Source organism: Pinus tabuliformis, chromosome 8 (genome assembly GCF_031772625.1).
Source record: "Pinus tabuliformis cultivar Carrire ecotype Pingquan chromosome 8, CPIR1, whole genome shotgun sequence".
Classification (NCBI taxonomy): domain Eukaryota; kingdom Viridiplantae; phylum Streptophyta; class Pinopsida; order Pinales; family Pinaceae; genus Pinus; species Pinus tabuliformis.
The window spans coordinates 2047857622-2047929710 of record NC_142294.1 but is presented as its reverse complement, the minus strand read 5'-3'; the positions used below and the strand labels follow the sequence as shown (position 1 = coordinate 2047929710).

The 72089-nt window shown below is 37.4% G+C and overlaps 1 protein-coding gene and 1 pseudogene across 1 annotated transcript; both read left to right on the top strand.

The window, feature by feature from the left end:
* The first annotated feature begins 37884 nt into the window (after positions 1-37884).
* LOC149244682 (uncharacterized) lies at positions 37885-38610 on the top strand (annotated as a pseudogene).
* Positions 38611-64929: 26319 nt separating this feature from the next.
* Positions 64930-67018, top strand: LOC149244681 (uncharacterized). Its single transcript, XM_089374963.1, has one exon. The coding sequence runs from the start codon at positions 65154-65156 to the stop codon at positions 66438-66440; it is 1287 nt and encodes a 428-aa protein (XP_089231089.1). The 5' UTR covers positions 64930-65153; the 3' UTR covers positions 66441-67018.
* The last annotated feature ends 5071 nt before the right edge of the window (positions 67019-72089 follow it).

Here is a 72089-nt window from a genome sequence, read left to right as displayed (position 1 = left end):
TTGTTTTTGCCTTAACATGATGTCGAATAAGATGATATTTAGTATTGTTGTGCTTCGTTCGATCATGGAAATTTGTGTTCTTGGCCAACTTTATTGCTGAGGTATTGTCAATCATGGGTGGAGTCAATTGTACTTGTTTTACCTACAAATATTCAAGAATTTTCCTAAGCCACACAATTTATTTTGTTGCCTCAGCTGCTACCGCATATTCTGCTTGTATTATGGAATCTGTTGCAACTTATTGTTTGCGTCATCACCAGGAGACAGCTCCTGATCCAAGACTCATAACATAACCTGAAGTAGATACCCCAGTTTCTTTGTCTCCATCGAAGTTTGAATCAGAGTATCCAATCAAGCTGAAGTCATCCACCTGTGTATACTTCATTCCAAAGTCTTGAGTTCCCTTCAAGTACCTTAGAACTCTTTTTGCAACAAACCAATGTCCCTCACAAGGCTTTTGCATAAACCTAGAGAGGATTCCAACAGCAAACGAAATGTCTAGTCTGGTAGTAGTTAGGTAGTTGAGACTTCCTACAAGCTGTCTATACTTTGTTGCATCCTCAAATTATTTTCCTTCAATGGATGTGAGCTTTAAGTTTTGTTCCATTGGAGTAGTAAGAAGATTTCATTTTGTCATGTCAAACCTGTTCAACAGATCTCCAATGTACTTCTTTTGAGAAAGATATATGGACTTCAGATGTTGAGTTACTTCAATACCAAGATAGTAATGAACATAGTCCAAATCAGTCATTTCAAAACCTTTCCTCAATTCTTCTTTATGGATGCAATTTAGCTTTCATTGTTCCTGTCATCAAAAGATCATCTACATATACCACAAGATATACAACTATTTTGCCAACTTTCTTGACAAATAAAGTTGCATCATCAATATCATAATGTTTGAAATTGAGTTTTAGAAAATGCTCAGTTAGTTTTTCATACCAGGCTCATGGTGCTTGTTTGAGGCCATACAAGGATTTCACAAGTTTGCATACTTTATGTTCATGTCCTTTCACAACAAATCCTTTAGGCTGGGACATAAAAACATTCTCTTTTGGATCCCCATACAAGAAAGTAGTTTTTACATCCATTTGATGGACTTTCCAACCATTCTAAGCTGTTAGGGCAAAGAGTGTCCGGATGGTAGCCCATTTTGCTGTGGGGGCAAAAGTCTCCTCATAATCGACCCTTTCTTCTATGCAAAACATTTTGCCACAAGCCTGGATTTGTGCTTGTCAAGTGAGCCATCTGCTTTATACTTGTTCTTGTAGACCCACTTGCAGCCAATTGGTTTGGTTCCTAATGGAGGATCAACCAGCTTCCAAGTGCCATTCTTTATCAGGGCATCATACTCCTTTTGCATTTCTTCTTTCCATTCATCATGAGAAGAAACTTCTTTGAAGGAAGTTAGTTCAAAATCTGTAGACAAATTCAATTCACAATCATAAGAAACATCCATATCAACAGGTGAATCAGAGTCATCTACATCACCTCCATTTTTCCGGTTTGAATTTCTAGTTCCTGTCTTTCCAACCTCATGAGGATGAACACTTTCAAGTGTCTTTGCCAGCCACTTTGGGGGACCTTTCTCAGATGGTCCAGGATTCTCCGTTGATTGAGTTGGGACTGAATCAAGATTGAGTCTCCCAATTCTATGAATCACATCACTTAAAGTGTCATCCGTTGTTGGAGTTTCATGCAGGGGAGAGAGTGCTTCAGAAGAAGATTCCACAGGTTGATCTAGTATATGAATCCCCCCTTCAAGATGTGGAATATGATTATCAAATTCTTGAAATGATTTAGCATTTGCGAATCTATCCAAGCGATCAAGTTGCCGCTTAACAACATTGTCAGTTTTGGATGATTCAAGAAAGATTACATCTCTAGATACAACACACGTTTTATTGACTTCATCATTGAGATGGTATGCTTTGGAGGTGTTTGAATATCCTAGGTAGATACACTTACGACTTCTTGGACTAAGTTTGTTTCTATGTATCTTTGGTATCAAGGCATAACAGGTGGAGCCAAATACCCTGAGATGCTTTACCGAAGGAACGTGCCCATACCACATTTCATAGGGAGTCTTGTTTCTGATAACATTAGATGGACATCTATTCTCTATATATACAGCACATAGAACTGCATCAACCCAAAACATCAATTTTACATTTTTGAAAAACATCATGGAGTGAACCATATTTAAGATTGTCCTATTCATTCTTTTAGCTACACCGTTCTGTTGGGGATTATAAGGCACAATCATTTGATGTTTTATCCCATGTTGGCGAAGATAGTTTTCAAATTAATTTGAAGTATATTCTTTTCCATTATCAGTGCAGATAGAGCCAATATGAGATTGTGCATCATTTTCAATCCATGTATGAAAGTTCTTGAATGTTTGAAAAGCATCAGATTTGTTATTCAATAAATAAACCCAACACATTCTGGTGTAGTCATCAATGAATTCCATCATATAGTCATTTCCATTTGCAGAAGGAACAGGCATTAGACCACATAAATCTAAATGAATGAGTTCAAGTTTTCTATGTTCTCTTGAATGTGAATCATGAAAAGACTGTTTGCTATGCTTTCCTAGAATACAAGCATCACATTGCTTAAGTTTCCTAGGAATTGTAGGCAAACCAGTAAGACCATTTTTATTCAACAAGCGGAGGCTATCATAGTTCAAATGTCCAAATCTAGCATGCCATAATAAACTTGATGGAAGTGTACCTTTTTCATAATGAGAATTGTATGAGAAATGTTGTGCACAAGCAAAGGTACCCTACAGCTTGAGAATCCTTTCTTCTTCTATCCCCCTCATGACAAGTGAGTGGTCAGATGCTTTTCTAACCTCAAGCTTTCCATCAAACAAATGAATGGAGTGACCTTGTTGGCAGATGTGGACCAAGGATAGCAAGTTTCTCTTCAGCTAAGGGAGATATAGAACATGATGCAGAAGAAAGTGTGGAAGACCAGGCAATTTGAGCCTGATTGTGCCAAGCCCTGATGGCTTGACTTTTGCTTGGTTTGCAAAGTATACTGCTCCATCAACATTGTTAGTAAATTCTTCAAAAAAATATTTTCTATGAGTCATGTGGCAAGTTGCCCCTGAATCAAGCAACCAATCATTTTTCCAAGAAGCAAGTGAAGCATTAAATAAATCTTCATTTACTCCAATATTACATTGTGCCGCAACATAATGAGAAAATTCAGGTGCTTTACCTTTGTCTGTGTCATTAGTTTTACCTTTATGTTGGTTTATTTGCTGCTCAATTTTGTCCCAAGGTAACCTACATGGAGAGGCATCATGCAATCCATTCCTTTTGTAGCTTATGTAGTGAAAATATGACTTTTCTCCTTGAGAGTGTCTACCCCCCTTGGCTTTGAAATATCTTCCTCTTCCTCTTTGACCACCTCTTCCTCTGGAAGAATCTTCGGCAAGATTATTTTCTTTATGAGCAAGACACGCAGCCTCTTCAGAAGATTCAGGGGTTGTCTTCTTTCCAAAAGCTTTCTCTCTTTCAGCAAAATTTTTCACAAGAGAGTCAAAGGTAATATCTTTGAGATATCCATTTGCTTGCAATGATTCAAGATAATTGGAGTAAGTAGGATAAAGTGCCTTGAGAAAAGCTATAAAAGTAATATCCAATTCAACCTTAGTGGCTTTGATATCATGCATTATATATTTTACTTTAGATGCAAGAGCAAGAGGATCATTATTTTGTAATTCAAGAGTGAAGAGTTTAATCATGAGTTGAAAAGCATCAAGTGCAGATTGTGAGTCATAGAGTTCTTTTAGCTTTTGTAAGGCTTCAAATGCAATTGAAAATGGAAAAATATGATGACTCACCTCTTCACTTACAAATGTTGCAATTAATGCATAAGATTTGCTGTTCTTATTTTCCTAAATGGCGAACTCGTTCTCCGAGGTAGGTTGTTTTGGCTCTTTGTCTCCATCTCCAACACACACTCCTTTCCATGACTCATTGAAAATGAGGGTGTGTTTTATCATCCGGGACCACTCAGGGTAGTTCTCCTTGCCAGTGAGAACTATTCCCACAATAGATATGATTGAATGCATTGTAAAATCCTTGTGCTGTAAAAAAATACTTCTAGCAATATACTATAAAAAAAAAATTGTACTTTTGGTGGTAATTTTGCAAAAAAATTCACAGTTCAAAGGGGCATTGGTATGATAGTACTATATTGAAACATAGTACTATAATGAAAAACATAGAGTATTCAAACTAGGCCTGAAGCTATCAACCAATGCACCAAGATTCATTCAACCACAAGTCAATAATTAGAACTCAGATTTCAGAAAAATGCAACACTTCATTAACAGGTGGTTTGTGCACATGGTCTCACGATGGCCTTAACGCAGAGCCATTACACGACATTACACCAATGCATGAATAGTGTAACTATCAACCTTCAAAACATTTTTCAACGCACAACAGTAGGTGAACATACCAATCAAACACACCATTTATCTTCATATTGATATGCCATGATATCCTCGCTTCATATAACATTCAACGCACTCTCACGGTGTTCCCACACACAGCGCCAAGGTTTAACACACAGTTTCGGCCTCTCCACACATCACACTGTAATTCAATCTTCAATTAAAGGTCGAGAAGCATCAAACATGTGAGCCGCGACAACAGAGCCATGGGTGGAGGTATGGCAACATATGGCATGGAGGTATGGCGCATATTATTTCACCATACTGGGAATTGAGAAGGATTCTTGAGTCAAAGAGATTGGCAAGGCTCACATGAAATTATCCTTGAAGATCCATAATGCTCATATTTACGTTTCACAATACACTCCCTCCACAGTGCTCTGATACCACGCATATGGTGTTGCAAAGCTAAATGTGTATGGTTGCGTTCAACATTGCAGAGCCGATACCACGAGCTTTTGCCTCACAATATCCATTCCTTATTGCTGCATTGTTCCCTCAATTCTTTCTGTAATGAAGGAAACAAGAAAGCGCAACCAAATCAAGTACAGTGCAGAAACCAGGGCTCCTGTCAAACTGACTCAAAACACACAACTGGTATTGAAGTGGATGTAAAAACTGGAAGAGTTGGAGCTGCACAGGGTGAAAGGTGTACAATCATATCCCACATTTGTCACCAGATGCGTGAGTTTCCACTGCGATTCCAACGATACCACTGAGCAATATTCAATGAGATACCACCGAGCGGGCCAACTGTTCAGAGGGAATATAAAACGCATATGACAGTGGGTTCAGGAATGTGGGTGTAGGCCTTAGGAGCATGGTAGAGGTGTGAGTTCTGCAAAATATGCAGGAAACTGACACTAGGAGTTACACAAAGGCTAATTTTGGGAGCTGGCTCTGATACCATGTCAGACCAGGCAGTAACTCCTCAAATCAATACATTATATTCATTCAGATTGGTCTTTATTATATACATGAGGGAGAGATTGTTCATTTCATCTCCTGGTGACTCTTCATATTTTCCATTATTTATTTACATCAGTTACACTTATTCACCCAATCCTGATGATTAGGTGTCAACAAATAGTGAAGCATTTCCGTGTCTCCATGATGTTAAAAAGAAGAATGCAGTTATAAAATAAATTATTACTATTTTTTTACTTTAGTTACTTTATCTTTCTGGGTATAAAACTGATGTAAAATAAAGAGGGATATTGAAGTATTTTATTCATGGTTGACATTGATTTTGTGTGTTACTATTATTTTCTATTTTTTTATATAAGTACTATTTTATTATTTTTAAATGCAACATTATGGGACAATATCTTCTCTATATTAATTGTAAAGTGCTTCTTGTTTCAACTAATCTAATTATTTAGTAGAGAAACATTTTAAACATAAATTTTTGGACAAAATTTGGGGATGACTAAAATAACCTCATAAATTGTTGAGTGTACATAACACTAGTGTCTAAATATTCTAGGAGTTTCAAGTATATATTTTGCATTCACATTATACATATTGATATCTTTTGGTTTTTTATTTTTATAATTAGGAATGTCATTAGATCTATCTTTTATTTTTACAATATATACATTAACTTTTTTTAAATTTATTAAAAAAATTAAACAATTAACATTACTAAAATATTAATAGCTATTATAGGACAATATCTTCTCTATATTAACTCTAAAGTGCTTCTTGTTTCAATTAATCTAATTATTTAGTAGAGTAACATTTTAAATATTTTCCATAATTAAAAAGTCTTTGGACAAAATTTGGGGATCACTAAAATAACCTCAAGTATCTAAATACCCTAATCGTTTTAGGTATATATTTAGCATTTAGATTATACATATTGATATCTTTTGGTTTTTTATTTCTATAACTAAGAATGTCGTTAGATCTATATATATATATATATTATTTTTTTTTAAATTTATTAAAAAAATTAAACAATGAATATTACGAAAATATTAATAGCTATTATTTTAAAGTAGTGTTTTTATGATGAATAATTAGTTAAAAAAATAAAACAATAAAAAACTTGAATTCTTATAATTATGAAGAAAATATATATTTAAGAGCCTGGTTATGGGAATTAAAAAAAAAATAAAAAATAATATTATAATTTATGTATTACACCATTTTTTATTTATTATCATTAAAAATAATTAAAAAATATCATAATTTATTAAAAATAAATATTTTTTTTTTTTAACATTAAAAAAACTATTATTATAATTTATAATATGATATAAACTAATTTAAATTCAATTTAATTTCCAATTTATAAAATGTGCAACGAGATCATATTTCTAAAAAAAATACAAACTTTTGATTATACTCATTTAAAAAAAACAAAACCAAAATATTTAATAAATCCAAAATTATAATAAATTTAAAGTAATATAACTTCAAAAATTAAAATTAAACGGCTAAACTACCGAGCCCACCTTAACAGCTTCTGTGATATCGTCCACCTCAATAAAATCTTCTCCCTTATCGCCTACCTCAGAATTTTGCAGTTGCCCAAACCGTTAAACACACGCATGGTTTTGCTGAGGTCTCTGTCATATTAAATAGAAATTAGAGCAAAAACCTTTTAAATAAGTTAAAATTTAAAACCTCAAAACTTCGTAATTGTGCATAATTTCCATTTATGCATCTTTCCATCTTCGGTGTCGCGTCAAGATTTCGAATAAAAGTCAGCCTGTTTGTAGTGGCCCAAATCATTTAAGGAGGTGTTCAAAAGTCAAAGATTTTAACAACTTGCTTCAGAGAAGTCACCAGAAACAACGAAATTGTGATTGTGAATGCTTACATTGAATCGAATGACTGACAACCTTCACTTTCGGAGATCAAAGATTTTTTCAAAAGATCTTTACGGATAAGAATTTGCAGCTAAGGATCACCGTGAGGAGGTACCACTTTCTGATTCCGATAATAACAGTGGAGCTTTGAGGACTTGCCGCTTCGGATCTGGCGGTTGTAGGGTTGTTCGTTACGTGTCAGAAGAAAACCTAAATTACGTGCCAAAAGAAAACCTAAAATATGATCTGGCTCAACAAATTCGCAGAGGCAACCAAGTCAATATAATACTGAATGCATCCAACTGACTAGGCCTAGAAGTCACTATATCGATTTTCTGGTTGTCCAGTAGTAGAAAACCTAAATTACTTGTGAGAAGAAAACCTAAAATATGATAGGGCTCAACAAATTCGCAGAGGCAACCAAGTCAATATAATACCGAATGCATCCAACTGACTAGGCCTACAAGTAACTATATCCCGTTTCTGATAGTTCTATAGTTCACTCAATAGAAGCTTCTTCTCCACAGTTCACATTCTTCAATAATTATCTGATCCCAAATTATATTATGTAACTCATGGAAATCCTCTGAAGGTACTACTTTGATTCTTATCCACAGTCATTATTGGTGACAGATGTGTTAGACAACTTATAAAACTGGTTACCTCAGCCAAGCCATTACAAGCAAGTGAAAGTCGGCATGAGACGACAATATGGCGGACGGCGGAAGCTTTCAGATGGCGGCTAGCGATGGGAGCAGTTGAGTTCAGGAGATTTTTGAGTGGGGTTTTTGTGTTTTCGTTGTGGGATATTTGGATGTGTATGCTAGGGTTGAAAATAATGCGATGCAGAAGGATATCAGTGAAAGGCGAAGCAGAAGAAATCTGTGTCTCGCCGAGGCCCAGATCCCGGCAGAAACATGGAAAGAGGCCGAATCCTTATTCTACTCTTGGACGTGATAAGTTTGAAACTGTCTATGCCGAGCTCTCCGCGAAAAGAGAATGTATTGCGAAGAAGACTGGTGGGGCACAGGCCCTGGTGAGGTTTGAGTATTCGAATAACGAATGGATTCCCATTGTGGTGAGATCCGGAGAGGAAGTTGGGAACAAAAACGGTGGCTTAGATGTTGCTGGGGCTTCGGGCCTGGGACCTCTAGAGAAGAATAATGACGAGAAGGATGGGGAATTGAGGAGAAATGATGAAGGCAATGATATTCATGAGCGGCCTGAGAATATTTCTATTTCTAGGTTGGATGAGAGGAGCCATAGCCTGGTCATCTCGTCAGTCTAAATCTAAAAGGTTGAGAATGGTTGTGTCCATGGGAAATCAGCCCACCAGATCCCCAAGACCATAGGTTTCAGATAGCTTCTGCAAGAGGACCAGCCAGGCTATGATTATCATCACGCTGCTGTATTTGGTCTTCTACGGCAGGTTTTGTGCAGTCCCCTTAGTATCTGCCTGGTGGTATCTCTTCCCAGTGTCGTTAGAACAAAGGATGAGAGAGACGAATAGGAGTAATAATAACAGCAGAACGGTGGATCTTCAATCCAATGAGTACAAGATGAAGGTGATCATGGATGGATTTTTGCAGAGGAAGCGTAGTAGTTACGGGATACTATGGTGTTTAATGTTCAGATAAGGCATCAAGAAATAAATGGTTGATTTTGAGATTTGCAGACGCCACCCAATTTGTGTAGGCACTGTAGATAAATCTACGTTGGCAGCACAGATGTGTAGTTGCAAAGTCATCGATGGCGTGGATCTGATCACTGAGTACTGTGAGTTCAATGTGAATACATTGCTGTTTAGTAAGCATAATTCATGAGGTTAATTGTGAGATGGTTTCAATTCATAACATTATTTGTGCAATGCTGGTTGTTTAGTGACCTAGCACATTGGTACAGAATGACTGCAAGTTAATAGTTTATTAGTTCAGAAGATAATTGATTGTTAATTTATAAATATAAAAATTAATTTTAAATAACAAAATAACCAATTTCACTGAAAATTGTTTCACAAAATACTTGCCAAACACTCCTAAGCATATATAATACTTCCACAACTCCCACTTAGTTATCATATTTCTATGCTAATCTGAAGTACTCGAATGCACATTTTGGAAAATTATTGTAGCGTTCTTTGTAAAGCGGGCACAAAAACATTAAATTAAGGCATTTGGGTTCTCAATCTCATTATAATCTTTAAAATTGATTTTTATTATTTAGTGTCATCTTACGTGTTAACTGGTTTTAATTCTCCTTTAATTAAATAAACTGATATTTAATTTTATCTTCTTCAAATCTTAGGGTTTTTTTTTTAAATTTAGATTTTAATTTATTTTAATATTTTTTTATATTTAAATTTATCTTTAAAATATTTTTCATTATTTCATGTAAATTTTGAAAGTTTTTGAAATTTATGAATGACAATGATATATTTAATAAATTTTAAAATTAAAATTTTATGGATTGTAGTTAAATTTTGAGTAATCTTTTTAGTAAATTAACATTATATTATTTTTAAAATATTATTAAATATGGTTATTAAAATGAATGTTTAATAATGTTTGGATTATTAAATTGTGAGTTGATAAAAAATTAGTGAGAAAGGAAATTAAGATATCCCATGATCAACTTTATTATATCAAATGATATCTTTGTTTTTACTCATGTTAAGAAGAGAATAAACAATACTAAAATAAAAACTAATTTACATGAGAAATGGGCCTGGGTCAATTTACAAAATACCATGAGATAAAAGTGTTTGTGACCTTTGGGCCACTCAGAGTGGTGAAGATCAAAAACATTTTCTATTAGATTGTTCAACTTATGCCTAAGCTTAATCTATTTTTCAAAATATTTGTATCACAACTAGTGTTCTTAACATTTAGTAAAACTATAGCTATCTTGAAACATTTTATCAATAATTTTTTAGCATAAAAATAGAATGTTAAAGAATTTCAAATAATCTCTTCCTTCCTAAGATCCAATAAACTATATATATATATATATATATATATATATATATATATATATATATATATATTTCTCATGATTCAGGGGTGGCTGCTATGGAAATATTTGAGCTTGATGAGGGGTATCAAGCCTTGAGGCAAATAGCTAGGCCTAACCCCAAGGGCTTCCGGGAGAATTGACCCTGTAACCTCCGAACCCGAGGCACTTATTTGACTAGTTAAGCTAACTCTTAGGGCTATATATATATATATATATATATATATATATAATAAATAAATATATTTAGTAAGTAAATGAATCAAAATCTAGTTATAATTTATTATTTGATTTTAATAGTTAATAATATATTTACTAGGTAAATTATCCAAATTTAATTAAATTTTATAAGTTCTTAAAAAATTTGTTAAATTAACCAGAAATTTAATATATATATATATATATATATATATATATTATTTTTTATTTAAATTTATTTTAATAACGTTTTTTTTTATTTTAACAAAGTTAAATTAATTTTAGTAAATATATTTATATTTTTAAACACTATTAAATATAGAGTTTTAAAATATTGCAATCATATTAATATTTAGTCTTAAAATTTATTTGTTAACACGATTAAGTTATGTGAGACTCGATATATAGTGCTTTGTGTGAAATGTATTTTTAACTTGCCTCATTAATAAGATGGCTGGGATAGATATTTCAATTAATTAAGTTAAATTTTTAGGTTTATATAACATATACAAGTTTATATACATTTTTATAAATAAAAGTATTTATATTAAGTTGGATTACAAGTGAGGCATTCTAATAAGTGATGGCCTTGGTAGTAGGAGATTGGTCTCCAGAGGGTTTAAATTCTTTATGGGTGAAAAATGTAATCATATTGTATCAGCCTAAAAAAAGTTAGATGAAAAGTGAAAATAAAATTTTGTTATTTAAGGAATTAGAGAGCATAAGAATATAATACCCTTAATATAGAAAAAATTGACTTAAGGTCAATATGGGATGAGAGATTTTACAATAGAGGGACAAGAGAAATAGTTTGTTACACAAAAAAAACAATTTTCTCATCTAGTCTTCATAAGAAAGAGAATTTTGATTTTGGTTTAGTAGACAAAAATAACACTAAATATTTGGTTAAATTTGTTTAGTACTACGCTAACCATGCTTTACAATTCCCAATATCTAAGAATTTTCAATTGCATAATAAAGTGGTCAAAATCCAACTAGATGACATGTGCTCATGGGATTCATAGTAGAGTCATAAATAATCGATATCTTATATCCTAGTATATAATGAATTGGTAAATTTGGACCTCTTAAATGACCATGACCTCATCTCACCTTTAACCACAAATCTAAACTTTGCAATGCACAATATCCCTATTGAAGACAATTCTAACAATAAAAAATCACTGAAATTTTTAGAAAAGTAAAGTTGATATTTTTTAAGGGATTTAAATGATGAACTAAATGTCCTATGAAATAAGAAGAATATCAATTATATTTATCATAATTTTTTGACAACCATGCTTATGTTCATCAACAAGTTCTTAATCAAGGCATTGTGTAAAGAAAAAAATAGGATGACTAACCCTTTGTATGATAAATAGTGTAATATTGCTAGAAAATACATTAAAGATGCTTACATTAAATCATTAGAATCTCATAAGTTAAGTAGATACAAAACACTAATCAAAAGGAAACTAATTTTATATAAAGAGAAATCAATAGAAGTTTTTGTACCTATCTAAGCTAGATCCTAATAAGATTTGGAGGAATTTTGACACATTAAACTAAGGAAAATGATTTTTTGCTTATTGGATTGGAATTCGTACCTTAAAAATATTTACAAATGCCATAATGTTGTGGACAACATTCAAACCATTTCTATAGAGGAAAGCATTTGTTCAACAGATGCGTATAATTTTTATTTAAGTGGATCACAAATGGAAAACTAGAAATATTTAAGAATACGAAGTAGATAAACTAACAATTGGAGGGCGTATCCTAATCCATCACTTTTGCAACTTTTTCAATTTAGTAGAAAAACATGCCTTACCTAAATCCTAGACTCAAAGCCTCATTGTACCTATCTTTAAAAGTCGGGATAAAAATAATCCCTATAACAATAGTTCTCTTATTGTTATGTCCCTTTTAGCCAAGTTATGTGGAATTATTTTGGAAAATAAGATAAACATATGGCTAGAATTTCATGAAGGAAGAACGAAAGAGCAAGAAAGAATTAGGAGCTATCATTCAACTATGGACCACTTTGATAAGTTTAAAGTCATTGTGGATGAGTTTCATAATAATAGATTCATATATGATGCTCTTCCACTGAATTTAAAAATAATTATGATATAATTCCCAATACTAACCTTTGCACTAGGTTATAAGAGTTAAAATTTCCTCTTACGGTGGGAGGTATTGTGATAGGGTTATACAAAACTATATCTAACAATGCCTCCCACCTTCTTGGATGAATTAGGCTGGATGAAAGATGTTATTTTGTTTCGCCCAAACTCTATAATCTTGTCATATAAATAAGGCCACAAAATTCATCTTTCTTGAAATTCATTAAAAATTAGAATGAATACTACCATTTCATTCATCTTGTTGAGAGATTTATTGTGATATAAATTTGATCTAAATCTCACTCTTCATATCAAAAGTTATGGAAATTGTAAGTTGAACACATAAACTTTTGCAATGTCAACAAGGTATTGCTATGTCACACCTACATGGTGCACATGTACCAACCATACCACACCTAGATGGTCCATGTAACCTTCCCAATGACCCCACCCATTCAACCCTTAGCTTGTTTTGCAGTTTTGGTTTTCGACCCCATGGCACAAAAATAATTTCCAAACCCCGCTAGACTCCCAACGCTAAACTAGTTGAACAACCGAAAACTATTTAGTTCTTGTCCTACATTCAGGCCCCAAAGTGACCTAGTGCACCTCATGTGCCCCAACCCATTCAGACTCCCAGACTCCCTGAATCCTAGCTAGTTCGGCCACTATCTCAGACCAGGTTCGACCCAAATACATTGTAATGCTTCTCTAGGATTTTGAAGGCACAAACTCCCAAACTATTTAGGTTTGAACTTAAATAAAAGAAACCCTACATTATAAAATATGAAATTCCTTCAAGTTTTTCTTGAGTAACTCAAAGAGTTATCCCAACACTTCGATCAGAACTCAGATCTACCCAAACCTTACATGATTACACAATCTCACTTCCATTGAGTAATTCAATGAATTTTCAAGTACAAATCATGAGTAAAACCTAGTCGTTGATAGTATAACCATGATTTCTATCCATGCATCATGGTAAAACCAAATCCATGTCTATTATGCTCTGTAAATGCAACTACAATAGATCTATACCTATCCATATATGTCCTAATTTATTTTCTCATGCCCTTGGAACATCCATGCTTAAATGCATGCTTTCAAGAATTTCTCTAAGACCAAGAGTCAGTAATCAATTAACATACAGTCTTTAAACAAAAAAATATGCATTACTCAAGCACAAAGCTCCTTTAGCAATATAAAACACTAACTCAATGACTTTTAAAAACCATAACAGTTATACCCGGATTCACATCAGTCAGACAATTCATACAAATAACCATATAACTAGATACATTAGTATATATGGTGAGCTTCTACTTCCACATATCCTTTGAAATAATCATGCTATACATACTGTTGCAAACAAATTCAGGGATAAACACTCCATATTGATAGTGTTGATACACATCTAATGTTACACAAAAATAACATTCAATGAGAAAGTGAATCATGTTAGAAAATTATATATTACGGAGCAATGGAACACATAAAATATTGTAGAAATATAAACACAGAAAACGCATAAAACAAGAGAGACACAGATATACGTGGCTCACCCAGTTTGGGCTACGTCCACGGAGAAACAGTCAGTCCTTCTTTTATTATATTATCCAGCAAACTAAAGAGATACAACCTACAGCAGATCCGCTGTAACTCTGTCTTCTCTCTCAATCTCCTCTCTCATCCTCACTCAGAATACATATATACATAGACACAATACAATTCCCTCATATATAGTGAGGAGTTGCTTTCTAGGGCAAAAAAACCTAAATTAAACATAACTTCTACTGTCAGATCATCCGCCTAATGAATGGCCCAGATTGACTAGAAATTACTAAACTTTTACAAGGCAATTTTACAACTATTTTTAGCTTTGGGGGCGCTGCTCCTGAACCCTCGTCGAGGGACCATTGGCCCCCAGGCCCCCCAGTCGAGGGGAATTTACCCCCTTGGACCCCGTGGGGGGAACAAGTCCCCCCCGCACCCCCCCGCGTGGAGGGGTGTACAGTCTTCCTGGGGTATACATCTGGGTGAAACCTTTGAATACAAAAGATAATCAGGCTCCAAACCCAACAAAACATGTATACAAACAAACATTTATCTTATTATCTTAGATGATTGGGAATTAAGAGTGGGACTTCAACTCTCAACACAGTGGTAGCCTGAATACACTGTTGTTCTTTCTTGTAATCAACCACTCCTGAGCCATATTCAGAGTTCGGGGAGGGTAAATTTCTCAGTATTTCTCAACCAATCACTCACTTACAATGGATGAAGCCATTTATGAGGTGATTCCCAATAACTCCTAACTGTAATGCCAAAATGGCTCTCAGCCAACATTAAAAAAACACAATGAATTTAATAGTGCATAGAGAGCCTCAGTTCAAATCAAGAGGATTATATTCATGAATAGAGGGAGATTTATCAACTATGTTAAGTATTGTAGGAGTAAGAGCACATCCATCCCAATAATTTATTGTAGGATACTAGCACCACTTTTATCAATCCCAAGACTACATTTGGTGTTTGTAAGTCCCCTAAGTACTAAGATACCTCAAGATATCTAGTAGTTTCTTAACTTAGCAAGCTCCCTAATGGTTTATTAGTTGCAAGGAAAGTCGCTACTTAGGTGGTTTATTAGGGAGAAATCCCTAACAAGTTTATTATCTCTATAATCACCTAAGTATTCCAATGCCACCAAAGTCTCTCTAGAAACAACATATAGGCACAACATAGTCCTTAAAAAGCACACACATGCCCAAATACAAGACTTTGCGAAGCATAGGGAATCCACAGGAACAAATACAATTTTGTGCACACACAAGGAATCCCCAAGTACAAAATACCAACCCCTCATTCTTCTGCTCTATGCATAACCTCCCCTCCTTCCATCTCTCCCACCAACTTATGCATCATCTGCTCCTCTCCTTGACTTTCCTACTATGTGTTGACTCTGAAAACATGATCCACAAGGTAGTCTGTAGACTCATCCTTTGGTTCAAGGGTCCATTATACTGAGTAAATGGTTGCACAACGATGCCATAGAACTAATTAGGGACTTTCGTGATGAAATAAATGAAAGGTGTGGGTTTTGAAGCAACTCCTCCTCCTTAAAATCTCTCAATCCATGTCCCCTTCTCATCCTGTCATTGTGTTACATTTTCAAATAATTTACATGACTTATGCATTTCATAATAATATTTACAAGAGGGTTGACAAAAGGTTGTCACAGACTCCACCCCCTTAGAGGAACGTTGTTCTCTATGTTCTATGCCTAAACACATACTATTTACAAGATATTTATATACATATCTCTTTCCATTCATTTACTTATACATTCACGTTTATAGTTGTATTCACATTTTCTTAACCAACAAAAAAAATGGATATGATACATTCATATTCTCAGCATGTCTCTTGTGGCTTCCTTTAGCCCAAAGTGTCTTCACTATGTTGGCATTGTAGTGTAACCATTCATGTCAACGAGCATTCAACATTGTAATCATGATTTATATGCCTTATACTGGTCTAATGTATGGTATTCTAGGAATATTACGGTGCCTAAAGGTCACCTGTTGATGTCCCAAAGTTGATCTAAAAGGTCACCCGAAAACTGCTAAAAAAGGTAAATGTTGTTATAAATAAGGAAACTGATGAAACTGATTGGATATCTAGGTGGAATATGTGGGTGGCCACCAACATCAACCTGGACCACTCCTCCCTCCTTCAGAATCAGTGGTCCCCATCGCATGCAAATCCTCCATGAGGTGAGGAAATTGATATTTAGCTTGGTCCCCGGTGAACCATTTTCCCTAGTGAAGGTGGCTACCCCTTTGACAACTTGATATAGATAAATCCTTTGTTTGCAAGTGTTATTGACCTACGTGTCCATGATCTGATCAGTTGTGGTATGTTCCATGCAGTATGGGTTTAACTTTGTTGGTGTGAGTTGCTCTATAATGTCGGATGTGTCTAGCAATGGTGGAAAGTATGGATGAACATGGTCCATGTAACATCCTCCTCCCACATCTACCCAAGTAATCAGAAAACCAAGGTAAAAATGTGACCAAAAGTTACTATGATATGATTTGACCTCCTAAATGACCTTAAGGAAGTGGAATCGATGGAAATACACCATAATAGACATTTTGCACCTGCTACAAGACTCCTAGAATGCGTCCTAGTCATTCCCGTGACCAACCAATATGTCCCACTAAAATTTAAGACCCCTAAACCCCTGGATGCTCCCTTCATATGGAAAAGAGTGCATCCAAGGGCCTTTGGATGCATGCACAACATGGGTGTGCCAGCATCTAGGGACTTTGTTTCCAAGTACTATGCCTGCATCCCCAATATTTTAGCCACCTTTTAAGGCCCAAAGCCCAGGTCACTTCCCAGAACTCAATCACACTCTCATTATCCATAATTTATAGAATAACAAGTTTTTCACATAAAAAACTAACTCCAAGACTAGGTCTAACCATCCCCAATCAAGACTGAAATTTTGTCAAACACTTGGCATCAATGCAATCTATAGGAAATGAATAAATGACAGAGCATAAATGAGCGATAAATAATATGAGGCTTTATAAGAAGGATCACTGCCCTCTTCCCTTAACTATTTTGACATAAATTACGTATTACATCCATTATCCTTTAAGTTACAAAGTAAATACATGAAATAACCATGAAAATAACCAATCATATAACCATGCTTATAACGAGCAGTAAACCATGGAAATAAAAAGGCGATAACAACCATTAAAGCCACATATTAAAAAACACAAAAGAAAGAGAACTTATATTTTATTAAACATAGGCAAATACGACTAGGTTCGAGACTTCCACGTACCACGTGACCGTAGACATGATTGAACCAAATCTTTCTTTCAACCAATCAGTCCCATGCCATATTCCAAGCATAAATGTGGGATCTCATGGATAAACCAATCCAAAAACAACCAAGGGAATCCAGAGGTTAAACCACCTCCACCCTCACCAAACCATCATCTCACCAAAATGGGCACTGAGATCACAAAACCAAAACCAAGCTAGGAATTCCTCTGGACTCTGTCACTATCCTTGAGGTATTTTTTGTCTCCTTGTCTCTTAGGCTTTACTGCAATACACATTAGATCACTAGGCCCTTTTTGGCTTGAGGGGCCTGACCCAGGTTCAGCGTTAGTTAGCCAAACAAATCCCTACACTACTAGCCCTTTTGGCATCAGCCCGTAGAGTGTGGACTAAAGTCTCACCCAAAGCAGTATGGGGGGATGCTGGAACCAAGTTTCCGCACCCTTGAGATGGTTGTGATGTCAGTTTATTCCAACTATACCTACCTTCGCGCAGGGTGCTTCACGCTCCGGTCTATCTTTTAGTACCTTTGCGATCTGTTACAATCGGCTTTCACGCAGCCTTAACCAAGGGCTAAAGTCCTTTCGTGTTGATATGGTAGCGAACTGCACTATTTCCCAAACGAGACTAAGTATCTTACTTATCTTATCGACAGATCTTGATTATCTTCTTGTAAACAAATGTTCTTACTTGTGTTCACTTAACCAATACAGTTATACACATTTTTTCATCATATAAGTGAAATTCATACCCAATATAACAGATGAATAAATAGGAAATAAAGATGCATAAATGATAGAAAGTTCTCTTTATTAATACTTCAAGATGATTACAAACTCAACTCGCCCTGTGCACTCAACTGCAAGGGTCCACGCACTCAGCTGTGGACAATTAGGCCTCTACACACTCAGCTGCAGAGCCTCTACCTACGCTACGACCCAAAACTTAGACCTACACTTCAGAGCTATCTCGCATACATCATATATTCATTATTCAATCTATCTTATGTTTACTGATTCTATCTACTTAGAGCTGCACTCTCTTTATAAAATCCCATGGTCAGCGGACCATGGGTAGATCTTCTACAACCAACATTACATTATCAAAATAAGGGTGGAAAACCTTATGACTCTTTTAACAACTATGCACTCTACGCCCACAAAATGTGGAGTTTTTACATTGGAATTACAAAATTGGACCAAAATCTAGGCTCTAAGCCCCAAAACTTCCCTTGGGGGATCCCGCGCCCAACAGGCCCCCAACACAAACATTGTGACTCACCCTCAAGTCACTCTGTAGGTGCAGAGATCTTAGCACGAAGACCTCCCAACATTGTTTGGATTCCTGCAACTTTGGCACCACACTGAGTGGCAACCTAGTGAACTTCCTCCACGCACTGTTCAGTGACCGTTGTTATTGAACTGCTACCTTGAATCCTCTCCTGAGTTGCTTGTAGTTGTGTGAGCTTTACTTCAATGGAGGCTATAATTTTATAAGCCTCGTCGATCCATGGCTGTAGGTGCACTTTTAAGACTGCTTCCTTTTGTAGAGCGACATCCACTTGTTCCTTGAGCGCCTTTGCCTGCTGCATCCTTGCAACCCTTAATGTAAGGGAAACAGTCTGCGAGGTCCATTTTACCTCATTGTATTTCTATTGCAGCTCGCACGCCTCTGTCTTTAGGTGCTCTATGTTTGGGTCCTCCTACAGGGTGGTTAGGACCTTGAATGATTGTTTGAACAACTTCATGCAGTCTATCACTGCACTGTCAACCGCCGCCATTGCTATTGTGACCATGGTGGTACACTGTTCTCTGGCATTCGGCGGAGTTGAAGGTTGAGCCTTCAACTGCAATTCTACGATCTGCAGGTTTAGCTCCAGCTGAACCCTAGCCATCTCTGCTTTTGTGTTGCGCACCCCTGTGGCTAACTTACGGACATGTGGCTCCATCAGTTCCTCTGCTTGAATGGCCAACTTTGGGACGATTTGGTAGGCTTCCTCCACAACTTGCATGATTTTTTTGTTTTGTTCCAGTGCCTCATTGCGTTGCAGGCTCAACTACTCGATGTTGATGTGCTACTTGCTCGTTACCTGTATAGCGTGACTCTCCCTGGCCCGCAGTTCTGCAGTGACTCCATCCTGCAAGAGATAGAGCGTCTCCCAAGGGAGTGCGGCCATATTTAATCCGACCCATTTCAAACTGCTGACCATGGCCCTGTCGACCTCTATTTTTGTAGTGAGTGCTCCATCTGGTAGCACTATCATGTTGGTCACCCTAGCGCGCAACATTTCTTCGGCAGCTACAGTGCTGACTGCGAGGTTGGTGGACACTATGCTAGCCTATGGAGTGCAAACCTGCAACTCCTGTATTTCTATCTAGAGAGATCCCAACACCAACTGTTGTTGTTCCTCAAACTACTAAAGGGCCTCCCCGGTGACATCCCTCATTGTTTCTCCAATATCATGTAAATCTCCCTCAGTAAGGATGATTGGGTCGAATGACATATTTGATGACTTTGACTTCTTTCGCAGCACTATCTTGTCGCCTGGTTGTGGATGCTTGAGCTGGGTGGATGTCGTTTGTGGGTGCGCACCACCTTGTTCTGTGTCTATCTCTGGCTTGGGTGAAGGTGAATTTTATCCTTCGTGCTCTTCTTCACCTATTTTCTACTGCAGTTCAGCTAACGTCGCAGCGTCGAGCATTGCTTGGGCCTTAGTCACTGCTTCTTCTTTCGTACGCTTTTCCGCAAGCTACGCCATCTGAAGTTTTATCTCTTCCTTCTTGCGTTGCGCGGTGGACTTCTCTGTTTCCATCGCGGAGCCCGCTGGAGCGCACCACTCTGGTGTCCAAGACTTAAGGACTATGAATATCACATCGTTAGTCGCCAAATACGGTAAATCATGCCACATCTTTGTAGGGTCCTTCCGCACCCTGAAGACATGGTGGAAATCTATTTTGAACTCTGCAAAGCTCTGCAAATTGTTGTAGACTATGGGCGATAACCGCGGCTTGCAATTGATCCCCATCCTGATATTCATCTCCATGAGCGCCCAAAATATCTTGCTCTCTCTGATCTGTTGTGCGTCCCTCGTCACCCACAACAAAGTGTACTTTGCTGCCTCTGGAAGGTCCTGCGCGATCGAAGGGAACTGGCTATCATCAGGTAACTCCCATGCCACCAGTACTATCAACAATAGGAGCCATGTGTAATGAAGTGTTTTTCTTTGCTCCTGTACCTTGCCAATTCGCAAGAAACTCGTAGCATAGATAGTTCACCCAGTTGAACTAGACCCCTTATCTGCATTGTGCAGCTAGTGTAACCACTGGCATGGGCACCTCATCTGCGCGACACTTCCACATTACCTTCCCTACCAGTATTTGTGTTGTGACCTTGATAGCAGGGTTGTTAAAGATGGAGATGGCATACCCTCGCTTCTTCTTCTCCAACTTAAACTTCTTTTTCATTACTTCTGCGAGGGCCAATTCGCCACCTTTTCCCTTTGAAATGTTTACTGGGTCCTCCCCTGAGCAAGGTAGCCATGTAATTTGGTGAATTAGATGGTCTGTGATGGGGATGGTCTCCTCTAGCCACAAGAACCTATCATGCACCAAGCAGAGCAGCTACCTGATGATGAAAACGGTCACTGGGGTGGGTGGTAATGCATCACCTAGAGCAGATTTAGCAACCCTGCTTTCTCCACACCTCTGAGCCATTTTCACAGATCTAATTGGATTGTTCCAGTAGTCGCGTTGATGCTCTAGCGCATTAGCTTCGTATTTGATAAATGCAGGAACTTCTCATGGTGAGTGAGGTCCTAATCTTCAAATTTAAACACGGGAACCTTTCCCAAGTGTGCTCCGTCAAACATAATGTCATTTGGGAGTAGCAGAGTTTGTAGAGAGCTCTTGCTCTCGTCTCTATCCTTCGGCACCTTGTCTTTACCCTTTCATAGAGGAACATATTTAGGTAACCGTGTAATATGGTCCGCACCCTAGGTTTCAACTTCCATTTGCTCACCCTCCTCCACCAGGATTTCTTCAAATGCTTCCTCCTCATCGACCTCCCAATTAATGGCCTTCCCCTTTTCCTACAATGTGAGCTTGGTCCTCAGTGGATTTTGGGGCAAGACATGCACCGGTATCATGGCCTGCTTATCCTTCTTAGGTCTCGATGTTTGTGGAGATTTAGGGACCTCAACGATTATTCCGGTGCTTTCTAGGGCTTCCACTTCTGCAATTTCCTGCACGGCTTCCTTAGATGTCACTACTCCTATTTCCATGGCTTCTTTGGGTGCTAACATAACACTACTCCATAGTTCTTTTAGTTTCTTTGGTAGTTGCTCAAACAAATAATTCGCTTTCAGAGTCTCGAATAAGTCTCGGTTCATGAATACTTGAGCGCGCAACAACTCATTTCTCAAATTTTCAAGTGTTGTTTACGGGATAGCCACTTGTAATTTATAGCACCTTTTGAATTTAAATTCGACCATTCCCCCCACATTCGGTCCATTAATGCTAGATTAGTGGCAGATTTTCAAGAATCTAGCCCATAAAGTTCGCGTTAAATGCCTGTCGCCCACTCCATTTGGCCTCAAACCAAGAATCAAATCATGAATAGTGACTTTAACAGTCACTTTCCAGTAGACCTGCATGCTAGCACAACTATCCTCGCACTCTCGTGGACCCTGTGACACTTCGCTACTACGTGTAGTCCTAACATCGCGCAGCTCCCAAGTAGTGTAGTTTATAGTCCTGTTCCTCCTTTTAGCTGCCTGGAGGACTAATACTGTGCCACTTTCATATAGTCACATCGCTGGATCACCGGTGTATGAATTCAAGTGACTGCCATTCACCTTTCCTAGGAAGGGTTCTCCATTTAACTCGATTAGCTGTACCGCGTCTTCGTCGGTAGTTTCCTTAATAATATACGGCCCTCACCGGTGCATCATGAACTTCCCTGGGGATTTATCAAACTTATTATCATATAACAATGCCAAATCATTCACCTTAAATGTGCACAACTTAATATGTCGATCGTGCTATGCCTTTTCATGCTGCTTTTGGACCTGTTGGTGAAATCCAACCAAAAATCATTCTTCTTCCAGCTCATCCAACTACGCGAGCTTCTCTTCCAGGGCTCCACGATCCATCATACTTGTGAGCGATGCTATGCGTAGACTAGGCATGATGTATTCCATAGGCATTACAGCTTCCACTCCATAGACAAGCCTAAAAGGTGTCTGTCCCGTGAGTTTCTTACATGTCGTTCGATAAGCCCATAACATTGCAGGTATGCATTGGTCCCAATCACTTCATTGAGCATTGCATACCTTGGTCAGTGCATTTTCAAGCACTTTCTTGAATGCCTCCACTAGCCCATTAGCCTGTGGGTGATAAGGTGTGCACTTTTAATGATACACCTGAAATTCCTCCGTTAGTGCGCTGATCATCTCATTACCTCGATCGCTCATCAATATCCTCAAACATCCAAATCACATCGGTACATGTTCAAATAGAAACTTCGCGGTAGTCACGCCTATGCAATCCTTCACTGGCCGCGCTTTTACCCAACAGGTCAAGTACTCCATCACAGTGATAATATACCTCGCTTCTATCTTTCCTTAAGGTTTAATGGGTCCTACAAAATCTATTGCCCTTTTTTCGAAAGGTTGCAATGCCATTTGTGGATTCAAAGGAATTTCATCCCTTTGCAATGGCCTGCCTGTTCGTTGACATAAATCACATGCCTTGCAATACGCTTTTGAATCCTGATGAAGGGTTGGCCACCACAACCCTGCAAGTAGAATCTTCTGCACGGTTGCTCTTCCTGCATAATGTCCTCCCAACATTAAGAGCCATCTACAAATTCAACCCCCCAACACATGCTTATTGACTAGGTATTTTAGCGCGGAGTACATGTGCATTTGCTCAGGTTGGGGCTTTTCTCCATAGGCCTGTGTCCACTTGGCCAGATGCACGCGCAAATCATCCTATCCATCATGCTTGTCTATAAATCATACCTTAGGCTTCTCAAATCATGTTCGCATCATTCTCCTACATTCGTGCCAATCATCAAAACTTCCTTTGTGCGTACCCCACCATGTTGAGGGCGTAGCACACAACACCCAGTCCAAGGCCTGGAAGCGTCTGGCACCTCCCTTTCAAATGCATCCAAGAAGATATCTACCGCATTTAGAACATGATAAGTAGGAAGATCTCGTACTTCTGTAAACACGCAGCGCAACGACAAGGTCATCATATTGCAATTCAACATAGTTACTTTGTGTAACTAATTCTGCCAGTGCTTTACTTCTTCATCGAAATCTGAAGTGTAGGAACTCTTGCTCTCCCATGTAATCTATCCATCCGTAGTGGGATTCACCCAGTCTTGGTCTTGCGTGGTTATCTTGTAGATGCAGTCCAAATCATCAACACTATCATAATTGTGGACTGGCTCCGTATAGTGTGATCCTTCAATAGGGTCTAGGGGTATTATTACGCGCAATGATTTCTTCTCAAAGATCATCTTTTGCTTCTTCAAATTGATTACCCCATTCATATCAATGGCCTAATCAATTCCCAAGAGTGCGGGGTAGGGATTTCTATCATCAACAATCTCTATTACTTCAAAGTCTTCTAGCGCGCTCGCTCCCTCAATATCCACGGTTACTCCCTGCAATATCCCCATGGGTATGATTTTCTGCTGGTTCACCATTCTCAGCTGAATCATAGACCATTGCAGTGCAGGTTTCCCCATTCACTCACATGTCTGTTTCTAAAACATTCGTGTTTTATCCCAAATCCAGAATGACTTGGTCCATCTCGTATTCTCTAATCTGCGCAGTTAGTCCCATTTCATTCCCCATCCTTGTCTTATGCCTTCCGATCTTGTGAACTACGCGTGGCTCACCTGGTGCGGTCCCAACGCATCTCTTGATGAGTTCCTGTAACACTTTTACAGCCTTACTGTCACGTAGTAGCTTCATACAGGTTTCGAGGAATGTTGTGAGCATAGAGGGGTCCATCTCCAGCTTAGGCTTATCTTTGCTTCCTAAAGTGGAGGCCTCAGTGAAGCTATTCTTAGTTTCCATGAAGGTTTCCTGAGCATTCTCCAAATCAAACTCAGCTTCTTTCGTTGGGGCTTTGCAAACCCAAGTACTGTCTTCTGGTTGTTTTCCCTTGTCATCTCTTGTCGTAATTCCACTTTGGAGCATAATGTTTACGTTTAGATCTTCCTCATGCAGCTTAGACCTCATCATATGCAGGTTCTAAGTCGAGGGAGGTGGTAACACTCCTTTGTCACATATCCTAGCTATCAATGTAGGACAATCTTTTGTCTCATGATCAAACAATGTGCAATACTTGCATGACGGGCACGTTGGATTAGTGAAATCGCAGGCATAGTGTCTTGGGCCTCTGCAATTGAAGCAAATCAACTGTCCCTGACCTCTACCAAGTCCTCCTCCACCTCGGCCTCATCCATACCCCTGAAATCCTATCTACGCCATCCCTGCATTCTGATCAAGGGGCTGCATATCAGCCTGAACCCTGTAGGCGGGAGTTCTATCCATCATCAAATCATAGCTCCTACAAGTATGCTCGTCATGTCCCACTGACCTACAAAAATTTCAGAAAAACTATTACAGATTTTGCGTATACTTCTATAACAAGTGGCAGTTATCTGTGGCATGCTTTCCGACTACTTGACAAATAGCATACCGCAAAGTAGGAGCAGTGCTGGGTCCTGCTTGAGCTTCTGGCCTTGAAGGCATCGGTCCTCCTCCTACAAGGTAATTTGTAAAGACCAGGTAGTGGTCTTTGTCATGACCCTGACTCTTGCATTTTAGGCACCATACTTCCTCGCACACTTCTGGTTGAACCGTCCTATCCTCCTTCAAGCTTTGCATCTCAAGGCACAGATTCTTCAGATGCACATGGATCTGCTGAACTCCTAGATTAGGATCTTGCATCAGGGTCTCATGCAGTCTCATGAAAATCTCCAAGGCTTCTGCCTCAATTGTTATTTTCTACTGTGACAATGCACTCCTTAAGTGTGGTAGTAGCAAAGCTAAAAACCACTCACGATGCTATCCATCTGTCAGATTCATGTTTTCTTTGTGAATCATACATTTCAACCTCTGATCTAGTTCGCAAGGAATCTCACCTGGTAGCATCGTGATTTCTTTGAATCCAATAATTGACTATGCTTCAGATTTAGGCCTGCTAAATTCCCTATTTATGCTACTTCGATATCTGCTACTCTCGTATTCAGGTTATCGTTGGAGTACTTAATATACCAAGTCAGCGCGCGATCTTGCAGGGTGCTAAACAGTGTTGCTTTATTTATATGGTCATTTGTAACAGCTTGAGGTTTCCATACAGCCTCCACTACGAACCAGAATTGGTCTAGGTCCTCATTTCCCAAGCCTTTGAATAAAGGTAGCTTCATTGTGTTTGCCACACTGAATCACGATGGAGGTGGGGGTGGTACGAGTGAAGATGGAGGTGATGGCGGTGAAGCTGGTGGTGGTGTGGGTGGAGGTGGGATTCGTGGAATTCTTTGTCTTATCATATGAATAACACTTTGCTAAGAGACCTTCGCGAGCTCTTCCTCATCCCCTCGTAGAGGTGAAATCAAGGGGCTATATTCTGGACCCTTATTTCCTTCGTTCCTATAAACCTTTTCGATTCACGTAGCCTTGAACATCAAGGTAACTACATAACCTACTTTTCACACAACAACATTTTAATCCAAGTATTCAAAGACTTTACATACTTACCTCGTGGTCCTTTGAGAAAGCGTCGCTCTGCCTCGTTGTAGCTGACTGAGGTGTCAACTGTGAACTCAGTAACAAATCCTACAATAATACGATCGAGCCAATGATCGGTGACATGTGTGACCTTATCCTCCGATGCTTCCAACCTTTTCACTAGCTCTGGGGTCCACACAATAGGACCGTTAAGTTTCCACCTTGCTTGGCTATCTGCTAGCTTCGCGATCCACTCATATAGCTCAGTAGGGAAGGAAACAAAAAATATTTCATGGATCTCTGTATACAAGCTATCTAACCACTATTATTTTGACAGTCACGTGTTTCTGTTTTCCTGCGTCGTGAACTCGCGAATTCTTCTATCCAACCAGCCTCCAATTTCTTTCTTAGTTGGATTCCAATGATACGACATCACACATCTCTTATGCAGATTCTGGTCCCGACAATGGAACCATTTGTTGGTTTGAGGGGGCCTGACCTAGGTTCAACATTAGTTAGCCAAACAAATCCCTAAACTACTGGCCCTTTCGACATCAGCCCGCGGAGCGCGGACTGAAGTTTCACCTGAAGCAGTATGGGGGGAAGCTGGAACCAAGTTTCTACACCCTTGAGATTGTTATGATATCGGTTTATTCCAACTATACCTACCTTCGTGCAGGGTGCTTCACGCTCCAGTCTATCCTTCAGTACCTTTGCGATCTATTACAATCAGCTTTCGTGCAGCCCTAAATAGGGGCTAAAGTCCTTTCGCATTGATATGGCTGCGAACTGCACTGTTTCCCAAACTAGACTATGTATCTTACTTATCTTATGGATAGATCTTGATTATCTTCACGTAAACAAATGTTCTTACTTGTGTTCACTTAACCAATACAATTATATACATTCGCGCATCATATAAGTGAAATTCATACCCAATTTAACAAATGCATAAATAGTAAATAAAGATGCATAAATGATAAAAACTTGTCTTTATTAATACTTCCAGATGATTACAGACTCCACTTACCCTGCACACTCAGTTGTAGGGGTCCACGGTCTTAGCTGCAGACTATTAGGCCTCTGTGCACTTAGCTGCAGAGCCTTTACCTACACTACGACCCAAAACTCATACTTACACTTTAGAGCTATCTCGCATACATCATATCATCATTATTCGATCTATCTTATGTCTATTGATTCTATCTACTTAGAGCTTCGCTCTATTTATACAATCCGATGATCCATGGACCATGGGTAGATCTTCTATATTCGACATTACATTATCAAAATAAGGGCGGACAACCCTATGACTCTTTTAACAAATACATGCTCTGCGCCCACAAAATGTAGACCCTTTACATTGGAATTACAAAATTGGACCAAAATCTGGGCTCTAAGCCCCAAAACTACCCTTGGGGGATCCCGCTCCCAACAACCCTAAACTAAGACACCAGTCTCTTAGGATTTACCGCAATCTGTACGAGATCACTAGGCCCTACATCGAGACTCCACCCTCAGGCTTTCCCATGTATCCCACCAAAACTGGTCAATGGATTCCTAGGCCTTTGCGAATTTTTCTTAAACCACCTCTGCCCTAGATTCTGAAACCATCCGACAATTCTAAACCTCAAAACTAAGAAAACAATCTCATCACACCATGGCTATTTGAAAAAAGAAAGGCTAGGCTAAAAACCACTTTCATGACCTGGAAAAACCATGCCACCGATAGTAAGAGAACCATATACCGACATGCAAAGCCATGCATGTCAAAACCAGCTAGGAAATCACACATGCAATATGTTACTTGCAAGTTTTCCTGCTGAAGCTACTTTATCCTACTCTTGCTTGATCTTTTCTTTCTTTACTTTTCCTTGTCCTTCCTTTGCTTACTTTTCCCTTCCTTTCTCCAAAGCTGGACAAAATCTTTCGAACCGATCCTCATAGGCCTTTTTATGAATGAGGCCATTATTTTCTTCAATTCCATTATTTTCCTTCAATTTCCTCCTCACATTAAACCTTTGTCCTTTCATCTTTATTTTCTCCTATTTTCCTTTATTTTCATAAATAAGTGTGCCAAAAATGCCATTTTCTTTTTTAATGCCTTAACCATTGTGTTTGCCAATATCCTTAGCCATAACAACATCCAGTGATTCCCACTAGGATATATTTTTCCAACATTCATCTTGGAATAAGTGTCAACTAACCATGGTCTTATTTTGTCTTCATTAACTTTTATTACATGAACTTTTAACCAGGGGCTGTTACAGACATGTCGATGGTGCTGGACCCGCCAACATGTAAGGTGAGTTGATGCCAAGCTTGGTCATCCGTGATGGTGTGCATGCACTCCATGGTGACATCTTGCTGAAGCGAACTCTTGCCACCATTGCATCCAGCTGCATTGGTATGGCTCCTCCATCCAAATCGTTTTCTAGCATGCGCATGGTCTTCTTGGGTGCACCTGAACCAGAAACACACTAATGCATAGTGTCCATGTTGATCTTCCAGTGTGTGCTGGTGGTCATATACATCAACTGTCAACTACATGTTCAGCTCCAGCCATACTTGCTTCTTTTCTTTGCCTCGGTGAGTGTGCCAAATGGGTTAGATCACATGCATGCACACAATGACATGCATGCTATTGAATTGCTTTGGATGCGATCAACAACACTTCTCACCATGTTTGTTCTGTGCCAGCTACTGGGATGGATCTATAACTTGTATGGGCGTAGTTTCATCCATGAGTGCATGTTGCACTTGGTGTTGTATCTGTTCCTGCTGCAACTCATTCTCTCGTCTACATAGGTCCCTTTCTTCCTTGAGTTGCTGCTTCAACACATGCAACTCCTTCTCTATTTTGTTCTCTGTCTTTGTGCGATCTTCATGTCACTTTGTCACCTCATAGCCTGACTCTCCAAAGTTTCTTTCATCACAAGTGGATCTGCTTGAGCTTGCAACTTTGTTCTGCCTCTATGTTATCAACAATATTCCTCTTGTGTTGGTTGCATCCGATGTGCTGCCTTCAAATACTGTTCATGGTTCTTCTTGCTATGATGTTGTTGTCATCATATCTTGGTGTCCTTGTCTGTGAACAACTTGATGTCTCATAGACACTTGATCGACTACATCCCCAAGTGTGCTCTGAATGGTGTCTTCGACTCTACTCTCTTGGAAACCATTGTACCTGTACTGGTGAGAGGTAGATGAACACGTGTGATACCTAGAGACAAGGAAACATTCATGGCAAGTAATTTTTCACTAGAAAACCAAAACGAACTTGAGAATTGACTTGCAACATACCTGTGTGACTGATCATGAAGGTCGTACAATTTCCACCGAGAGGTCGGGAGTCTGACTACCAAAACCGCACAAGGCACAGTCCGGTCTATCAGGAGGCTGAGTGGCCACTAGAACTGTACAATGCACAATCCATCCTAGCCTGCTGAGAACTGAAACTATGCAATGCGCAATTTCAGTCAGCAGTGACATGCAACCAACAAATTGCATTACGCAGTTGCTGGGGCCAATAGGACACTACCTCCAACAATTGCACAATGCAAGCCTGGAGGTCAGTGCCTAGCTAGACTTGCACAATTTCTGGAGGGAAGGCAGAGTCTTCACTTCCGAAAATGCACAGTGCTAGCCGAGTAAAGCATGGTCTAGGCCAAGGCAGCCCAGTCTGGTCGATCGATGACTGAAAATATGAGAAGTCTGAATGCACAGTGAGATGAGTGCAAATGAGAGTAAATAATCATTCATGCAAACAACAAGTGTTGGATTCAGAAAATGGGGAATCATGCATGTGTGTGAAGTGAGTCTCTGCAACAACGACCCTCTGTGAAAATAGTGTCATGCATGCGACAGGAGTGAGATGCAAGCGAAAACTGAAACGGTGCTAGTACAATCTAATATGCATGCAAATGACAACAAGTGCTCTCTGAAATCAAGAAGACAACATTCATATGAAACGAAACACAAAAAGCGCCAAAAATGCAGTGCAAGTCATGAGCAGGGGGCTTACCCTAAGACAACTGAGCTGAATGTGAAAATGACTCCTAGATGCAATGTGGGATGCTAGAGCTATAGGGTCAATGTGAGAAATGAGCTTTATAGCATCCAATTTATGATTTTTGATAAGATCGAGGTTGTGACGCGCATGCCACAAAACTAGGAAAAGTGATACTTAGCAGGAGGTTTCTGAGATGATCTTTGCATGTAACCTCTAGCTGCTAAAAATAGATCCCTGAATTAAGGGATTCCTTTTCATGTTACCTTGGGAGGAGCAACCCATGCATGCAAATTAGTTCTTCTCATTCTTGGAGGGAACCAGTCAACTCAACTACACATGCAACATTCTCCTCAGCTAGGAGAAAAAGATGCACATTTTTGGGAGGGAGATGGGCTGGCTTCCCAAAGGGATTGCACAATTTCTAGGCAAAGCAGCTGACTGCAACCCAGAATTTCTTAATTTATGGGTTGAGCAGCCTTGCTGGCATAAATTTCGCAATTTTCTTAGTGAACAGTGATAGGCAAAATTGCGCAATTCTGGAGCCTAGTAGGCTGCTAGATAGAATTGCGCAATTTCTTGAGGGAAGGTTGGTTGCCCTCCAGAATTGTGCAATTTCTTGAGGGATCTGCTCAGCCTGTAGCTAGACCAAGTCCAGTGAAACAACATGTGAGGGGGATGCAACAAGCTTTGACATGCAACCACACACTAAATTTGACATTACCGAAAATAAGACTTAACTCGACTGGACTCAACTTGACTCATTTAATTGACTCTCTAATTTTATCCAATTCTTCATGCGAGAGTAATTAGCTATCTTTAACACTCCCCCTTAATTACGACCGCTAAACTAAGACATGACTCATGAAAACTCGAGCATGCCTATTGGTCTAAGTCTTAGCTAAGCTTACAACACCCAAGTTTCCTCTATTAAACTCAAATACATATTTTTTAAATGGCTTAATGAATATATCAGCGAATTGATCACTCGATTTACAAGGCTTCAAGTAGACTTCTCCATTTCTCACAAGTTCTCTAATAAAATGATATCCTATATCAATATGCTTTCTCTTTTGATGAAACACACTATTCTTGAATAGTGCAATGGCTAAGGTGTTGTCACAATATATTGATGTTGATCCGTGTTGTTTCTACTTGAGTCCATCCAAAACTATTCTTAACCATACTTCTTGGCATGCTACTAATGTTTCTGCGACATATTCTGTTTCTGGTGATGAAAGTGTCACAATAAGATGCTTCTTAGATGCCCATGAAATCACACCTAAACCAAGACGGAACACATAACTAGAAATGCTCTTCATATCATCCAAACTGCCTACAAAATAACTGTTGGTTTACCCAATCAAATCATTCTTTTATGTGATTGCATACATTATACCACAATCTATAGTTCCTGCTACATATCTCAAAAATATTTTTCTTAGTTTCCAATGTGAGTCTTTTTAAGTCTCCATAAACCTGGAAATTAAACTAACTCCTTGCATAATATTTGGTCTTGTAGCTGTGAGATACATGAGGCTACCAACCAATATTTTGAATAGAGGTGTATTGACATCTGATCCTTCATCATCCTTACTTAACTTTGTACCTATTGCAACTGGTGTAGGGGCACGTTTACAATTTTCCATCGTGAACCCTTTCAAATAAATCTTTGTCATATTTATTTTGACAAATAAAAAATCCTTCTTCTAATTGCTCAACTTCTATGCTAAGAAAATTTTTCATATGACCAAGATCTATCATCTCAAATTATTTCTTCATGGTAGATTTAAATTCATCTAACTCAAGATCACCTGTATAAATCATGTCAACAACATATAAGAAAGAAATAAAAAAATTTCCATGCTCATTTACCTTTGTGTGCAAGGTAGCCTCAATGTTGTTTCTGCAAAATCCATTCTTCATCATGTAATTGTCAATTCTACTATACGAGGATCTAGGTGTTTGCTTGAACCCATAGAGGACTTTCTTCAACCTCTAAACTTTATCTTCTTGTACTTAAAATTCATATCATCAAGGTTGCTTCACATATATTTCTTCTTCTAGAATTCCTTTTAAGAAGGTTCATTTCACATCCATCTAATATACTTTCCATTTTTTCTTTATTATTGTGTCCAATATTTCTATTACAGTATCCAATATTTCTACTAGAGCAAATGTTTCTCCAAAATCTATTCCTAGTTTATGCAAGAGCCCTTTTGCTACAAGTCTTGCTTTAAATTTTCCAATTTCACTTTTCTCATTCAACTTTGTCTTGTACATCCATTTTACACCAATGAGATTTTTATCCTTTGGCAAATCAACCAAATCCCATGTATCATTTTTCTCAATATCTTCAATCTCTTCATGCATGACTTGCACCGAATTTTCATCTTTGATTGCTTCTATAAATGAAGAAGGTTACAAAGATAACAATGAAAAGTTTGAGTTGACATCCAAATCATCATAAATATCTTTTAGACTTCTCATTTTTCTCTTACCATTTCTCGATTCATCACCTGATTGATTGCTTGGATAATTTTTATCTATTGATCTGCTTGAAGATCCATGTTGTTCAAAATATCCTCGAGTCCTTACTGGTGTGACTCTATTTGGTGTGTTATCCTTGATTCTTGTTGCTCCTTTTCTACTGCATCCTCTTCTTCCATCAATGGCACTCTTGCATCAACTACCTTATCTATACTCCCATTCCATGACTCCTTTTTTTTAGACACAACATCTATATTGATTATGATCTTCCTGGTTATAGGGTTATGCAATTTGTAATATTTGGATTGCTCACTATCACCAATAAATATGCATTTTTCACTTTTATCATCCAATCCCTTTGAGCTCCTTAGGCACATGTGCATAGGCTACACATCCAAACACTCTAAGATGAGATACGATGAAAGAGATACTTGACCATGCTTCTTCTGGTACTCTCTTCATCACACTAATTATAGAAGATTTCTTTATCACATAAACAACACATGCAACTACTTCTGCCCAATACTCATTAGGCAAGTTTCTTCCTTTCAACATTCTCCTTATCATATCCATAATGGTTATGCTATTTCTCTCTGTTACACCATTCCATTGCAATGTGTATCTAGTTGTAAACTTCCTTCTAATTCCATGTTGTTTGTCGTAAGCATGGAATGCCTTCAAATCATATTCTTGACCATGATCTGATATCAATACCTTGATCAGATGCTCACTCTGGTTCTTTACTAATGCTTTGAATTCTTTTAAATTCACAAAATTCTCAGACTTCTGCTTCAGGAAGTAAACCCATGTATTTATGCTAAAATCATCAATGAAAGTTGGAAAGTAAGAACTTCCACCAATGGACTGTGTCCTCATATGTCCACACAAGTCTATATGAACTAGCTCTAGTGGAGTTTTTGTTTTGTATGCAACTCCCTTTGGAAAAATCTCATGGTGTTTCTTTCCCAAGATGCAACACTCACAAGTACTAGAAGGTTCCTTGATGGGAGTTAATCCTCTAACCATCTTTTTTTTCTATAGTAATATCAAACAAGCGAAATGTAAGTGTCCAAACCAAAAGTGCCATAACCAATAATAATTAGAACATGAAACTATAAAAGAACTAACCTAATCACTGTAATTCATTATTAGAGGAAAGAGTCAGTTCCTCGCAATCTTCACTTTTGATGTCAACTGCTTACTGGGCGGATTATCATATATAACACATTCTTGTCCTTGAAAAATAACCCTGTGTCCTTTCTACATTAACTGACCAACACTAATCAAATTATGTCTGCAACCAGGGACATAATATGCCTATGAAATTATCTTATCCCCCCTCTGCTTGGTCAGAATGTTGACCACTCCTTTTCCATCTACATCCATAGTCTTTTCAGTGCCCAGATTTACCTATGTCTTCATAGATTGATGCAAATTTGCAACCAAACTCTTGTTGCATGTCATGTGGTTACTACAACCACTGTCTAATAGCCACACATTATTGGAAGGTTCATGCATGGTATGGAAATTTAGGAACATGGAGTCAATATTCTTTGTAGTGACATTAGCTCTATGTTTTCCTTGATCAACTATCCTCTTCCTGCAATCAGGGGGATAGTGATCAAATTTATTTCAATACTAACATCTCACCTTTGATTTGTCGACTCTTTGATCATTGCTGGAGCTTCTAATATTTCTTCCACTTTCATATTCCTTCTCTTCTCTACCATCTCTTTGAGCACCATCCCTTCCACCTCATCCTCTACCTCTCGATCTACCTTTGCCTCGACCTCTATCTCTTGAAATAGAAACCTGAATTTCAAAAGAAGTCTCTAAGGTGCAATTACTATTCTTGTTTATCCTTGCCTTGTGGGATATAAATGATCCCATAAACTCATCAAATGTTAGTGTTTCTGAATCCTTGGCTTCTTCTATAGCTACTACTATAATGTCAAATTTGGTAGACAAAGATCTAAGGACCTTCTCAACCACTATTTGATCTTTAATGTCATCACCACAAATTTTTAACTAGTTTACAACAATCAAAACTTGATTCATGAATGAATCGATATCCTTTTTTTCCTTCATATGCAAACTATCAAAATCTCTTCTAGTATTCTACAAATTAACAATATTGACTTTGGTCATACCTTTATCACTTTTTTCCAATGTCTCCCATGCTTTATTTTTTGAAGACGTGATCATAATTTTCTGAAACACTACTTAGTCCACTCCTTGCTAGATAAGTTGCAATTCTTGCACATTCTTCTTTTTGTCTTTCGTTTATTTTTCCCTCTCTGCATTAGTGAGGGCTTGTTCAATCCATTCATGACATAGTCCAAACATCATGAGCCTTTAATGTGGTCTCCATCTTAAAGTCCCACATATCATAATCCTTCCCTATAAATGGTGGAAACTACGGCTAGAAACTGGATGAAGCCATCTTAAAAAAATACTCTTAGAAAAAATAAAATCCCTTTTAAGCTTTGCAAAGCCTCCTTTATTATTTTTTATTAAAAAACATTATAAATATCTCTTTATCTAATAAAAAAATCCCTTAAAAATCTTCTCTTTTACAAACTTATTATAATAAATCTTTTTTTTAAATCATTTTATAATAATTTTAAGAAATGCCTTATAAAAAGCCTTATAAAAGATTTCATAAAAATAATTCCAAACATTACAATTCCTTTTAATAAATAAAAATTTATAAAAAAAAGTTTCATATGAGTCCGCTTTTGACTTTCGTAAGCTTTCACAAAATTTTTGACTCTTTTAATACCTCACGAGGCCTGCACACCCTCCGCACAACCAACATGCGACAATGACCTATTTGGCATTGATTCGTAAGTTTGAGTGAAATTTCCAAACCTTCTGCACTAACAAAGTGTGAATTTCACACCCAATTTGCGCATTTTTTACTTAAGAGTGCAACAATTTTGTAATGCAATTAAAAAAAAATCGCTGACCTTTTTGACCCTGCTCTCTTCTTACCATCTTTGTAGGCACCACGGATCTTGCGATCCTTCCTTGACTTTGATATCAATTTGTTGGAAAGGCAGAGGAGGAAAGGCACAAAATTTAGTAAACACACAATAACACAAGCCGTGACTCTTCAATTGATCACACAAACTTGATGATTGCAATGAACCCAGTGAGGGATATTTAACATTTCTTTACTAGAAACTCACTTAAAATAACTTTGAAATGCAACCGTATAATAAATTAGACGTTACCCGAAATAAGACTTAACTCAGATTGACTCAACTTGACTCAGTTAATTGACTCTCTAATTTTATCCAACCCTTCATGCGGGAGTAATTAGCTAAATTTAACAATTTTTACACCTTGTTTAAGAGAAATCACTAGAAACAACAAAATTTTGATTGTGAATAGTTACATTGAAGCGAATGAAGTATAATATTAAATTTTGGAGATGTAGAATTTTTTCATAATGAAATTTACAGATAAGAATATTCAAGCCTGAAACTAAGGATCACCATGAGGAGGTACTGCTCTCAGATCCTAATAATTATAGTGGACTTTTGAGGACTTATGGCTTCGGGGTTGGTGGTGGTCGATCAAGAGTTTTTTATGTATGAGAAGAAAACATAAAATATGATAGGGCTCAACAATTCTGAAAAGGAAACCAAGTCAATATGACACCAGATGCATCCAACAAACTATGCCTAGATTTTAGTATGTCTAGTTATTAATTGTCCAATAGTTCACTCAATAGAAGCTTTTTCTCTATAGTTCAAATTCTTCAATAATTATATGATCCCAAATTATATTGTAACTCATGGAAATCCTCTTAAGGTACCATTTTTTATTCTTATCCATAATCACTATTGGTGAGACATGTATCAAACAACTTATAAAACTAGCTTCCTAATCCAAGCTGACACATGTATTAGACAACTTATAAAACTTGTTTGCTAAGCCAAGCCATTACAAGGAAGTGAATTCAAGATGGGACAACAATATGGTGGACGGTGGAAGGTTTCAGAGGCTGGCTAAGGCTGGGAGCTGTTGACTTAAGAATATTTTTGAGACCAATTTTTGTGTTTTCTCTCTAGGATATTTAGATGTCTATCCCAGGGATGAAATTAATGTGATGTGGAAGGACATTATCGAAAGGTGAATAACAAGAAATATCTATCTCATTGAGGCCTAGATCCTGGCAGAAACATGGAAAGAATCCCAATCCTTATTCTACCCTAGGATACAATAAGTTTGAAACCGTCTATGCCAAGCTCTCCATGAAAACATAAAATATTGCGAAGAAGACTGCTATGCCAAAGGCCTTGATGAGCTCCATGTATTCTAACAATGAATGGATTCCAATTTTTGTGAGACCCACATTAGGGGACTGTTGAGGTTTAAAATGGCCCCCCTAAGAAAAATGTACAACCAAAATAAACTTTATAAGAACCAATAGGATTCAAGATGATGATGTCAATCATGGGGGATGATTCACCATTTTTGGAGTAAAAACCTAAAAATATTAAAAATAATAAAATAATAAAAATACTTTTCAACTCGTATTTTTAACTTATCTCCCTAATATTTTACTCAAACTTCGAGTGGGAGTATTTGTTGGATGAAAAATTTAATTCTTCATTCAAGGAGTACCCATGTTGCATACTTTAGATAAATTCATGAAAAACGTGATTGCAATCATATTCTTCATGTATTTATCTAAAGTATGCAACATGGGTTCTCCTTGGATTAGGAATCAAATTTTGCATCCAACGAGTATTTCCACTCGAAATTTGAGTAAACCCATCTGGAGATAAGTTAAAAATATGAGTTGAACAAATAGTTTTTTATTTTCTCCCTCTAAAATTTGATGATGTAACTAATCCTTTTTTATTATTTCCACTATTATTTTATAATTTCCTTATGAGGCCCATTTTAGACCTCAAAATGCCCCTCATGGCGAGGGAATTGGGAACAATATTGGTGACTTGGATGTTGTTTGGGTTTCAGGCCTTCGACATCTAGAGAATAATAATGACAAGAAGGATGGGGAATTGAGCAAGAATGATGAAGGGAATGATATCCATGAGTGGTCTAAGAATGTTTCTATTTCTATGTTTGATGAGAGGATCCATACCTTGGTTATGTTGTCATCTTTCTTTCTCAAGATCATGACCTTCAGAGTTTTGCATTTGAGTGCTATGTGGATGAGAAGGTCGACTATTTCTGCAGCAGTAGGCATGGACTTTCTCATGGCCATGGGCAGTATGAAGTGGATGAAGAAGTTTATTTTAACTAGGGTTTCATACTTCACAACACTATTTAGAAACCCTAGAAACCCTAATACTAGTCAGGGTAGAGGAGGTGTTGAAAAAAATGGAGATCAGAGAGACGTCTCTAAGCTAAGAAGAATAACTCCAATATTAGGCCTTTCTATGAGTACACCCAACAACCCTTTGAGAGCTCATGTTTAACCAATCTAGTTCTTGACTTCAAATTCTTCTTTGGCTTCCCCCAGAGCTGCGAAATAGAAAACCATTGATCCCAAGGTCATGAATCATCAGTCTAAAGCTAAAAATTTGAGAAGAGTTGTGTTGATGGGAAATCAACCCACCAGATCTCCAAGACCACAGGGTTCAGACAATTTTTTCAAGAGAACCAACCAATGCATGGTTAACAACTGTAGTGTCAGTGAGACTATGATTATCTTCACGCTACTCTATCTGGTCTTATCCAACCATTTTTGTGCAATCCTCTTAACATCTGCACAGTGGTATCTCTTTCCAATGTTGGTAGTACAAAGGATGAGAGAGATGAATAGGAATAATAATAAAAAAATGGTATATATTCATTCTACATTCATGGATGGAGTTTTGGACGAGAAGCATAATTCATAAGGTTAGTTATAGGGTGCAATGGTGTTTGATATTCAGATAAGGAATCAAGAAATAAATGGTTAATTTTGAGATTTGCAGAAGCCACCCAATTCATGAAGGAACTATAGATAAATCTATGTTGGCAACACATATGTGTAGTTGTAGAATCATCAATAATGTGTATCTGATCATTAATTATAGTGAGTTCAATGTGAATACATTGTTGTTGAGTAAGCATAATTCATGAGGTTAATTGTGTGACTATTTTAATTCGTAATATGAGTTTAGTTGTGCATTATTGGTTGATTAGTGAGCAAGTACATTGTTAAGCATATTATGCATCTCTTTCTTAAGAAATGCATTATTAAAATGTTTTCATTATAAGAAATACTTTGCTTTTATTTATTTTATGTTAATATACATAGTTAACATTGAGATACTTTACTCAATATGGTCATTTTGAAATTGTTGACACCTAATCATTGGGATTGGGTGAAGACTTGTAAATAATGTAAATAGTAAATAATGGAAAATGAAGAGTCATCGGGAGGTGAAGCCCAAGAGACACTCCCTCATGTATATAACCTTGAGTAATCTTAATGAATAAACACAATTCATTTGAGAGTTACCTCCTGGCCTAACAAGGTATCAAAGCCAACTCCATTTTTGACATCCCATTCTGCCCTTGTAACTCCCTTCTGCATTTTTTCTGGATTATGTCTTCTGCCCCTCTCCTTTGATAGAAAGTTTTTCCTGCCATGCATAATCTCTACGTTGAAGATTGTCTTGCATAATATCTGTGTCTGTGTTGAAGACTATCTTTCTTTCGCTACGTGTTCTGGCCCTCTAGAGCTCTGAGTTGAAATCAGAAACTCAAGGGTGCTCTCCCACTTGGCCTCTGGTGAGCGTGGATCAAACTTTGGCTTGAAAGAATGGCTGTGTAAAGACCATTGTAAATCTGGCATAGTGAAATTTCTACGTTTGAAAGATGGTATGAGACTTGTGTATTCCAACCTTACTTATTCATTGTTTAATCCTTGACCGATGCATGGTATGTTGGGTCATATATGGCATATTATGTGCGTTCGGCTTTCCCTCTAGATTACACTATCTTTGTCATCAACTAAAACAATTTCCACATGTATTTTTGGTTTAACCTAGATGGTTGGTGTCTCCTATTTCCAAAGTTTTTGCTGTTGAAAATTAGTATCAAATTCAATTGTCCTGTTAGTTGAAATCCATGCATGTATCTACTATAATTCAATTTAGGTCATAGGATCAATTTCCAGGAAAAAGTAAAACATTGGTCTTGTCGAGTATGTCGAATGTATTTGATGTGAGAAGGTTTCATGATGTTCATGTACTTCATTGAGACATACCTTGGCTTGAGGCAACATATGACACTTAGGCTTCCTCATCTGCCTCTGCTCCATATGCTATTGCTCCATACGTTGTTTCCAAACACGTATGCTCTACTCCATATGCTACTACTCCATACCACCACGCTCCATTGTTATAACACCAGTTCTATATCCCACTGTATGAGCTGCTCTTCCCACTACACAATGGAACCACGAAATTACCCCTCCACCATTCGCACTCTAGCTCAAATAAAATAATGCACATTTAATACCAGAGAGATAATACTCCTTGTTGGCTTATTTGGGCCTGACCTAGGTTCGGAGGTGATTTAGCCAAACAAATCCTGATACTACTGTCCCTCTCGGCAACAATCCGCGAAGCGCGGACTGAGGTCTCACCCAAAGTAGTATGGGCAGGTGCTAGAACCAAGGTTCCACACCCTAGAGATGTCTGATGAGTTCAAGTGGTCCATGGTTAGACCTTACACGCACGTCGCTACGTGCACTTACTTGAACCTCTCAGCTTGAGATGTTGCCTTCACGCAGCGCTACTCGGGGGCCAAGCACTGTTGTTACCCAAGTCCTTACTAGTATTCTATTGTTACTTGATTAACCTAGCTTATCTGTATGCTTTTAAGTTACACTTAGAAATATAAATCATTCATACATGTGCACACAGTAAACAAACAGTGTATTTGGAATTTACATCAACCATGCATTAATACAAAAATAGATACACAAGTTGGTAACAACATCTTTCTTTATTAATCTCTTCTTCGGTTACAAACTTGACTCCGCCTTGCGCACTCAACTGCAGGGGTCCGCGCACTTAGCTACAGAATACTAGGCCTCTGCGCACTCAGCTATAGAGCCTTCTCTTACTTTACAATCCAAGACACACTTAGATCCTTAGACTCTTGCTCTTCGCTTATCCTTACTTATTACTTTTCTTACACTTAGAGCCTCGCTCTATTTATACAATCCCATGGTCCGAGTAGGCCAACATTACATCCAAAACTAGGGCAGACAACCCTATGAATCTAACATACTTCTGCACATGCAATTTGTAGGGCTTTACAACATCATTCGGTCAAAACATGGGTTTTGAGCCCCAAAACATGCATCGAGGGGATTCGATGCCCAACACTCCTCCCATGGTAATACTCCTCCTCCCTCCATATGATGACTCCCCCATAAACCCCCTCTCTCAAATAGTCCCTCACCCACATAATCCCTCTCCCATATAGCATCTACACCATATAATGCCTTTGTCCAGAAATATCAAATTGCATTTTTTACACTAGAAGTGCATTTTTAGGCACCATAGCTACATTTTTTTTCCACCATAAGTACAACTTTGTTACACAATACAAATTTTAAAATGCATTCATTGATATCTATTGTGGGAGTGGTTCTCACAGAGAAGGAGAACTATCCTAACTGGTCTCGGAATATCAAACACACTCTCATTTTCAATGCATTGTGGAAAGCAGTTTGTGTAGGAGAATGAGATAATGAACCTGCAAAGCCTACCTTAGACAAGGAATTCGCCATTTGAAAAAAAAAAAGAACAACAAGGCCTATGCCTTGATTGCAACATCCATAAATGAAGAGATGAGTCACCATATTTCACAATTTTCAAATGCCTTTGAAGCCTTACAGAAGTTGAAGGAACTCTATGACTCACACTCTATGCTTGAAGTTGTCCAATTGATGATTAAATTGTTTAGTCTTGAATTACAAAATGATGATCCTCTTTCTCTAGCATCAGAAGAAAAATCTATTATGCATGATATCGAAGTCACTAATGTTGAACTAGACATTCTTGTGATATATTTTGTCAGGGCACTTTATCCCACTTATTGAAATTATCTCGAGTCATTGCGAGCAAATGGAAACCTCAAAGAGATTACCTTTGACTCCCTAGTGAATAAATTTTCTGAGAGAGAGAAAGATTTTGGAAAGAAGACAGATCCTCAATCTTCTGAAGAATATTTTTGTCTTTCACATAAAGAGAAGAATCATTCTCAAGGTTCTTCCAGAGGAAGAGGTGGTTGAAGAGGAAGGGGAAGAAATTTCAGAGGGGGGGGGGGGGTGTAGAAACTCTTAAGGAGAAAACATTGATCTTCATTGCATACGTTGCAATACAGATGTATCACATGATGAATCCACATGCAAGTTACCTTGGGACAAAATTGAGTAGGAAAGCTATCAAGCCAAAGGTAAAAGCAATGACAAAGATAAAGGTAAATCACATGAATCCGCTCACTATGTTGTGGCACATTGTAATATTGGAGTAAATGAAGACTTGTTTAATGCTTCACTTGCTTCTTGGAAAAATGATTGGTTGCTTGATTTAGGAGCAAATTGCCACATGAATTATAGAAGATATTTTTTTGAAGAATTTACTAGAAATGTTGATGGATCATTATACTTTGTAGACAAATCAAAACTCAAGCCATCAGGGCTTGGCACAATCAAGCTCAAATTTCTTGGTCTTCTGGAATTTCTTCTGCATGATGTTTTATATCTCCCATAGCTGAAGATAAACTTGTTGTCCTTGGTCCGCATCCACCAGCAAGGATAATCCATTCATATGTTTGATGGCAAGATTGAGGTGAGAAAAATCATTAGATCACTCACTTGTCATGATGGGGATAGAAGAAGAAAGACTTCTCAAGCTGCAAGGTACCTCTGTTAGTGCACAAAATTTCTCATACAGTTCTCATTATGATGAAGGTACATTTCCATCAAGTCTATTATGGCATGCTAAATTTGTACACTTGAACTATGACAACCTTCGCTTGTTGAAGAAAAATGGTGTTAGTGGTTTGCCTACAATTCATAGGAAACTTAAGCAATGTGATGCTTGCATTCTAGGAAAGCATAGCAAACAATCTTTTCATGATTCACATTCTAGAGCACATAGAAAACTTAAACTCATTCAATCAGATTTATGCGGTAAAATGCATGTTCCTTCTACAAATGGAAATAAATATATGATGCAATTTATTGATGACTACACCAGAATGTGTGGGGTTTATTTATTAAAGAACATATCTTATGCTTTTCAAACATTCAAGAACTTTCATACATGGATTTAAATGATGTGCAATCTCATATTGTCTCTATTTGCACTAATAATGGAAAATAATACACTTCAAATGAATTTGAAAACTATCTCCGCTAGCATGGGATCAAACATCAAACAATTGTGCCTTACAATCCCCAACAAAATGGAGTAGCTAAAAGAATGAATAGGACAATCTTAAATATGGTACATTCCATGATCTTTTTTGAGAATGTAAAATTGATGTTTTGGTTTGATGCAGTTCTATGTGGTGTATATATAAAGAGTAGATGTCCATCTAATGCTATTAGAAACAATACTCCTTATGAAATGTGGTATGGACACATTCCTTCGGTAAAGAATCTCAGCGTCATTGGTTCCCCCTGTTATGCCTTGATACCAAAGGTACATATAAAAAACTTGGTGCAAGGAGTCGTAAGTGTATCTTCTTGGAGTATTCAAATACCTCCAAAGCATACCATCTCTATGATGAAGTTAATAAAAAGTTTGTTGTATCTACAGATATAATATTTCTTGAATCTTCCATAGCTGACAATGTTGTTGAGCGACAACTTGATCACTTGGTTAGATTCAGACATGAAAAATCATTTCAAGAATTTGATAATTAGATTCCACATCTTGAAGGTGGGATTCCTATACTGGATAAATCTATGGAATCTTCTTCTAAAGCACTCTCTCCCCCACATGCACTCTAACCACTGATGATACTTTCAGTGATTTGATTGATAGAATTTGGAAACTCAATCTTGATTCATTCCCAACTCAATCAAATGAGAAGCCTAGACCATCTTAGAAAGGTCCCCCAAAGTGGTTGACAAAGACACTTGAAAGTGTTCATCCTGATGAGGTTGGAAAGACAGGAACAAGAAATTCAACCAGGCAAAATGTAGGTGATGTAGAAGATTATGATTCACCTATTGATATGGATGTTTCTTATGATTGTGAAATGAATTTGTCTACATATTTTGAACCAAATTCCTTCAAATAAGATGCTTCTCATGATGAATGGAAAGAAGTGATGCAAAAGGAACTTGGAAGTTGGTTTACCTCCATTGGGAACCAAACCAACTGGCTGCAAGTGAGTCTATAAGAACAAGTATAAAGTTGATGGTTCACTTGACAAGCACAAAGAAGGAAGGGGTTGATTATGAGGAGGCTTTTTCCCCCAAAACAAAACGGGCTACCATCAGAACACTCTTTGCCCTAGTATTTCTGAACGATTGCAAAGTCCAACAAATGGATGTAAAAACTAATTTCTTTAATGGAGATGTGAAAAAGAATGTTTTTATGTCCCAGTGGATTTGTTGTGAAGGGACATGAACATAAAGTATGCAAAATTATGAAATCCTTGTATGGCCTCAAGCAAGCATCGCGAGCATGGTATGAAAAGTTAACTGAGCATCTTCTGAAACACAACTTCAAACATTATGATCTTGATGATGCAACTTTGTTTTTCAAGAAAATTGGAAAAAAAGTTGTATATATTGTGGTATATGTAAATTGTATTTTGATGACATAGAACAATGAGAGCTACATTGCATACATAAAGAAGGAATTGAGGAAAGGTTTTGAAATGACTGACTTGGGCTATGTTCAGTACTATCTTAGTATTGAAGTAGCTCAACATTCGATGTCTATATTCCTCTCTCAAAAGAAGTACATTGGAGATATGTTTAACATGTTTGGCATGACTGAGTGCAATCCTATGACTACTCCAATGTAACAAAACTTAAAGCTCACATCCATTGAAGGACAAGAAATTGAGGATGCAACAAAGTATAGACAACTTGTAGGAAGTCTCAACTACCTGACTACTATGCGACCAGACATTTTGTTTTCTATTGGAACCCTTTCCAGGTTTATGCAAAAGCCTTGTAAGGGACATTGGTCTACTATAAAAAGAGTTCTAAAGTACTTGAAGGGAACCCAAAACTTTGGACTCAAGTATACACAGGTGGGTGACTTCAGCTTGATTGGATACTTTGATTCGGACTTTGATGGAGACAAAGAAACTGGGGCATCTACTTCAAGTTATGATATGAGTCTTGAATCAGGAGTTGTCTCATGAGATCACACAAATAATCAGTTCCAACAGATTCCACAACAGAGGCAAAATATGTGGCAGCAGCTGAGGCAACAAAAGAAATTGTGTGGCTCAGGAAAATTCTGTAAGATTTACAGGTAAAATAAGTACATTCAACTCCACTCATGATTGACAAAACCTCTACAATAAATTTGGCCAAGAACCCAAAGTTCGATGATCGAACGAAGCACAACAATACAAAATACCATCTGATTCAACATCATGTTGAGGCCAAGGCAATCCATCTATGCCATTGTTCCACTAATGAGTAGATTGTGGACAACTTCACCAAAGAGCTTGGAAGAGAAAAGTTCGAAGGATTCAGAACGATGCTTGGACTCACCAACATCACTTCAAATTAAGGGGGCGAATGTTGACACCTAATCATTTGGATTCAGTGAACACTTGTAAATAATGGATATAGTAAATAATGGAAAATGAAGAGTCATCAGGAGGTGAAGCCCAAGAGCCACTCCGTCATGTATACAACCATGCGTAATCTTAATGAATAAACACTATTCATTTGAGGAGTTACCTCCCGGCATGACAGAAATATTAGCAAGAATATATCCACAAGATAAAATATCCCTCTATATATATTATAATAACAATAATACAATTTATCCTCTTGAGGAGCTTATTTGTCAAGGTCTTGAAAATGTAAAGCTTTATAACTTGTGACAACCTGATGGGGGCAAGGAAAATCCACCTAGGGGTCATAGTGGTGCTAATGATAAGAAACCTTATGTCACATGACTACAAGATAGGTTGACTTTTCGATTCCTATAACAAAAGGAATAATAATAATAATCCAATTTTAAGGTCACTGCTAAGCCAAACATGAAATTGGTGTATGAAACCCCCTTGTTTTTGGGACCATTGACGTAGTTCCAGATTCATCTAGAAAAAATAAAATAACAATAATAAAAGTCCTATTTTCAAGTCATGGCTAAGCCCACCACCTTGTTTATGGGACAAAGGACCTATCTCCTCTAAGATCTAAAAACTACTGAGCCATACATACTCTACTCCCCATGAAATTTTACTACTAAAGTGGTTTAAGTTTTGCTATTAATATTTTCTAAATGTTACATGTCAATTATACATTAGGTATTGAAGAGATTACAAATCTTCCACATGTCTTAAATTAAAAATCACTTACCAATGGAATTATCTCTCTTTCTCCCCTTCACAATGAAAAATGAAAATACAAAAACTTTTTAATGAGTTGATTAGTTTAGTTTTATCTATATAAAGTTGACATAATATTATGTTACCATATGTCAACCCAACATAGAATGAATAACATCCTTCCTCCATATTAAACTATAATTAATATGATGATGATGATGATTAATTGTTACCGGGAAATCTAGTGTCCACTCGGAGCTGCTAGTCCCACTAAGATTGGTAGCTATCTTAGAAACAAACAAACTGAAGCTACTTTCACTTTCCTTTATGAGAAGTATATAAGAGGGGAACAAAGGACACCAACCTCAGTCTTGCACTTAGTTCCTTGCTTAGTTCCTCTCCCTTCTGACAGATCCTTACTGCTTTGCCTTCGTCTACCCAGCTTCAAAGAGCACCTGTGGAATCAAAGCAGCATAATACTATAGAAGAACAGAGATCTACAATCATAAACAATATAGGACGAGATATATATTGACCACACCAAAGCATATATCATCAAACGCACAAGAATGTGGAGGAAAACTTGAATAGCTTTATTAATATCAAGAATACCAAAGAGGATTACAACCAATTGTTCTGACCCAGCGTCATCCTCCAGCATGAAAGCCCTTCTTCACCTCATGAGAAGCTTAGATCACCCAACACTATGATGTTCCACCAAGAAACCAACAACACTTCCTTACAAGATACAAAATTCCAGCTTCTGGATCTCTGGGATGAGGGATCCATATATAGATGATTGCAGGGGGGTGAGTTAGTTTCTGGGATTTTGATTAGTGTCCTCTCTCTGATAGTTCTTGATTCCACTTGGAGATTGATGATCTCCTACTCATCCTTGGGCGAATTCAGAGAGGCAAGTGTCATAGGAAAAGTTTCTAGAAGATTCTATGATCATCCATCTCACAAACTATCTCTGCCATTTTTCCACTCTTGCCCATCGCACCCTACAGAAGGGCTTTCCACTATGCATCGCACCCTTTACATTGGGAAAGTAAGATGCATCGCACCCTCTGCACTGGGCAGTTTGTATGGTCCAGTTTTGACCAGTTCTGAGCAGATTCCTGTGGAGAACTTCTGGGAGATGATGTAATTAGCTGACCTTGTTCTTTTAGGGTATGGAACAACACTTTTAGGGACTTAGTTGGTTTATGGACATGTTTGATTGGGGTTGCAGTGCCCAAAAATTTCTATAACAGTTGCCCTCTAAAGCATGAGGTCGTTAATCTTTTGATATCGGGTGAAATTCTTTATCATGAGGATTCGAAGTTTTTCGAGCTGGAAGGCAACACGTAATAAGATACAATACAATACATTATCTTCATAATATTTTTCATGATCTAGCTGAGGCAGGAATTCCCATGCTTAGCTTTATAAATTCATTTTCATGTACATAAGACAGACAACCGTCTGTGAGGCAAAACTAATGATTATGATAGAGTCATCATCCTTTGGTTCAGATGATCATCTGTGCAGCAAAAATGTACATTTGATGTTTTTATTTTCTTGAATATATTGCAGCCCGGATGGATGAAACTAGATCCGGGGTCTTCAAACTCGTTCAATATTCACTGGGAGTACAAGTCGATCCATGTGAAGGATGTTCTGGAGTCAAACATGGAAAGACATCGCCTGATTACCAGCCAATGATGTAAGTTGTTAATAGGCGCGAGAGGAATCACCGATAATGATGATGACCCTCAAGGTGCTATAGTACAATTTGCGTGGCGTGAAAAGGGACTTAGCATCGAACACCACACAAAATCTTTCAGTCGAAGGCCATTGATGTAAACCTGTCGCCGGAAGTGAGAAACTTGCCATTGAGGCATGCAATCTTCAAAGTATTGAAAGGGTTGTTCCTAAGTCGGCTTCTTGGATAATGAGCTGATGTTGACAAGAAGAGACCCATCGTAGGAGGGCCTTAATGAATCCCACATCTATGACACGGAATGGAGTAAATGATTTTGGATGTGAAAACGATCTGATGATACAGGGTTCAGGGTGGCAGTCATGAAAGAATGGAGCATGAATGTATTGCAGCAGATGAGACACAGGTGAATTCTCTGAGTGACTTCTCTTGAACATACTAGTGACACTGATATGGATTGGTAGCGTTAACCCAAAATATGGATGATGTGGTGGACCAATGGTGATATGACCAGTGAACAGAACAACCCAACCCGACTCGGATGTGGAGCGAAAGTGTCATGTTCAAGAGTGACTTGCTACCAATAAAGTTTCTTCAAGTTTTCTTCCCAATTTTTCCCCAGTCATTGCTGACCAGTACCTCTTTATTTTTGTCAAGCTTGAGGAGGATAACATATGCTTGTTCTATAATTTTCCCTTCGGGCAAACCCGTCGCTATGTTTTAATGAGCCTAGCGACGGTGAAACTCGTTCTTGTCTGTATGGACAAGTTTGTCGCTATTTAGTTTTAACGAGTTTAACGACAAAGATAACTCGGTCCTTTTCAATTTTAGAGAGGTTGAAAGGGACGTAAAGGAAACTCCAATAATCCTTTTTTCGTCGTATAATCCCTTAAGTCTGAAAAATTATAAAATAATACAAAAGGGATGAATTTTCGGTAATTTTAATGAGCCGAACAAAACAAGCGCTCGATCTTTTTGTGTAATAATCCCTAAGGTCCAAAAAGATTAAAATATAGAGGAGGGATAGCACTTCCGGTAGCTTTAACTAGCTGGAGAGGCCAATTGCTTGACAATCTTTTCATATTTTACGAGTCAGATGAAAAGAGCTTAAAGGAGACTCGTTTTTTGAGGAACGAGTGATAATTTCAGGTAGCAGCTAATTCCAGGTAAGGTTTGGAATTTTCCAATCACGTCAGTGTCACAAGGATGGCTAACAGGATCACTCTCCGCAACTGTTCCTCAAAAGGGGTAAACAATCAAATGGAGGTGAATGATTGACTAAAACAGGATGGAGGTGATGATAAGAACACAACCAAGGCCCAAAAGCTGATGATAATGCATTCACAATGGTTATTTACTGGAAATTGGTTCATTTTTTAATGAGCTTAAAATCTAGGGGAATGTTTGCTCATTGCGAAGTTTTAATTTTTAACGAGCTTGAACTTCGCATAAAAACTGCTCGTGCCAGTCATATAATAATGATGTCTCATCGATAGGTTCAAATTTTAGGGAGCTTGCACCATTCGAAACTTTGCTCCAGATCCTTTCATTATGAAAGCTAGGAACGACCAATCCTACGAGTTTAAAGGGTTGAGAAACTACAAACTAAGAAAATAAATGGTCTCTCTTCGCTTGCATGCCCCCAGGTATAGCGAAATAGAGTTTCCAAGTTACCATATGAAAGATCTCCATCTACGTTCTAGACAAAATGCTTCCTTGGAGATATCTACTGAAAATAGACAAAGATAAGTGGCGTGGTCACCTCCACTCACATAACTTTGATGAGGGAATCTTATTCCAGTCTAATCCCATTTTCCTAACCGGACGGGTGTGTCAGACTAGTCATATATCCTCCGCAGAAACCTACCCTATACCCAAGGTTTTCCCGCCGAAAGAGACCAGGGTGCATGCCCCCTTGGGTTTCAGTCATGTCCTCTCGAATCACTCGTACTCTTCAGGTGGACGGACTGGAGATTGATGAGGCATTCCTTGCGTAAAAAGACCATTTAGGGATGGAATTTGACTATTATCTATGTGTGAGCTGGGGAACGAAAGCTGGTCTACGAGCTTGACCACTCTGCCTTCATGCGGAAAACACATTACTCTAAAGAGTGAGGAGACAATGGCTCCCATGCTATAAATATAGTCGCGCCCAAGGAGTAGATTATAATCTAGAGGTCCTCGGACTACCATTACGTTCATGTAAATGGCTTTCCTTCTCAACGTTATGGGCACATTGGGAAGGATTCGTAATGGTCGACTGGTTCCTTTGTCGAAGCCCGTAAGATTTCTGATTTCAGGCAGAAGCGATGGCGAACCAAGCGCTTCCCAATCAGTTGAGGAAAGGATACTCACAAAAGCCCCTTCATCTATGATGGTACCAACCATGATCATTTTGTAAGCTTGTACAATGATTCGAAATGGTACATTAGCCGGTACACGGGGTCTGCCTAGTAGATTCCAATCGAAGGAAACGACTAGGTTGCTTGGAGGTGGGACCGAATAGACGGCTGGATATGACTCTGACGAACTTCCTTCCTACGGTAAAGGAATGGGTAGATGTCCCCCATGTTCATCGGAGTCTGTGTTTACGAAAAGAATTTGAATGCTGTCGTTCTCATTCTCTTCAGTGATTGTGTCATCTAAAGATGGACCTTCCGAAGACAAGACCGGGTCGACTGCGCCTCAACCTTTTGACTTTTTTCTGGTATAGATTCAACGAGTTTATCTTCAATGACAGATGCTTCGACCAACCACAATGGTGTGTCGGTCAGATTTTCAACTAGTGATGGACTCGGCAAGAGTTTCTTGTATCCAGGAGGAAGCCGTAGCGGTGAAGCAAGATGGTCATCCAAGACTCTTTTAGCTTCGTCTAGGAAGGGACAATAGTGGACAACGTGATCGCCTTCACATAGTTTACAAGGAAATTTACATTTCCTTTTTTGTCCAAATGCTTCGCTTTCAATAGTTGATGGTGTAATTTCAACATGATCTTCAGAGGTTGATGACACCGGATTGTGCAAAGGAGGAGACCAATCCCTTAAGATCCGAAGGATGTAAGGACAATCTCGATGATAGTGGTCTCCTTTGCAAATGACACATGAAGATTTAGGCTTGGATGGTGCAGTGTGTGGATTTTCACTAGACAATGCCCGGTTACCCCTTTTTACCTTTGGCTCCTTCTTCTTCTTCTCTTTCTTCTCCTTCCCCTTCTTCTCCTTCTTAGTTACTTGATTTTTGGCCTTACCAGCTTTATCAAGCGAAGAGGAAGGAGGAGAGGGAGAATTGGATGAAGTAGAAGGTTGGGGGGTAACTTTAGTATCATCCAGTTGCTGACTCAATTGTTCAGGAATCACAGTGTTCTAAATGATGGTTGTCGAGAAGAGCCATATGAGCAAGCCAATCGTCAATCCTGGAAGTGACAATGTGGCCATATGAGGTGCACCAAGATCTCCCCAAGAGGAGAAAGGACTAGGATTTCCTTCAAGGGGAAATCCTTGGTTGGTGGACTCCATTTTTCTTAACCCAAGACCAACGTGGGAATGGTGATATTATTCTGATTAAAATAAATTTTAGACGCTTTGACACAACTTGCTTTTTCAATTTTTAAGAGTCGAAAAAAAACAAAAGGTGACTCTAGTCGCCTTCGATTTTTAATGAGCCTGAAGTGACAAGTGCTCAGATGGACCTTTTCCTTTAAGGAGTCTGAAAAGGAATGAAAGAGACTACTCTGGAAATCTAGACAGAGGGATTACCAAACCAATCACAAAACTGCAAAATAATTTTTATGGTACAGCGGTCAATATTCCCGAATGCTGTGTTCAGTGCATTGCGATCGATAGGGTGGTAGAAATGGCTTCCTATGAATAAACGATATAGCCTATTATGGTCTCCCAATATATACTCTATGGTACGTGGGAGCACAAGTCCGTACTGGCACTTGTCGTCTCAAAGAAGAGGAATCATCCAACCAACAGTGAAAGTGACAGTTACCAGGCATTACGACGCTGGAATACGTCTCTAGCCTAGACTTCTAGATGTTGTGCATTAGGTTCCAAAGCATTTTTAGGTTCATTAAATTTATTTTACAGTTGATCTTTCTTAAGAAATTTGCCTTTCAGGTTCACCGCGTGATGTAGATATACAATTCCTAAAATGCAATCTAAGATAATAAACAATCATTTAATCTTCTTTTTGCAATGAAAATCCTAGTTACTAAAGAAAGAGAGATGACATTCTTTCAACATAGAGCAGAGAGCACACACTAGATGCATTGTCCTAAATCAAACCAACAAGCAGTCTAAATGCAAATTCACATGCATGTATTTGTTTTCAGCTTTCTTAATGTGTGAATGACAAGAAGAATGCTAAGTACAAATCTGAATTATCTTTTCAAAGCGACAGTACTAACAAATTTCTTTTCAAAAACAAAAGGAAGATAATGACGTTTGCTATTTTGAATTGAAAACTGCTTTCGACACTTGGAAAACTACTAACTCAAATCAAATACAAGAGTAACTGTATAATCGACCATCAAGAACAATAGAATTCTTTTCTTTGACAGAAAACGACACTTGCGACACTTTCAAATCAGAAGATGACAGTTTGATTATGCTACTTCTTTGTAAAAGAGAACTGAAAATGGCACACAATACATAAAAACATTCACAGTTCTTTGCACAATGGAGGTGGAATGATGGAAAGGAAGGGAGTTTCCACAGTGGTATACTGATCATAGACAACAAAACTCCTGAATAAAGCTGAAGAGAGTGAACACAGAAACCAAAATCTGAGGGCAGAAGAGTTCCTGTCTGATCAGCGTACCTGTAACATAGGGAAAGTGCGATGCAGCGTACCTACTGCACACAGGAGGTGCGATGCATCTATATTCCCAAGAGGATAAGGTGCGATGGTCCAGAGACGAGACTTCAACTCAGTTCCGGGTCACAGTTTGCAGCTCAGTTCAGGGATTTAGGCCGAGCAAGTGATGTACAGTAAATAGAAATCACAGGGGTTGATCTAATGAGGTTACTAGAGCCACCACTAGGGCAATTAGAAGGTTTGAAAATCGATTGTTCAGTTTATAAACAAAACCCGGAGATAGACTGAAGCAGCATTGATCTACTTTACACTTGCATAGCAAATGTAGTTCGAAGGCTAGCTGGCTTGACTTCAGGCTCTATCTGTAAGTTTATAAAACAAACAAACATAGACAAACAAACAATCTATTCTCTCCCCAGCGGAGTCGCCATTTTGTTACCGAGAAATCTAGTGTCCACTTGGAGCTTCTAGTCCCACTAAGACTGGTAGCTTTCTTAGAAACAAACAAACTAAAGCTACTTTCACTTTCCTTTATGAGAAGTAGATAAGAGGGGAAAAAAGGACACCAACCTTGGTCTTGTGCTTAGTTCCTTGGTTAGTTCCTCTCCCTTCTGACAGATCCTTGCCGCTTTGCCTTCGTCTACCCAGCTTCAAAAAGCACCTGTGGAATCAAAGCAGCATAATACTATCAAAGAATAGAGATCTATAATCATAAACAATATAGGACTAGATATATATTGACCACACCAAAGCATATATCATCAAACACACAAGAGTGTGGAGGAAAAATTGAATAGCTTTATTGATATCAAGAATAGCAAAGAGGATTACAACCAATTGTTCTGACCCAGCGTCATCCTCCAGGATGAAAGCCCTTCTTCACCTCATGAGAAGCTTAGATCACCCAACACTATGATGTTCCACCAAGAAACCAACAACACTTCCTTACAAGATACAAAATTCCAGCCTCTGGATCTCTGGGATGAGGGATCCATATATAGATGATTGCGGGAGGGTGAGTCAGCTTCTAGGATTTTGATTACTGTCCTCTCTCTGATAGTTCTTGATTCCACTTGGAGATTGATAATCTCCTACTCATCCCTGGGTGAATTCACAGAGGCAAGTGTCATAGGAGAAGTTTCTGGAAGATTCTATGAGCATCCCCCTCGCAAAATGTCTCTGCCATTTGTCCACTCTCGTCCATCGCACCCTACAGAAGGGATTTTCAGTATGCATCGCACCCTTTACATTGGGCAGGTGAGATGCATCGCACCCTCTGCACTGGGCAGTCTATATGGTCCAGTTTTGACCAGTTCTGAGCAGATTCCTGTGGAGAACTTCTGGGAGATGATGTAATCAGCTGACCTTGTTCTTTTAGGGTATGGAACAACACTTTTAGGGACTTAGGAGCCCTTGGTTTATGGACATGTTTGATTGGGGTTGCAGTGCCCAAAAATGTCTATAACATTAATGTCAAGTGAGACCAATGAGGTCTATCATACTTTAAGAAATAAAGAGATTAATTGAGACTTTTTAATATTTTATTTCTATGATCAAAGAGGGTGGAAAGAAGCATTCTTATATCACTATAGTTTTGTTGACTGAACAATTCAAGGAGTGTGGTAATGTGGCAGATGTAATGGAAATGAGAACGGATGTGCATAAGAGTCAGAAAATCCAAGAGAAAGTATTTTTCATTTCCAACCCTCTTAGTATAACATAGTTGATAAATTCTCTCATCCCAAGGTGTTTTGAGAATAAACCAACACCCAATTTCACTTCACATCTCATGGGAGTTGGTTCTTATTTTTGCAATGCTCATTTTATTCTTAGCACTGGTCAAGACAAAAATATAAGTCTAGTTAGTGAGAGTGGCGCTGATCACCTCCTTATAATACCTTAGCTTCCTTTTCCCCAATAGCTTCTTATCATCACACAATTTGCCCTTAAATTTGGAAGTGAAAGTATTTTTAATATTATTTTTTTTCTCTAAGATGAACTCCATCTTTAACCCCAAGTAGCTATGCCAAGACTGGGCATCCTTGTGCCAACCGTGCTTGAGCCAGAGGTGCGGGTTTTGGCTAGAGTTAGAAGAAATTTTGGGGAACCTCTTGGTTTCTATGTTGTCAATCTACTTCCTATATATCAGATAGTGAAACATAGGCATGCTTTCAATGGGGAAAGGCTAACTTTAGTCAAAAGGATAGGATAAGGAGTATTACTTTTAATCTTGAGGTCGTAGGTTATAGATTTCTTTTAGATTAGCTTGATCTTCCTCCACGATTCTCTAGATTTAGTGCAACCCTAAACTTCACATCCATATAAAATAATGGGGGTGACGAGAGTCTCCAAAAGGGACCTTTTTTTACTCTTAACCCAAATATCAATTGTCTTGTAATTGATTTCAAGTTCATAATAAGATTTCCAACCACCAATAATCTTTTTATCAATGTTATAATTCCAGTTGAGCTGATTATGAATGTAAATACATAAATATTTGTATGTAGAAACCTTCTCCAAGTAATTGTTATCATAGATCAAATCATTGTGGTTGATTATTTTGGATTTAATTAGCATGACTTTAGTTTTTGTCAGTATTAATAGTCATACCCACCTTGGAGAAGAAATCATGGAGGACTTTAAGTTGTTTGTCAAGATCCTCATGGCTTTTGGCATGCAAAATAATATCATCAGAATGAAAGAGAAGATTTATGACCATACTAGTGAGTTTGGGTCCAAAGCATCCTAAAGCTTCTATATATGCTTCTAGCTTGTTAATGTAAATTCAAAAAAAGATAGGGGATGAGGAACACACTTGCTTAACACTGATATTGCATTTAATTTCTTTAGACCAACACTCGGTGGTATTAGGCTTGGAGACAATGTTCTCATATGGTTGAATCACAACAACCCTTAACTCAGAAGGAATCATTATCTCTCGAGTCTTTTCCAAAACTTATCCCAAGGAATGGTGTAAAAATATTTTCTAAACTCAGCAAAACAACAAAAGAGATCAATTTTAGTATTGTGATATTCCTCAACAGTGATCTTAAGAGTGACAAGATGGTCAACAGTTAAGTGATGTCTTCGAAAACCAACTTGTCCTTTAGCTCTTTTACCACGGATTTCAAGCCTTACACTAACCTTATTTTCCAAAATGAGCCCATAGAGTTTGGCTAAGATGTGGCTAATCATAATGGTCCTATAATTAGAGGGAATGTTTTTATCCCCAATTTTAAAAATAGACACGATCAGGCTTTGTGTCCAATGCTTTGGGAAGCCTTGCTTTACTGGCAGATTGAGAATCTTGTGAATACCAGGGATGAAGATAGACCTTCCAATTTTGAAAATTTCATCTTGGTAGCCTTCAATATCCCTGGCTTTTCCATTAGCGAGTTCCTTAATCCCGAACTCCATGTATTCCAAAGAGAAATTATCCTCCTCTATAAGAGTGTTTAAGATGATTTCCATGGTGTTCGAAGAGTCATAAAGATTCTTAACATAAGTATCCTAGTTCTTTATGAAGATCAACTTATTTTATTTTGTTTTACGAATAGGTATATTCCTCCAAAATTTTCTAGGCCCAACTTTAGAAAGGTGGAGAAGATGTTGTTGTCTCTTATTAATATAAGACATTTTCTTCTTTTTGTAAGAGCTTTGTACAAACTTATTTTTGCAAGCTTTGTAGTTTTGTTATGAGAATATCTAATCACTTTCCTGGCAATTTTACAATCACTATCATACCAAGGGTTGGAAGTTATATTATTATTTTTATAGCACAATTGGTAGAGAATATTGTAATGGTAGTAGAAAATGTTGTAGTAAAATTGGAGTAGATAAGATTAATGTTATCATTATATGTTAAGGAACCTATATCCATCTTTAAATATTTGATGCTAATGTCAACTTCATTATTATTATTTTTAGATGCCAATTTTGAATAGTGAATGACGCAAGAAATACCTATGATACCCATAGTATGGATATAAAATGCATATATCCTATTTGTCCCAGGAATTTCAATTATTCTTGCAAGTCAAATCTTTAGGAATTAAGGTTTAAGGCCCCCTTAATTAAATCTCATGCGGAATGCTTTGTTACTAACCATAGTTTACCCTTAAACAATCCTTTCCATCGGGACTCTATACTCCACCTTCATTAAACCTTCGTTAATCCTTAATGCACCGCACATATAACCAAACCCCACTCTTTATCTTCGGTTATACATGGACTTAACCCATAAAACCTTCTATCACTTTATTTCTATTATAACCTTCGTATAATAGAAATACACATAAAACATATGTGAACTTACCTTTTCTCATTTCCTTTGCTTTGCACATTTACCAATTCTTATCTTATCGCAATCGCGGGTTTCAAAGGGACTCTTAAGGACCTGACATTCAGAACTCCCGATCTGCGGGATGAGATAACACTTTCCACTGTTTCACGACCTTTATACATTCATTCCCCACCATTGATGCCATCCATCAGATCAATGGTTGTCACGTTCTCATGGATCACACCAACATGGCTTCCTAAGACTCCTCCTTTCAGATCCAATATGTGATAAACACAACCGGACTCCAAATAAAATAAACTATGTCCATAACCTTCTTGGGTCCACTCAGAATCATTCATCGCAATACTGCATATCGAAATTGTTTAGGGCCAAGGTACATCTATCATGGAATATTTCGATGTGAACTAATTGGAAATCACATCGGACATCGTACATCACACTTTCTTGAGGCCCAAGGTTCATTCACTCATAAAGGAAATATTGCGATGCACGGTTTATCAACAATCTTCTACCGTTTATTAGAGCATTGGATCTAACAGTCAGCAATGATATCGCTCATCGCAATTGCAATTGCTTAAGATAGGGTTTACTCACTCATAAATATTGCGATGTGACTCTAATTAGCGATTCTCCATCATTCATTTCTTGGCTCCATTCTATGCGACTTAATCCTGCCCACTTATCAAGAAGAATATCGTCTGTTGATCATATAGATCCAACGAATCTTGTGCATCGACTCTTCACTTCTTCGTTCTTCTCTTTACTTGGGTTTTTCTGCCATTTTTTCAATGTTCTTTTGTGGATTCGGATTACCTCAGGGTTTCTGGTCCTTCGTTGTTCTGCCACGCAACTCTCTCCTAAGTTTAACTCTGCGTGCTGCTTTACACAGTCACTCCTGGATTTTACTTTGATCCTTCAATTAGATTCAACAATCCATTACGATCCTCCATATCATTCTTCTTCTTTGTATTCTGCCCGAATCCACCTGCAACCTCTGTTACACAGAATACTCAAGATCATACACAATCTATATCTCAATTACTCAATACACACATATGAACTCAAAATTGAGTTGTTTGTAATAATAAACAAGTATTTACATAAGAGTCTCTCTCTCTTTGGACTGATCTTCTAATCAGTGGCCTTTGTTTCATAATCTGCCCATAGGCTTACAGTCACACTCTAACTACTAACTTGACTTACTAACTAGCTAACTAGGTAACCTCTAACTATGCCTTTTAGGCTTACATTTATACAAAAGGATTCTACAACTAATTCGTGGTTTAGATCCATAAACTTCTCAACAAAATCCTAAAATCTCTTCCTTATCTCTAAGGATCCTCTCTAATCCACAAAATCATGAACTAACTTCTAATCTAAGTTTTACAATTAATTCTCAAATCTCTCAATATCTCAACTATCCTAAATCTCTCAAGTTCTCCTACATTCAAGAACATTTACAAATATGCCTCACTATTCTTAATTAAATACCTATTCTAGATTCTCTCATTAAAATCACTCAAAACCCTTAATAATTACATTAATTCAACACTTAGGAAACCAACTTCCTTGGAAACACAAGACCCCCTATGTCTACTAAAATACAATGATTTTTCTTGAGTTGAATGCTCTTGCATCAAACTCCCAAAGTAGAAAATATTCATGATCTCCTGATCATGTGTCTTCATATGTTGATAGAAAACCTCCAGGGTCCCAAACTTTAGTTTGTAACTACCCAAATGCCTTGCACCTTTGTTGTTGTTGTATGTCTGTTGTCTTCTATTTCATCTTCCTCTCCTTGTCAATCAGGTTCAAACTCTGATTGATCATCCTTCCTGTTGCTGTCAATCTCCTCCATATGGATTGTTTCATCATTAACTGCCATAATTCTTCAATCTCCATTTCTAGCACATCCTTGGACTAGTCCATACTCTGCCACTTACTTCTACCTCTTCCTCTTTGTTTTAGGTTGTTGTTGTTGTCCACTAACTCTTCAATTTGTTGTTCTTCTCCTTGAAGTTGTCAAATTCTATCACTTACTTTTTCTGCCTTCCTTTCATCCTTACTCTCTTTCATGGTTATCTCTTTCTGCATTGAATCCTGACTTTCCAGCATTCTCTCCAGCAATTGAACATCTCTATTCCATGGATTAAATTCTTCCACATAATCCTCTTCTACCATCTTTACTTGACTTCTCATCTGTACCAAATTTCCTCCAGCATTTGCAACTATACCCGCACTCACAAAACAATTATTAAAATAAAAAACATAAGGCCTCAGTGCCTCTTCTTCCTTTGGCAACACTTCAGTATGCTACTCTGATTTCTCTTCTTCTATCAGCACATCAGTATGTTGATTCAACCCCCTTAAATAATTCTCTAAAGAACTCTATAATGTACTCTCAAGACTATTAGTTAGTCTTCCCTCCACATCATATGCTCTAATGATGCCTTTTTGATCTTGTCCACTGTATTGAACTCCTTCCTCTGCAATCACACTATAATACTATGAATTTTCTAGCAAATAATCCATCAATTCAATTTCTCTGTGACACTTCATAAGTACTTCATCATTACTTATGATTCATGCATTTATAGACAAATTATCAATTTGAAAATTACAAGGTTCAACAGTCTCAACTGTTGCTTCACATATCAGTTCTTCAGACTGAATTTCATCTCCTTTAAGAAGAAATTTTTCCTGTGTTTTCATAGCATCAAACATCAATATATTACTAAATTCTTTCTGCTGCAACAATTCACCGCTTTTCTTATTCAAGAGACATTCTCCATCATTATTTACTTCAGAGTTTTTATCTTTTGAAAGATACTCTTCCATACTTTTGACAGCTTCAAAAGATTGCTCATCCTCTGCAAAACCTGTAATCACATCAAAATTATTAGATTCAACAATATAAGGTTTTACATTCTCCTGTTGGTCTGCATTTGTCCAACAGTTTAGAAAATCATCAATAATTCCTTCTTCTTCACCCAGAACTTCACCCTGCTCTCATTCACAAATGGACACTTCCATTTCCACCTCATCTTCTCTGAGTTTTCCCATTAGCCACTTTACTTGCTTCTGTTGTAGCCTTCTCTGTAACTTATGCCACTTCACTAGCTTCTTCTTTAAGACCCAACCTTGTCTCTGGATTTCCTCTATTATCCTCCTTAATGCATCGAGTTGTTATTTTATCTCAGTAATCTCTTTGTCAATTTCCCCTTGACTCATTCTCTAGCCATTTGCCTTTGCATCCTCCTTCTTCACTTTTCTTCTTCTATGGTCTTCCTCAGAACCTCTCCTATGACTACCAGTAGTCATCTTCTTCTCCATCTCTTTGAGTTCTTCACTTACTAACTATGAGCTACACTAAAGCCTCTACAACATCAAGTCCTCCGTGTTGCCACTTACCTCACCAACCTTTCCTCTGTACTTGGTCTTTTGGCAAGCCCTTGGTTCTCTATCTTCGAAACCTCTTTTGAGCACTTCTCTCTGCTCCTTTTAGGCTTCAACTAATCTACACCGTTTAAGAACACAACTGTCTTCTTGTATTTCAATCACAATGAAATACTTGATTCTGACCACCTCTTCTTTCACTTAGAAAGTCTTATCAGCTTCCTTCATTACTTAGCAATTATACCCACATCCTTTGTGGAATTACCTTTGTGAGATACAACAATACCTCTGCAGTAACAAGTCTCCTTCTTGCTACATATGCCTCACTAAGCTTCTTTCCTCTGAGCTCAGTCTTTTAGCATTTTTCTTGTTCTTTCCTCTGGAACCAATTGAGCACTCCTTTCTCTAGGTGGCTGCAATCTTCTCACCTTCTTTTGTTGTTACCTGTGTATCAATATAAAAACCACACATTCTCCAATCTTCAAATCAGATTAAAATAAAAACATACCATCTCACCTTCAGGACTTCTACATGATCTTGTTCCACCATTCACCTGCACTTTGAATGGATTGTCCTTTGTTCCCTTGCATCTGCAATTCTCCCAATATTCTGCTGTACTTTATCCCTGTGTTCTTACTGTTTGTCAGATTAGAAGCTGATCTCCTCTTGCCTTCTTTCATCGCTATTTGCCTATATACACACCTTCAAAACATAACCCTATTCTAAATTCTTTTCACACAAATTCTCACACAGAATTTCTTTGTGCTACTTTAATATCAAATGTTTCAACCACCATTTTGCTGTGATACCAAAAATGACACAGGAAATACCTGCAATACGCACAGTATGCATATAAAATGCATATATCCTATTTGTCCCAGGAATTTCAATTATTCCTGCAAGTCAAATCTTCAGGAATTAAGGCTTAAGGCCCCCTTAATTAAATCTCATGTGGAATGCTTTGTTACTAACCATAGTTTACCCTTAAACAATCCTTTCCATCAGGACTCAATACTCCACCTTCATTAAACCTTCGTCAATCCTTAATGCACCGCGCATATAACCAAACCCCACTCTTTAACTTTGGTTATACACAGAGTTAACCCATAAAACCTTCTATCATTTTATTTATATTATAACCTTCATATAATAGAAATACACATAAAACGTATGTGAACTTACCTTTTCGCATTTCCTCTCCTTTGCATGTTTACCAATGCTTATCTTATCACCATCGCAGGTTTCAAAGGGACTCTTAAGAACCTCGCATTCGGAACTCCCGATCTGTGGGATGCGATCATGCTTTCCACCATTCCACGACCTTTATACATTCATTCCCCACCATTGATGTCATCCATCAGATCAATGGTTGTCGCGTTCTCGCAGATCACACCAACATGCCTTCCTAAGACTCCTCCTTTCACATCCGATATGTGATAAACACAACTGGACTCTAAATAAAATAAACCACGTCCATAACCTTCTCGGGTCCACTCAGCATCGCACATCGCAATACCACATATCGCAATTGTTTGGGGCCAAGGTACATCTATCATGGAATATTGCGATGTGAACTAATCAGCGATCACATCGGACATCACACATCGCACTTTCTTGAGGCCCAAGGTTCATTCACTCACAAAGGAAATATTGCGATGCGGGGTTTATCAGCGATCCTCTACCGTTGATCAGAGCACTGGATCCAACGGTCAGCAATGATATCGCTCATCGTAATCGCAAATCGCTTAAGTCGGGATTTACTCACTCCTGAGATATTGCGATGTGATTCTAATTAGCGATTCTCCACCGTTCATTTCTTGCCTCCATTCTATGCAACTTAATCCTGGCCGCTTATCATGAAAAATCTCGTCTGTTAATCATATAGATCCAACGACTCCTGTGCATTGACACTTCACTTCTTCGTTCTTCTCTTTACTTGGGTTTTTACGCCATTTTCTCAATGTTCTTTTGTGGTTTCAGATTACCTTAGGGTTTCTGGCCCTTGAATGTTCTGCCACGCAACTCTCTCCTGAGCTTAACTATGTGTGCTTCTTTACACAACCACTCTAGAATTTTACTTTGATCCTTCAATCGGATTCAACAATCCATTACGATCCTTCGTATCATTCTTCTTCTCTATCCTCTATTAGACAGAATACTAAAGATCATACACAATCTATATCTCAATACTCAATACACACATATGAACTCAAAATCGAGTTGTTTGTAATAATAAATAAGTATTAACATAAGAGACTCTCTCCCTTTGGCCTGATCTTCTAATCAGTGGCCTCTATTTCACAATATGCTTGTAGGCTAATAGTCACACTCTAACTACTAACTTGACTTACTAACCAACTAACTAGCTAATCTCTGACTATGCCTCTTAGGCTTACATTTGTACAAAAGGATGCTACAACCAATTCTTGGTTTGGATCCATAAAATTTTCAACAAAATCATAAAATCTCTTCCTTATCTCTAAAGATCCTCTCTAATCCACAAAATCATGAACTAACTACTAATCTAAGTTTTACAATTAATTCTCAAATCTCTCAATCTCTCAACTATCCTAAATTTCTCATGTTCTCCTATATTCCAGAACATTTACAAATATGCCTCACTATTCTTAATTAAATCCCTATTCGAACTTCTCTCATTAAAATCACTCAAAACCCTTAATAATTACATTAATTCAACACTTAAGAAACCGACTTGCTTGGAAACACAAGATCCCCTTTGTCTACTAAAATACAATGATTTTTCTTGAGCTGAATACTCCTGCATCAGTGAAGCATTTCCATGTCTCCATGATGCTAAAAAGAAGAATACAATTATAAAATACATTATTACTATTTTTTTGCCTTTAATTACTTTATCTTTCTAGATAATTTTTATGTAAAATGAAGGAGGATATTGGAGTATTTTATTCATTGTTGACATTGATTTTGTTTGTTACTATTATTTTCTACTTTGTTTATGTAAGTAATATTTGCAAAATTTTGAACATAAGATTTTTCCAGAATTAGGTCTTTGGACAAAATTTGGAGACGACTAAAGTAATCTCATGAGATGTTGAATGCACATAACACTAGTGTCTAAATACTCGAGCACTTTCAAGTATATATTTTGCATTAACATTACACATGTTAATGTCTTTTGTTTTTTTTTCTATAACTAAGAATGTGGTTAGATCTATCTCTTTGAGTAATTATCTTACTTTTACAATATATGCATTAATTTTTTTAAGATTTATTAAAAAAAAAAGAAAAAAATATATTACTAAAATATTCCTAGCTATTATTTTAAAGTATTGTTTTTATGGGGAATAGTTGGTTAAAAAAATAGAATAATAAAAATCTTAGATTTTTATAATTATGAAAAACATATATATTTAAAAATAAATTATGAAAATTAAAATAAAAAATAAAAAATAATATTATATTTATTTATTACACAATTTCTTTTACTGTTGATATATTTATTAAACTAAAAATAATAAAAAATATCATAAATTATTTATTATATAATTATAATTAAAAATAAAAATAAATATCTATTTTTTAACATTAAAAAACTATGCGATCATATTTCTAAAAATACATTTTTTTTTTTTCAATTTTGTGATTAAAAGGAAATTATACTTAAATAAAAAACCTAAATATTTAATAAATCCAAAATTATAATAAATTTAAACTAATATAACTTCAAAATTATAACAAATTTTAACTAATATACGGCTTCTGTCATATGGCCTGCCTCAACAAAACAACACAGGCCACATTAACATCTTCTCCCATATCGCCAACCTCAGAATTTTGTAGTTGCCCAAACCGTTAAACACATGCATGGTTTCGCTGAGCTCTCTGTCATATTAAATAGAAATTACAGCAAAAACCTTTTAAATAGGTTTAAAATTTAAAATCTCAAAACTTCGTAATTGTGCATAATTTCCATTTATGCATCTTTCCATCTTCGATGTCGCGTCAAGATTTCGAATAAAAGTCAGCCTGTTTGTAGTGGCCCAAGTCATTTAAGAAGGTGTTCAAAAGTCAAAGATTTTAACAACTTGCTTCAGAGAAGTCACCAGAAACAACGAAATTGTGATAGTGAATGCTTACATTGAAGCAAATGACTTACAGCCTTCACTTTCAAAAGATGTTTACGGATAAGAATTTGCAGCTAAGGATCACCATGAGGAGGTACCGCTTTCTGATTCCGATAATAACAGTGGAGCTTTGAGGACTTGTCGCTTCGGATCTGGCGGTTGTAGGGTTGTTCGTTACGTGTCAGAAGAAAACATAAATTACGTGTGAGAAGAAAACCTAAAATATGATCTGGCTCAACAAATTCGCAGAGGCAACCAAGTCAATATAATACTGAATGCATCCAACTGACTAGGCCTAGAAGTCACTATATCCCGTTTCTGATTGTTCTATAGTTCACCCAATGAAGCTTCTTCTCCGCAGTTTACATTCCTCAATAATTATCTGATCCCAAATTATATTATGTAACTCATGGAAATCCTCTGAAGGTACTACTTTGATTCTTATCCACAGTCATTATTGGTGACAGATGTGTCAGACAACTTATAAAACTGGTTACCTCAGCCAAGCCAAGTCGGCATGAGACGACAATATGGCGGACGACGGAAGCTTTCAGATGGCGGCTAGCGATGGGAGCAGTTGAGTTCAGGAGATTTTTGAGTGGGGTTTTTGTGTTTTCGTTGTGGGATATTTGGATGCCTGTGCTAGGGTTGAAAATAATGCGATGCAGAAGGATATCACTGAAAGGCGAAGCAGAAGAAATCTCTGTCTCGCCGAGGCCCAGATCCCGGCAGAAACATGGAGAGAGGCCGAATCCTTATTCTACTCTTGGACGTGATAAGTTTGAAACTGTCTATGCCGAGCTCTCCGCGAAAAGAGAATGTATTGCGAAGAAGACTGGTGGGGCACAGTCCCTGGTGAGGTTTGTGTATTCGAATAACGAATGGATTCCCATTGTGGTGAGATCCGGAGAGGAAGTTGGGAACAAAAACGGTGGCTTAGATGTTGCTGGGGCTTCGGGCCTGGGACCTCTAGAGAAGAATAATGACGAGAAGGATGGGGAATTGAGGAGAAATGATGAAGGGAACGATATTCACGAGCGGCCTGAGAATATTTCTATTTCTAGGTTGGATGAGAGGAGCCATTGCCTGGTCATGTCGTCGTCTCGCTTACTCCAGATCACAACCTTCGGGGTTTTGGGTTTGACTGTGATGCGGATGATAAGGGCTGCTATTTCTGCGGCAGCGGCCATGGCCGTTCTGATGGCCGCGGGCAGTGTGATGTGTATTAAGAAGTTTATTTTAACTAGGGTTTCGTACTTCACAACGCTATTTAGAAACCCTAGAAACCCTAAAACTAGTCATAATGGAGGAGGCGTTCAAGAAATTGCGGAGCTGACAGACGTGTCTAAGCTGAGCAGAAGAACTGCAGTATTGGGACTTTCTGTGAGTACACCCAGCAGCCCTTTGAGAGCTCATGTGCAGCCAGTCCAGTTCTCGTCTTCGGCTTCTCCCAGGGCTGAGAAACAGAAAAAAATCAATCGTGAGGACATGAATCATCAGTCTAAATCTAAAAAGTTGAGAATGGTTGTGTCCATGGGAAATCAGCCGACTAGATCCCCAAGACCACAGGTTTCAGATAGCTTCTGCAAGAGGAGCAGCCAGGCCATGGCTAACGACTGTAGTGTGGGTGCAACTGTGATTATCATCACGCTGCTGTGTTTGGTCTTCTACGGCAGGTTTTGTGCAATCCTCTTAGCATCTGCCTGGTGGTATCTCTTCCCAATCTCGTTAGAACAAAGGGTGAGAGAGACGAATAGGAGTAATAATAACAGCAGAACGGTGGATCTTCAATCCAATGAGTACAAGATGAAGGTGATCATGGATGGATTTTTGCAGAGGAAGCATAATTCATAAGGTTAGTTACGGGATACTATGGTGTTTAATGTTCAGATAAGGCATCAAGAAATAAATGGTGGATTTTGAGATTTGCAGAAGCCACCCAATTTGTGTAGGCACTGTAGATAAATCTACGTTGGCAGCACAGATGTGTAGTTGCAAAGTCATCGATGGCGTGGATTGATCACTGAGTACTGTGGGTTCAATGTGAATACATTGCTGTTTAGTAAGCATAATTCATGAGATTAATTGTGCGATGGTTTCAATTCATAATATTAGTTGTGCAATGCTGGTTGTTTAGTGACCTAGCAAATTGGTACAGAATGACAGCAAGTTAATAGTTTGTTAGTTCAGAAGATAATTGATTGTCATTGTGAGTTGATAGTTGCCGCAGAGGAAGAGAAAGCATAATTTATAAGGTCGTTGTAGTTGGGCTGAAAATAAATAGCTTGGTTATAGGGTATTAAATGAGCGAGGCCGTATATGTTCATGGTTTAAAAACAGAAATATACAACTCCACTCATTTAATACCCTATAACAAACAAACTGTATTTGTTGATGTTGTAGTAACAAACAAACTGTATTTGTTGATGTTGTAGTTGTGTGTTGGTGTTAATTCACAAGGATAATTGTATTATGGTGTTTCTGTGTGAAATAGGAATATACTGACGAAACTATCTAAGCAATCATAAATCACCCATTATATCTATATTCATGGCTGTAGCATTCAATATATGTCTCTGGACATTGTTTGTATACTGTTTAGAATTAAAAAAGCAACTTTTGAAAATAAATAGCCTAGCATTAAATGGGCTGGAGCTGTATATACCTATTATTTGATTTTAACCTTAACAAAATCTACATCACTTATTCATTTAATGCCTTATATCAGCAACTATTCACTTAATGCTCTATAGCAAGCATATTTTTATCAAATTTACAACATATTTTTATCAAATTCAACAATTTTTTGAATCATTAATTTTAAACTTTATATAATCAAAATGTTTATGCCAAATTAATTTATACATTTAAAAACTAGTTTTAAATAATAAAATAACCAACTTTGACTGAAAATTGTTTCACAAAATTCTTACCCAACACTCCTAAGCATATATAATACATAGGCAACACCACCTTATTTTATTGTTAGCCCATGGGGTTATCATATTTCTATGCTAATCTGAAGTACTCGAATGCGCATTTTGGCGCAATTATTGTAGCGTTCTTGGTAAAGCGGCCACCAAAATATTATATTAAGGCATTTGGGTTCTCAATCTCATAATAATCTTTAAAATTGATTTTTACTATTCAGTGTCATCTTAGGTGTTAACGGGTTTTAATTCTAATTTAATTAAATAAATTGTATATTTAATTTTATCTTCTTCAGATCTTATGGGTATTTTTTAATTTAGATTTTAATTTATTTTAATATAATTCAAATTTATCTTTTTATTTTAATTTATTGTAATATTTTTCATTATCTCATCTAAATTTTGAAAGTTTTTAACATTTATGAATGACAATCATATATTTTTCATTTAATAAATTTTAAAATTTTATGGATGGTAATTAAATTTTGAGTAATTTTATTTACTAAATGAACATTATATTATTTTTAAAAATATTATTGAATATGGTTATTAAATTGAATTTTTAATAATATTTGGATTATTAAAGTGTGAGTTGATAAAAATTTAGAGAGAAAGGAAATTAAGATATTGATCAACTTTATTATATCAAAAGTATATCTTTGTTTTTATTAATGTTAAGAAGAGAATAAACAATACTAAAATAAGAACTAATTTACATGAGAAATCATGGGCCTTTGTCAATTTACAAAATACCATGAGATAAAAGTGTTTGTTACTATTGGGACACTAAGAGTGGTGAAGATAAAAAAAAAAAAATTCTATTAGATTGTCCAACTTATGCTTACATTTAATCTAATTTTCAAAATATTTGTATCACAACTACTGTTCTTAACATTTGGTAAAACTATAGCTATCTTGAAACATTTTATCAATGTAGAATATGAAATGAATTATTTCAAGCCAATTGAGAAGCCAACAGTACTATGAAGAAAAATACATATAAAAAAATAAAACAATTAATAAACAGTGTGAGCTAAAAAATGCTGCAAATCTCATGTATATTAATTCAACTATTAGCTACATTATTAAATAGTAAAACTATTACTAAAATCAACTCTGAAACAAGCACTACTACAGCTAACAATTTGCTGCCTTAATTTTGCAAAGAACACTAAATAGAAATTTACATAACTAATTAAGCATTATTCCCACCCTTAATGATTAATGAGGATTTACTATCTTATCTCGTAGTGCTAAAAAACGATCTTTTGCAACTGCTTTGGTGAAGATATGCTTTGTAATGCTGTGATGAACTGGATTCTTTGCTAACTTGATGGCACCTACATTATCACAATAAATCACTGTAGGCTGAACTTGTTTTTCTCCAATTTCTTCCAAAAATTTTCTGAGCCAAAGAGCTTGCGTACCTGCTGAGGTAACTGCAACATACTCCGCTTTTGTGGATGAGAGGGCAACAATACTTTGTTTTTTTGAGCTCCATGTAATCAAACCAGAACCAAAAGAGAAACAATTTCCAGATGTGGATTTACTGTCATCAAGACTACCTCCCCAATCTGAATCACTAAATCCAACAAGATTGAACTTTTCAGAAGAGTAGTAATGAATACCAAAATTTAGAGTGCCTTTCACATACCTTAAAATCCTCTTGGCTGCCTTCATATGTATTTCAGATGGATTTGTCATATACCTTGAAACAAGTGAAACTGAATATGTAATATCAGGCCTTGTGTGGGTTAGAAATATCAAGCTCCCCACAATACTTCTGTAAGTTTTCTCATCAATTAAATCAGCACCATCATCCCTACATAACACCTCTCCATGAGCACTTGGAGTAGGGGATGGATGACAATCAAGCATATCAAATTTATTTAGCATATCGTGTGCATACTTTGTCTGAAAAATGAAAATCTCATCCTTACTTTGATAAACCTCCATTCCTAGAAAATATTTCATGATGCCTAGATCTTTCATCTCAAATTCATTCATCATAGCAGCTTTGAATTTATCATTCATCTTAGAACTGCTACCCATATACAATAGATCATCAACATACAAACTTATGATTAAAATATCAATACCTTCTTGTTTATAGTAAAGGATAGGATCATTCTTACTTCTCTGGAAGCCATTTTCCTGAAAGTATCCATCAATCCTTGCATACCATGCTCTTGGTGCTTGCTTAAGGCCATACAAAGCCTTCTTCAACTTGTAGACATTATTCTCCTTTCCTTCCACTTCAAAACCTTGTGGTTGCTCCACATATACTTCCTCTTCTAAGTACCCATTCAAGAAGGCACTTTTCACATCCATATGATGTATGCTCCACTTTTTATGAGCTGCTAATGAAATCAACATTCTAATGGTCTCTTGTCTTGCTACTGGTGCAAATGTCTCTTCATAGTCAATTCCATACTTCTGTGTGAATCCTTTAGCAACTAATCTTTCTTTGTGTCTTTCAACACTCCCATCACTGTTAAATTTAGTCTTATAGACCCATTTGGTGCCAATCTTTTTCTTGTCATGTGGAAGCTCTGTCAACTTCCAAGTGTCATTCCTTTGAATGGAATCCATCTCTTCTTGCATGGCTTGCATCCAAACCTCATTAGTACATGCATCTTCAAAACATGATGGTTCAAATTCAACCTTGGCTAATAAAGAAAAATTGACTCTCTCACCAATTGGGCTTTCTTCATGTGCTTAATTTGCACTCCTCTCATAAATATCACTCAATCTTCTTACCTTCCTTGTAGAACTTGGAGAAGAAGTTGGACTTGAACTTGATGTTGAAGAAATTGATGAAGGGCTGCTTGGTGGAGTTAAGCCACTAGTTACAGAAACATTAGTTGGCTGCTCATGATCATTATCAACAATTATATCATTATTCAAAACAGATTTTGTCTTCTCAACATGGCCTTTTTGATGACCATAAACTCCCCCTTCATCAAAAATTACATCTCTTGAGACAATAAGCTTGTTAGTTAGAGGATTATACAATTTATAAGCCTTGCTTGTCTCACTATACCCAATAAAAATACATAACTCACTCTTTGCATCTAACTTTTTTCTATTCTGATCAGGTACATGCACATAAGCCAAACAACCAAAAACTTTGAAATGATTAACATTAGGCATTTTTCCATACCAAGCTTCATAAGGAGTCATATTTTCCAGTGCACTAGTGGGGCTACGGTTGAGGATGTATACTGCTGTAGCAACTGCATCTCCCCAATAAGTGTTGCTCAATCCCTTAGTTTGTAGCATGCAACTTGCCATTTCTATGCCATTCTGCTGGGGTGTGTATGCTGTAGTATGCTGCCTCCTCATGCCATTCATATCACAATAACTCTGGAAAGCTTTTGAGCAGAATTCTTCCCCACGGTCAGTTCGCAAACATTTGATCTTGCACCCTCTCTCATTTTCTACAAGGGCTTCGAACTTCTCGAATGTATCGAGGGCTTCACTTTTGGCCTTCAAAAAATATACCCAACAATTTCGTGAGTAATCATCAATAAAGGTGATGAAATATGATGACTTACCCAAACTCTTAGTTTGCATAGGACCACATATGTCTGAATGAACAAGCTGAAGTGGGTGCTGAGCCCTCCATGCACTACCCTTTGGAAACCTTTCCCTTGCATGCTTTCCTTTAGCACATCCTTCACAAACCTCCTTATGCTCTTCTACCTTGGGCAAACCAGAAACTAATGCATGTGAGGTTAGAAACTTCAAACTTTGAAAATTTAAATGCCCATACCTGAGATGCCATAACCAACTTGAATCCTCATAAGCCATATTAGCAAGATTGTTGTTATGTTCATCAAACCTCAAGGGAAACATCCTATTTCTTGTCATAGGCACAACAGTGATCACCCTATTTCCCTTATTCTTATCATAGATAGTACATGTCTTATTTTCAAAGACTACTTTATAATTTTTCTCATAGAGCTACCCAACGCTCAACAAATTATGCTTCAATTGTGGAGTATAATAAATTTCATGAATACTCTTTATACCTTCTTTTTTTTGGACCTCCATAGCTCCTTTGGCAGCAACCTCCAATGATTTATCATCACCAAGCTGGATCTTGGATTTGAAACTTCCATCCTTTGCTGAGAACAACTTCTCATTCCCTGTCATATGGTTAGAGCATCCAGAATCTAGGTACCAAACATCTTTATTAGTATTTTCACCTTTGGCATAAGATAAAAATAAGTGATCTGAGGATACTCACCATTTCCTTGAGCATAATTAGCATTTTTACCTTCTTTCAATCTGCATTCTCTTTCAAAGTGACCATACCTATTACAATGGTAACATTTAACATTTCTCTTATCAAATCTACCTCCACCTCTTCCTCTGAAACTACCTCTTCCACTTGAGCCACCTCTTCCTCTACCTCTTGAATAATTTTGGCTTTGCCATTTACTTTGACCTTGATGGCTTTTGGTACTGCTGCTACTTGCATCTTCATTCTTTGTAATTTGTAATTTAGAGGAAAAAGCTTTCTCTACAGCTTCAAAACTTTCCTTCAATCTTTCTTCATGAGACATCA

What these genes read in the sequence shown, in the direction of transcription:
- LOC149244681 (XM_089374963.1), top strand. Translation starts at nt 65,154, where the DNA reads ATGGGAGCAGTTGAGTTCAGGAGATTTTTGAGTGGGGTTTTTGTGTTT.